We start from the raw sequence: 65,007 nt of genomic DNA on the forward strand, positions 1-65,007 counted from the left end.
CACAGGGAAAGATCTTGGGTCTGTGGGGACAGCATTGGTTGGGGAGACGGAAGTGGAGCCTGAGAATGGCAGACACGTTATGAAATGCAGAGTGAAAGGTCTAGAGAAACAAAGTCCATGATGACACCATTTAAGCTGCCGAACCCAAACTCACCCGATGCCCACCTTCACTGACATAAGCAAGAAAGTCCCTTGCGTGTTTAAGCTGATTCGTGTTAGGTGTTACATCTTTGATGATCAAAAAGGAAATGAAAACTCTAATCAATATAGAAGAGATATAGAGGGTCCAGGTAGCCAGGACCCCAACTCTCAACTTCTCAAAATGATCCCAGAGCACCCATTTCCCAAAGGTCTCTTTGGCCTCAGTCTTCAACCAGAAAGCCTCACACCTTTTCCTCCCCTGAGATAGATGCTGGTTGCCTGTGCTTTAGCTATTTCTTTCCTCTTTCTTCTCCATTATCAGACCCACCTCCCATGATACGGTCTGAGGTATTTGGTTTCCCAGACTTCTTTGCAGTGATACGGCCAGTCTTGGGTCAATGAGACATAGGGAAAGTTTCTGGTAGGCTTCTGGGAAAGTTGTTTTTATCCCCGCTCATGAGGTTGGTCGAGGGGAGAGCGTGAAAGGAGAATCCTGCTCCCTCCTTCTTGGTGTCAGATCCAGTTGTGTGCAGATGTGGTGCCCGGAGCTGCAGCAGCCGTCCTGCTACGTGAGACGACGTGCCAACCCACTGAGGATGGTGCAATGAGCCCAGGTTCTCGATGGGGGACACAAAGTTGCTGACCCAGCCTTGAAACTACCCACCTTCGTGTTTCTTGCCACCATTTACTCTGTTATTTCCAACCAAAAGAATCTTCATTGATGCACCCCCTAAATTTCCACCAAAAAACTCAGCTGAAAAAAAAAAAAAGAAAAAGAAGGAAGACATAATGCTGGAGAGAGCAGCAGCAAACTCAGCCCTTCCCTGGCACCAAAACGTTTGATCAGTTAACCAATATTTATTGGTTGGCTGCTGTGTGTTAAGCTCTGTTGAAGTTCTGGAGACAATAACATGGTCTCTGCCTGCATGAAGCTCTCTCTCGGCTCAGAGAGGAAGTCAGAGGCTAAACAAGTGATGATTTATTTACAGTTGAGAAGCAAAAGGTTCAGGGTCTCTAGGACTTAACCCATAACCAAGGCAGGGGTTGGAGAAGGGTCTTCTAAGATGGTGACAGTCACTTTTACACTTGGGAAATGAACAACACAGTGGAAAGAGCTGTGCTCCAGGCAAAGGAAACTCTAGAGGCAAAGGCCTGAAGGGAAAATAAAGTGCGGCAGAAATAAAGCCTTTGCTTCTGGAGTCGTAGTACTGGAAGGGGAGTCAGAGAGACTGATGGAAGCTGGAGCGCTAGGCTCAAAGATCATGATGAGTTTGGACGGTATCTGAATGGCAATGGGCAGCCACAGAAGAGTTTAAAGAGAAGAAGAACATGTGATCTGATCTGTTTTACAATGAAGACGCTGGACACTGGTCGGGTGCAGCCTGGATGGAGGAGGCAGAAGGGGATGTTGGAGGCCTTTTCAGGAGATGATCGAGGTCCAGGCTCTGCCTGTCTGCTGCAGGCCTGCATATCTCGCCTGCTGGGTGGTTTACAAACCACACTGTGAGATCCGTGGGGCATCTCCACCAGCCCAAGAGTCCCATATCCTTATGCAAATACAGGTGGAGTCTTCCAAGGTGAGAGAGTAAGACAGGAAGTCCCACTTTTGGGATCTAACCTTCAGTCACAGCAGGACAGGAAGGCCCTGCATGCTGCTGGGGTGAAACAGGAAGTCCCACCCAGAAATTCCTGTGCAGAGCAGGCCATTAGCCTCGGTCACACCTGTGTGGCTGATCGAACGGTTTTTGGGCCCCCGCCTGGACAGACGACTGGACTGGGGCTGGTGGCCTGGAAGAGAGAGGAGGGGTGAGGCACAACCTCAGCAGTTACCCTGGACGTGACAATGACTCACTCTTTTCTAGAGCACTAGCTCACATTATTCAAAAATTAGTTGGGTTCCCTCCATTTGCAAGGAATAAAAAACATGTCTAGCCACCCTTGGGAGAGGTAAGACATGAAACAACCCAACGTCATGGGGAAGAAGAAATTACACCCCATTTCAGAGAGAAAATGGAAGTTTTGCCCATTTTTATGGGAAAAAAAATAAAGGCGGTCCCACCTTACTCTCCTTTAGGGAAAAAAATGTAACCTCTTCTTTTAAAATCCATAAACGTTGCATGGGAAGCTCTGTTCAACTTTTATATATTTAAAAAGGATAAAATTTTACGTAAAACAACAAGTAAAGATGGAGGAAGAGAATTCAGACTGTGGTGTCCCTGATTAAACAACAAAAACAGGGTGTCACGGGGGCTCCCACACTCACTTGGTGGGCCCCAGTTGGGCTAGGGTCCCCCGGCGGGACTTTGAGGGGCAGAGGTTGTGGGGCCTGCACTGCGGCCACACTCTGCAACTTCTTTTCTGGTGGGGGGACCACAGGGAAAAAGGAGGGGAGGTGCTTCTTTTTCTTGAGAGTCTCTCCTGAAAAAGAGAGAGGAAGAAGAGAAACAGAAACACGTGACACGCAGACCCAATCAATGGTGAGGGAAGCTGGGCTGAGGTGGAGCCTTAGCATGATTGGCTGATATGGAGGTAGGAAGGCGGGATGGATGACCTGAAACTGCGCTGATTGGCTCAGCCGGGTCTCCAATGGAGTTTTATCTAAGGATCCTACCTGTTGGCCTTTCACTCACCCCGAAACCGGCGCAGGCAACAGATGCACAGAAGTATAAGTGCTGCCAGGAGTGCCAAGCCTAGTAGGGAGCCCAGGACGATGCCAGCGATGGCCCCGGGGCCCAGTGTGGGGCCTGGAAGAGACAAAGAGAAGGCTAAGAGGAGAAGGAGGCGAGGCAGGGCCTGTCTCCCAAGCCACCCCTCCCCCCGCCCCAACCCGCTCAGAAACCAGGAACCCGGGACCCAGCATGCTCAATTCATGTAACGTTTACTGAGAGACCGGGATGGGCCTGGCATTCTACCAGGTGATGAAGATCCATTGGCGAGCAAACCAAGATAACGACTCTCATGGGAATTAATTTTAGGAGAGAAATCAGAACTGAATGAGCAAATAAATAACGTAATCGCAGATTGTGCTAAGAAGAAAAATAAATATGTCGTGATTGAAATAATGGCAGGGGAGGTGACATTTAGAGAGGATGGTGAGGGAAGGTCCCCAAGGAAGTAACATATTAGCAGATACCCAGGAGGATAAGAACCCAGGCGTGCTAAACAGGGTGAAGGATGTTTCAAGCCGAGGGAATGGAAAACGCAGACTCAGAGGCAGGAAAGAGTCAGAATTCTGTGTTCAGCGAAGGCCAGTGTGGGTGGAAGATACGAAGTGAAAGAGGATGGCATTTTAGGACTCAGCGGGGACCAGAGCCTGGGGATCTTGTAGGAATGTATGAAACGCTTTTGAGGAGGTCAGCAGCAACATGATCCGATCTGTATGACTCTGGCTCCTACGTATGAAGAGCTAGTTGTAGGAGGGCAAGGTGGGGGGGGGGGCTTCACAAGACTCGGCTGTTGCAGTCGAGTCAGGAGGGGATCGTGGTGTCTGACCCGGGCGTCTGAGTGGAGATGGAAAGAAATGGATGGATTGGGAAAGCATTTTGGAAGGAAAGTTGACAGGATCCACTGGTATTGGGGATATCAGAGGTGACTTGAGCATGTGGGTGGTGCCATCATCCAGGATTGGGAAGACTGGGAGTTGTCAGTGGGGGGGAGGGAGGATGGAAAAAAGGGGGGGGCACAGTTTGGGGCAAAAACATCGAGAGGTCTGTTTTGGACATATGAAGTTTGAGAAGCCAATTGGACATCCAAAAATAAAGAAGCCAGGTTAAGGAGGTGGCTGTTCGAATGTGAAGTTCAGAAGAAAAGTCTAGGCTTGGGATCAGACCTTCTAGAGTCACATGAGTAATAATTAAATTCAAGGCAGAGAGAATGGATAGAGTCACACTGGGGAGACATACAGGTAGCGAAGAGGTCTGAGTACTGAGACATCCAATACTTAGAAGATGGGGATTGCTACGGGTTGACCTGTGTGTCCCACGAGAAAGCTATATTGACACTCTAACCCCAGCGCTTGTGAACTTGTTTAGAAATAGCATCTTTTCAGATTATCTTGACTCAATTACACCTGCAGAGATTCTATTTCCAAATGAGGTTACCTTTGCAGGTCCCGGGGATCGGGATGACAATACACCTTTTTTTGGGGAGATGCAATTCAACCAGTCAAGTCAGGGTGAGATCATTAGGATCCACCTTAACCAGTATGACTGGTGTCCTTACAAGTATAAGCCAGAGACACACACAGGGAGGAGGAGGCCACGGCAGAGATTGGACTGACATGGCTGCAAGCCAAGGAATACCAAGAATTCCTTGGTATTGACAGACATCATCCGAAGCTGGAGGAGGCGAGCAAGAATTCTACCCATAGTCTCAGAGGGGATGCAGCCCCGCTGACACCTTTGTTTTGGACTTCTGACCTCCAACAGCTGCGAGAGAACACATTTCTGTTTTTTCAAGCCCCCCAGTTCATGGTCCCACGTTCCAGCAGCCCCAGGAAAGTAATGCAGGTGAGGGGAAGGGTCCACTGAAACATATTGAGGGAAACAGCCAGGGGAGGCTACAATGGCCCCAACTCACCGGCTCTGAACACCCGGCTTGGTGAGGGGGTCCCCGGCTGGCCCCCCAGAGTGGGCAGGATGCGCAAGGCCCATGTTCCAGGATTCCGAGGAGGGAGGGGCACCACAGCGGATCGCTCCCGAGGCCCCAAGACGAGCAGGGAGACCCAGTCCCTGTAGGTGTTGGCTCTGCCCTGCTCAGGCCCTTCTGGCCGGGCCTGGATCTCAAAACCGCCGATCAGGGCCCCGCGCTCCACATCCCAAGTCAGCACTGCAGCATCCTGAGCTCTCTGCAACCTCCACGAGGAGATGGAGGGTCCTAGGGAGATCAAGGTGGGTGGACGGGATTTGTGGGTCCTGGAGGGGAGAGGGAAGGAGGCTGCTGCGGGCCTGGACTCATAGGTCCCTGGGAAAGAGGGTCTAAAGACTCAGACTTCTGGGTCTACAAGGGGAAGGGGCTGGGGACCCGGACTCCTGGGTCTGATGGGGGAGGGCCTGGGGATCAGGACTGCTTGGGTCTGGGAAGAATGAGAACTCACCAGTGAGGGTGATCTGGTCGCCCCCAGCACCCAGCACCCCACTGCACAGCACGGAGTAATTTCCCAGATCCCAGTCCAGGCTGAAGTTGCCAATGAGGAGCGTCTGCCCGTCCTGGCTGAGGCGCAGCCGGCCCCCACCTCCAGTGGCCAGGGGCCGTCCTTCCCGAGCCCAGGAGGCTCTGGAAGGTGGCCGACAGCCAGAGGCTTCCAGCGCCACCTCTGCCTCCCCTGACTGTGTCTCCTCCACCATCGGATGCAGTAGCACCTCTCGGGGGGCCTCTGCAGGTACAAGAGAACCAGTCAAAGAGATCGGGACCTTGTCCTGGAGGCATAGAAGAAGTCCCGCACCCTTGGGCGAATCAAGCGGCGATGAAGGCTCAGAGCCTCAGCCACAGCCCTTCGCGCCACTCATCGCCTTTCCTTAACTAGGACTCACTAAGCACATGCCAGAGGCCAGGTCCTGGGCTGGGACATTCATGTAATTCTCAACGACTTAGTGCTCTGAACGCGTGAGAAGGTGTCACCCCTTTTCCTGGACCCAGGAAAGAAATTTTGTCCCTGCCTCGCCTGACATGTAGGAAAACCCTGGGTCCTTCTGCAGAGCTAAAAAACAAAATAATAATAATAATAATAATAATAATAATAATAATAAATAAATCCTTTTTCCTGGAGTTGGGAAGTCTCCCTTTCTCATGTCCTAAAGGAGGGAAGAAATGCCCCCATCCTCCTCTGGAAATAGGAAAGAAGTCCCAGTCGCTCTCACCTGGGGTAACAGTGCAGGTGCGCGTGGCCACCAGGTGGCGAGCAAGGCACGTGACGGGGACGCCGCTGAGTCGGGGGTGGGCGGGGACGACCGCCAGGAGCACAGAGTGCATCGGTTCCGCATGGATACCTTCGGGGAGACCCTGGAAAAGCAGAGAGGCGGCAGGGGACCCGCCAGGCCACCAGCAACGGAAGCGGAGGCTGCGGTCCCCGGAGCTCCCTTCAACTGAGCACTGTGGGGACCCGGGGGGCAGATCTGTGGAGAGGACGGAGAGAGCGAGAGGTCAGCTTCACTCCCGTCTCCCCTCTAGCCAGGTCTCAGCACGCATTCACCCCAACCCTACCTTACTTAGCCCTGCCCCTTCTCCAGATGTCCCAGCACTGGGTTGCTTCCACTCTTTCTCATGGGTATCCCCTCTTCCTTTACAAAGAAACTCTGCCTTCCCTGCTCTCTTCCTTTCGGTCTCCGCGCCTCCGCTGTGGCCCCTCCCACCCCACGTGCCGGCCCCGCCCCTCCGCAGTGGCCCCCCCCACCCACATTCTGTCTCCGCCCCTCCGCGGTGGCCCCTCCCACCCTACATGCCAGCCCCGCCCCTCCGCTGTGGCCCTTCCCACCGCATGCCGTCGCCCCCCTCCCTGAAGGCCCTGCCCCTCCACAGTGGCCCCTCCCTCCGCCTCCGCCCCTCCTCGTTGGCGGGTTCTCTCCCGGCACCCCGCCCCTGCATCCTGCCCCCGCCACGCTCACCCGCCACGGTAAGGTTGAGCAGCGAGCGGCGGCGGTGGCCGGTGCGCGGGTTCGCCGCGAGGCAGGCGTAGGTGCCGGCGTGGCCCGGCCCGACCGCGGGCAGCAGGAGGCGCGGGCCCGCGGGCACCGCGGCCTCGGCGGGGTCCGCCAGGCTCCAGGCGATGTCGGCAGGCGGCCGCGAGGCGGTGGTGCAGCGCAGAGTCACGTTGCTGCCCGCGGTGACATAGCGGGCGGGGGCGGCGTCGCGGTCAGAGGAGATCGTGATGACCGGAGGATCCGGGCCGTCTGGGTGGAGGGAGGGGTTCGGGACGGCGAGAGTCGGCGCCACCCGGGACTCACCTCCAGCCCCCTTCCCAGGGCCTCATAAGCCAGGGCCCCCAGGGCCCCGCCCCGCGCCAAGGCATCCCCCAACTCACAGAAGACACTGACGTCAGCCGCGGCCTCCGTGTGTCCGAAGGGGCTGCGGACGCGACAAGTGTACCGGGCATGGTCGCTGCGCTCAGGGCGCGCGATGAGCAGCTGGTCACCCTCCGTTCGAATCCGGAGCGGCTCCGCTGCCTCCGGGTCCGCTGTCTCCAGGGCGCGTCCGTTGCGACTCCAGCTCAGCTCCCCGCACCCCGGCGCCCACCCCAAGCAGCGCAGCCGGAGCTCGACAGCCCCCTCCTCTGTCTCCGGAGCTTCGGGCTGCACCGACAGCCGGGGCAGGGGCTCTGGGAGAGGGGGACGTGCTCAGGACTCAGGGCTTCCTCGTCCCTTAGGCGCAGGGCTCCAAGCCCCAGCCCCTCCTCGCCCCCCCCCCCCTGTCTCCCAGGTCCAGCCGCAGCCTCCTCTTAGTCCCAGTGGTGCTCGTCTCGCGGATCCATGAGTATGAGCCTCCAGCTCTCTCTCTGGAGTGCAAGCCCCCGGGAGTCTTGATCCCCAGGTCCAGCTTCCCTCAGGTGTCCTATCTTGGCCTCCAGACCCTTTTCTCCTCCCTCCCTGCTCCCCCACCCCCTCCGGCTCAGAAGTCCTCTCTGCCCTGCGCGCCGACCCCATCCTTGGAACAGCGGGACCTGCCCATAGGTCTGGCACAGCAGCCGCTACCGCCTGCGTTCTGGACCCCGGGGCCCACTTACCATATACGCCCACCGTGAACTCCCGAATCTGCCGGGAGACCCCGGCCCGGATGACCTCGGCTGTGTAGACCCCAGCGTCTTCCAGGCGGGCAGAGGCGAGCTCCAGGCCCCCTCTCGCCTGGTCAAATCGCAGACGGTCTCTGTGAGCCGGGTCCAGGCTGATCAGAGGAGCCTCCGGCCCCAAGCCCCCTGCTGCCAGCACCTTGGAGCCCCGGCGCCAGACCACCAGAGGGGCAGGGGGCCCAGGGCTGGGGACTGGAACCAGGGGGAGCTGGATGGTAGTCCCCACTAGCACCGCGAGAGGGCCCCCCACCTGTTGGGGGAAGCCGGGCCCTGGGAGGGCTTCCGTGGGGACTTTGGGGTCGGGTCCATGGGTGGAGAATTTAAAGTCTGGATCCCCGAGGGACAACTGTAACCCTGGGTCCTCCACGGACACCTTACTACCAGGGGAAACATCCGAAGCTGGGGTTTTAACAGGGAAGCGGGGTTTTGTGTCCTCGGCAGGAACTGGAGAAACCGAGATACCGGGAAACACCTGGGGACCCGGGCCCCCAGAGGAGGTGGGGTCTGGTCCCAACTGTCCATCCCCTGCAGAGGCATTTGCCCAGAAGGACCCAGGCACGTCGTTCAAATCCTTGGCCTCGGGAAACCATTCGGAATGGGGGGTTCCAGCTGTGGGTTTTGAACCTGGAGATTGATCTGGAAATTCCCAGCCCGGGGGGTTGGTGGAGGGGACATTTGCGCCCTGGCTCTGGGAAGAGCTTCCTGAGTCAGAGGTGAAATTGGTTCGCTGAACTCCTGGAGAGGCTCCGAGGGTGGCGACCCCTCCTCTGGAGGCTGCAGAGGAGAGGAAGGGGTGTTGGGGCGGGGGGGGGGGGGGGGGGGGGGGGGCGGCCGGCGGGACTGGTGGGGAAGCGGCTGGGGTGGTGGGGTCTTACCCAGGAGCAGGAAGAGCGGAAGAGCCCGAGAGGGGTCCATGGTGCTGGCCCCAAGCTCACCGTAGTGACACTCGGCCTGCACCCGGCTATCCAAGGACGAGTCCAACAGGACTGGTAGCTTCCTGGGCGGGGAGAGAGCCAGACCCAGTGGGAGGCACCGGGACCCTCCACCCATCAGGCTGGTGGCTGAGTAGCCCACCCCACCCCACTGGTACTCACCAGCTGGTCCCATCTGAGGGGTGGCCCAGTCCAAACCCCACCCTCCCCACCCCCCGGGGGGAAGATGGTGAGTGCCGAGTCCCAGCTGGACAGATGGGAGCAAAGCCAGGAAGACTTCCTGGAGGAGGGTGAGGTGAGCTTTCAGAGAGCCCCACCTCCGATGGCCTTAGTCTGAGCGGAGGCTTCCTCCTCTCCCCATAGGTCCGCCCTGTCTTGCCTGCAGCCTTAGATACCCAGGTCTGACCCTGCTCTTCCTCTGGTCCAAACCCTTTCATGGCTCCCTGTGCCCTCAGGACTAAGTTTCAAGTGGCTTTCTCCCACCCGGTCAATCTCCTGAGACCCAGACCTGCACCTCTGTGTCCCCCAGAGCTTCCACGCTCTGCATCCCACTAAACTCAGTGCCTTTCCTCTGACCTGCCCCTCCGTCTGGGTTCTCCATCTCAAGTATGGTTCTACCATCTACACAGGGGCTGGAAGCCTCCTCTCCCCTCCCCGCCCTCAGTGCTGTCAGTCTCTGAACCCCAACCCTCCTCCCCACTGCACCCCTCTGCCCCCTGCATCCCTCTGCCCCTGCTTCTCTCTGCCCTCCCCACTCCAGCCTTACTCTTCAAATATCCTGCCATCCCTAGGCCTCATCTCCCCCCTCCCATATTTGCAGGTGCAGTTTCCTCTGCCTGGAATGCTCTCCCTCGCTCCCCACCCCCTTCCAGGCTGCCTCTACAACTTGTTCTTCAAGTCTCTTACTAAGAACGAAAATAGTAATTACCACTTATCGCGTGCCGGGAACCGTGCAAAAAATGCTTCCCAGGTATGATTGGGCTGAACCCTTCCGAACGCCCTGTGAGCCGGGTGTTTATAAACCAGGAGACCATGGCTCAGAGGGGTCAAGGGAACTGCTGGAGGTTGCACACCAAGAAGAAGCTGGGTCTCAGCCAGAGATGGTCAGGCTGCTCACTCCTTCTGAGAGCTTCCACCACCCCATGCTGACCTCGGTGCCACTGCTCAGCTCCTCATCCTTTGAGCTCACCCAGGCACGGTTCTCGCCATGCCGGTGATAATGGTAACAGTATGTAGTGAGAATGTACTATTTTTCTGTGTCAGGTGTGGTTCTGAGGATGCCACATGAACCCTTCAAAAGCCCATGCGGCAGGTTTTGTAGCTGCAAATTCGACCCTCCTCTCACGAAGGAGCAGAGGTTCTGTCCCCAATCCCTGCACCAGGGTACACTCCATGACCATGAAACCGAGAGAATACAGTGGAAGTGACCCCGTATCTCTGCATCCGGGCCTTGAGAGACGCACATTCCACTCCCTCCAGGGCCCCAGCTGCCATGCTGTGAGGAAGCTCAAGCAGCACCATGAAGAGGAGGCGTGGTCCTTGGTGGCCGGCAGCCAGCTAGAAACAACAGCTCCAGCAGCCTGCAGGCCACAGACTGAGCGCCTTGGATGTTGCCCCTCTGGCCCCACTTGAGGGGTGCTGCATGAAGGAGAGGCAAGCCATCTCTGCTGAGCCCTGCCCAAACTGCAGATTTATGGGTAAAATAAATGGCTGCTGGTTTAGGTCCTCGCGTGACAGATGACCAGATCGCAGGTATTGTCACCAACGTCACATGAAGAAATCCAGGCTCATAGCAGGGCGTTGTCAAAGGTCCCTGGACGCACAGACCGGCCAGGCTGGCATCTGCATGCTGGCCTTGGGATCCAGGCCCCAGGCCCTTAACCAGCCCACTAACTGTCCCTACTCCCGGCAACCACACAAGGGAATGAGCCCAGGGACACGAACTCACTCACCCCAGGTCCTGCGGCTTGTGCCAGTTAGGATCTGAAATCACTGAGTTCAACTCTGGGCCCCCCGGCTCTTTATCCCCATACTAGGTTTCGATGGTCTGTTGCTTGTCTATCCCTCCGACCAGAATCAAGAGCTTCCGGACTCCTGTCCCCTCAAGTCTCGGCAGGGGACTGGCACCCGGAGTCTCCAGCAAATGCTTTGCAAACGAAAGCCCTTCTCCTGTACCTCAATGACATTTGTCCTTCAGGTTCGCCTTCGATGCCACCCTGGGAAGTCTCTGACCCCACAGGGCAGGTCAGACGCCCACTGTGGGTTCCCAAGCACCCAGCCCGCCTGCTCCTACAGCACACAGCACCCCAACTCATGCCCACGTCCATCCCCTCTTTGACATGGAAGCTTCTCAAGCACTGGGACTGGAAATAACTCACCCAGCGTCACCCAGCAAAGGGCCTGGCACACAGGAAACTTAAATGAATGTTTGTTGAATGAATCAAAGAACGGTGTCCATGAAATGAGGTAACAGAGACAGACGTCAGGAGTCAGTTTTATTGCCAAGTTTCCTGGAGGGGCTCAGATCCTCCCAATCTCCCGCAGCTTGGCCACCAGGTCCTCCGTGGTCTCCACCTTGACGCCAGCTGTGCGCTGGGGCGGGTCCTCCACGCTGACCACAGAGAGCTTGGAGGTCAGGTCCACGCCCAGGTCCCCGGCCTTGAGCACCTCGATCTTCTTCTTCTTGGCTTTCTACACACGGGAAGTCCCAGCTCACAGGGCTGCCAAGAAGGCCGCAGCCCACCCTCTGGCAGCCCACAGCGGGGAGCACCACCTGCAAGGCTACGCCCATCGGCCACACCCTTCTGAGCCTACCCACTGGCCAGGACACGGGGACCTCTGACAAGGCCACACTGGGTGTGGATAATCCCTGTTGGCTGGGATTTCCTGGGAAGCTCTTCCATGTGGGAGTCCTGTCGTCAGCCAGCTTGGGAAGCTGAGCATTGGCTGGAATGACCAGCAAACTCATCTTCTGGCAGTAATAACTCTGTGCACTTTGGGCCAAGCTGACCACACGGAACTCTCCCTAACGGCTGAGATGACATATTGAATCCTCCCTATTGGCTGAGATGACACACATGACTCTCCCTATTGGCTGAGATAACACACGAACTCTCCCTATTGGCTGAGCTGACACAGAACCCACCCTGTTGGCTAAGATGCCACACTGAACTCTCCCTGTCGGCTGATGTGACCCAATAAATCCTCCTTATCTGGCTAGGATTACTCAATGAACTGTTCCCGTTGGTTGAACTGACCCTTTTTACAGTCCAGTGAAGCATTTATATTGGCTGAGATAAACGGCAAACCCATCCTTATGGCCAAAACAGCCGCCACAAACTATCATTATTGGTAGAAATTACCCAGTGAACCCTCTGTTAGCCAAAATGACCAGTGACCCTTCCTTAAAGCCAGATGTCCCTTGGATCCTGTCTCCTCCCATCTGACCACCAGGGAGGTACTGGGCCTGCAACACTCACTCACCTCCCAGGCCCTCAGTGACCTCCCCCAACCAGGCCCTCAGCCACCCATCTGCTGAGTCCTCACCATGATGTTGGGCAGTGTGGCATATCGGGGCTCGTTGAGCCGCAGGTCGGTGGTCACCACAGCGGGCAGCTTCAGGCGCAGGGTCTCCAGGCCTCCGTCAATCTCCCGCTCCACTTTCAACTTGTCCCCTTCCAGCGTTAACTGGGAGGCGAAGGTGCCCTGGGTGGGGACAGTGTGGGGGGAGTGGGCAGGTTAATTCAGGGCGGGCCAGTACCAAGGACACGCACGGGGGAGCAGATGAAAGACAGTGTGTCCGGCAAGGTGCCCTTCAGACACTGAGTTCGAAATAGGAGGAAGCCAGAGAAAGAAACTTCGAAAAACTAGAGGAGGGCATCTTCTCTCACTGGAGGCCAAGGTGTAGGGCCCAGCATCCCAAGCCCGCCTCCTGGGCCTCCCTTCTCTGGTCATCGTGAGCACGTACTGAGTACCGGGCGCCGTTCTGAGCAATCTAAACGCATTAGGGCATCCAATGCTCACAGGACCATCGGGAATGGCAGTATCCCCTCTTTACTGATGAAAAAAACTGAGGCAGACAGAGAGGCAAAGACACGTCCACTGCCACCCACAGCCGGCACAATTGGAAGCTAGCACCCTGGTTCTAGGCTCCATGTCATGCTGTCCCCTACCCACCATTTGTCCCCATGAGCTCCCTTCAAGGCCCCTCTGCTGGGTCCACAACAGCCTCATGTTTGACCTTCATCCTCACGTCCCCAGAGGCCCCATCTCCTTGGTTCAGTGCCTGCCCTCTGCCCAAGGCCCCTCATCCCTCGGTCCTGAATTATCATTTCCTGACGTGCCTACGCCCTCTTTGTCCAACCAGCCCACTCGCTCGTTCGCTTAGCTGCTGGACAAGTCTTTCAAGTCTTGGCTGGAACATCTCGCGAGTCCCAGTCTCCTCCGAATGCCCCGTGAGCTCTGGGGATACCCCGTGAACACGACCAACAAGGTCCCGGGTTTGGGGGCACTTGTTCTGGCGGGGAAGGCCACCCGTAACCAAGGAGAACGCACAGTTGCCACTGACCATGTGTGGCCCTCGAGCACGTGGAACACGGCTGGTGAGATCCATAATTTTTCATTTTATCTAATTATTTAAATTTAAAAACTGGTGAGACACATGGTCAGGATGGTGGGGATGGCTCCACGGCGTGCACTCCTATACCAAAGGTCACCAAACTGTACACCTTACATGTGTGCGGTTTCCTGAGGGTCAGTTATATCTCAATGAAGCTGTTTAAAAAGAAATGATCCTCAATGCAGTTTTTGGAAAACGTGTAAGCCTGTTTAGAACGACTTAAGTGTGTGAATCTACCTCTTCAACTGTGAATTTTAGGAATCTAAGCTAAGTATTCCTGATGGAAATTTGGCATCTGAATTGAGATACACCATTGACATAAAATACACACTGGATTTCAAAAATTTCATGCAAAAAGAATGTAAAATGGCTCAATTTTTATACTGATTATATGTTCAAATATTTTAGATATATTGAGTTAAATAGTAGATTATTAAATTTAATTTTACCTGTTTCTTTGTTCTTTTTTTTAAGTTTTAATTTAAAATTTCATGTCACGTGTGTGGCTTGCATTATTACTGGACTGGTATGGGCAGGGACTGGGGAAACTGGGATCTGGAAGGGACATGGGTATTTCACGGAAGGGAGGCGAAGAAGGCCTCCCTGGAGGGGCGATACCTGAGGGGTGTCTATTGGAAGGAGAGGGGTAAAAACCCTGGGTGACCTGTGGGAACCTTCTTCCAGGCTGCGGGAACAGCACGTACAAAGGCCCCGGGCAGGGGCGAGCTTGATAGGTTGGGGGCGGGGTATGGAGCATGTGACAGACTGGAGGAAGCCAGGGTCCCAGCTGGCAGCCCCCCCTTCCTGCATGCTGCAGCAACTTCCCTGCAGAAGGGTGGGGATGAGGGGGGACGCAGTCCATGCTCCCAGCCTCGGCCTCAGCGGGGGCTCCCCACTCCAGCCTCACCTGTGGCCAGTCCAGAAATCCGGCTGTCATCTGCCCTGTCTGGTTGCAGTCATCGTCGATGGCCTTAGTGGAAAGAGAGGGAGGACTGTGACGAGACTGTGACGATGCGGCTTTTCACACACCGTGGGGACCCCTGTCTGGAACAGGGGTTTGCAAACATTTCCTATCATGGCCCCAGATAGTGAACATCACCTGGTCTCTGTCACAGCAACCCACTCCGCCTGGTGCACCAGCAGCCATAGACAGCACACGTCTATGTGAACAAATTGAGGTGGTGCTGTGCCAATAAAACTTTATTTACAGACTCAGTGGTGGCCACAGACAGTTTCCTAACTCCTTGTCTAGAAGGATCCCATCCTTCACAGGAGCCCAGGGACGGGTAGTCACTCACCTGGGGCACACGAGAGCACCTGGTACCCCCAGTGCCAAATCTTTGCCCCATTTAAATATTCAAAGTGAATATACAGGGTTTGGGCCAATGGAAACGTTCTGTCCCCCAGCCCAGTGATTGGTTCAGACAGGCACATGACTCCAACTGGACCAATGAGGAGGCAGCCCTGGGAGTTTACCCGGGCCCTCGGGAAAGGCTCTTCTCTGTCCGCTGGGGCCTCTAAGCTGCTGGGATATGAGCCTGGAAATGCAGGGAGTGACGTCACGACAGGAGCAGGTTGCACAGCACATGGAACCTGGACCAAGCTACGCCTGTATCGTGTGTGCTAATAAGTTTGGGTTTTGGCTTCAGCCAGCTTGAGCTGTGATCCTGCCACTCAGGACGAAGTGCCCTGACCAGGCCACCCCTGGGCCAGTCCCTGACAGCCAGGACAGGCAGGACGGCAGAAGCCAAACCCATCGGCAGATGCGGGCCACTCCAGCAGCCGTGCCAGCAGCACTCGTGTCCTAGGAAGCTGGTGTAGACCTGGTCTTGGGCTCCACGCGGACCTGGCCTTCTCAGCCCGTCCTCTGGTGAGGCCTCTACCTCCCCTTCCTGTCCTGTGCTCTCACCACCCACTGTCAGGTCTATTTTCTACTGCCTGACTCAGACAGGACAGCCAGTGACCTACCGGCTCCTATGAGGGGTGGGGCCGGCCCTCTGGAACCCCATCTCTCCCCACGTCTCCCCCCACGGGGCCTCAGCCCTGCGTCTGAGCCTCTCGTGCCATCTCCGTACCATCTGACCTTCCTTAGCCTCCATCCCTGCCTCTCGGTTTCCCCTCTGAATTCTGCCTGTCTCCGGCTCTTCCCATGGCCCACCTGTGCCCCTCCCCTGGGGAGGGGGCACAAGGTCTGTCCTCAGAGGACTCGGTGGGAAGGCCACACCCACGGAAGGCTGGCCCTGGTCCACAATAGGGACCAATGGGATGCACGCCTGCCTTGGTCAGGATTGCTAGGAGCCAGGGAAGGCTCTAGTTGATACCTCACCCCAGTGCGCTGCTAGCCCCCAGACTCCTCCCCAAACTGCCAGCTCCAGCCTCTCCCCTCTCAGTCATGGTTTCCGCACCCACACACAGCACTCCCGCCCCTCCCCTGCTCACAGATTTCCTGGGTCCCCGTGCCCTCCACAAGCCCCAGGTCTCTGTGCAAGCCCCAAACCCACACAGTGTCCCCCACATCCTCTCGCCTGTTCTTCCAGACCCTGGCAGCGGCCCCGCCCCTAGCCCCGTCCCTCTAGTCACCTGTCCCTCCACTCTGTCCCTCTGTGCTGTTGCTGTCAGCCTTGGCCCCGGCCTCCTTTACCCCCACATGAACCCTCCTCAGGGCCCCTGTGGATTCACCGTCACCCGGCAGGACCACCAGCGACCCTGCCGTCCTGCTCCAACTCTCTAGCAGTGGGGCCAGCAGAGTTACAGGCTGCTCGGCCTGGGACATCCAGGGACATCGAGGGCCAGGGGAGAGCCCCCTGTGGTCACGCCCTACGGCTCAGCCCTGGGTGGGGACGGAGGCGGAGCGGGTGAGGGCCGGGCGCACCCACCTGCTTGCCCATCAACACCAGGTCCACCTTCTCCTTTTCCGCCAGCTTGGCTAGGACCCGGGCCACCTGCAGGGGACCCAGGCGGTCCGCCTCTGCAGCCGACACCTCCACGTGGATGCCTCGGTCTGCACCCATGGCCAGGGCCGTGCGGATGGTCTCCTGACAGGGAGAGAAGCGACTTGACTTGGCTTCTGGCCCCAGGGGGACCCAGGAGCCAGTCCCAGCCTCCTCCTCCGTCAGATCTAGGAGCTGGGCCCCGAGCCCCTTGGGGCCAGGAGCCCGGGCCCTGGCAGCCCCCGCGGGGCCCTGGGCACCTGGCACTGGGCGGGCCCACAGCTGACGGCGATGATCTCCTTCACCAGCTTCTTCTCCTTGAGCCGCACCGCCTCCTCCACGGCGATCTCGCAGAAGGGGTTCATGGAGTGCTTCACGCCGTCGGTGACCACACCTGTCTTGTCAGGCTTCACGCGGATCTGCCCAGCCAGGAGACAAGGGACAGGGGTCAGGGGGAGGGAGGCGACACCCTCGCACAGACGGGATGGGACCACGGGGCCCAGAGTGGGGCAGGGCCTTGTCTAGGGACAGAGCAGTCGGCATCATGGGCATCATGGGCGAGTGCCAAGGTTGTCATTCAGACGCTCCCCAAGCCCCAGCGACGCTCACCCCAACCCATCGCTGCGCCTCGGGCCTGCAAGGCTGCTTCTCACAGTTTTGTCATAAGCCACAGTGAGTAATACATTTATTCCACGACATTCCCAAGGGTATCGTACACATAACATGCCTACATGGAAATACAAACATCACTGTGACGCTGTGTGGCTGGGCGGACGCCCCCTCCCACCTGCATGGCACACACCAGGCCCTGGCGATGTCCTGCTGTTCCTCCACTGCCAGCCCTTGACATGGACTTCACAATCACGGCCACCACCCCCTTTGGAAAACACCAGCACCGAAGGCCTCCCTCTGCCGCACAGGCAAAGGTGGGGGGCCAGCGAAGCTTCCCTCTCACACTGCATCTTTACTGAGCCCCCACTGGGTCCTGGCCCTTAGCTGGGCAAGGCCACTCTGGATTCTTGGTGGAGAAAATCTGGAAAAACACCAGGAGTGGATGTGAGGAGACGGCTGGGCAGTGTGAGTCACTGGCAGAGAGATGGCATTGGCTCACAAAGCCGGGTGGAGAGGGCATGGATCGGGGGTCTCCGGAGGTGCCCGGAGGTGCAGCGGGCAGAACTTGGCGCTGGATGGGGTGCCAGGGGAGGCAGGAGGGGGAGTCAAGCAGACCGCGGCTTTCTGGTGGGCACTTGGCACAGCAGGGAGGGCGCCGGCTGCGCCCACGGCAGCCAGGCTGGCAGCCCGCGTGACCCGGCCAGGCCTCCTCTCTCTTCTCCCCTGTGGCTGTCAGCAAAGACTTGGCCAGAGCAGACCTGGGCAGCTGCAGGGCCCAGCTGAGGACACTACGACTCTCTCTCTATTTCCCTGAACGCTTCTCTCTGGGGCTGGTGCGTGTGGCTGTCCATCCTACCAGCTGGACAGGACAGAGACAGGGGTCTGGGGTTCAAACTGGGGTTCCCACTCAGTTCCCACTCCTGGACCGATACATTAAAAGAAGTAGGACGAGGGGGAGAAAGAGAAAAACAACTATCATTTTCTGTCATTATCATTATCCCATTTTAAAAGCCATTTTATCTCCAAAAAATAAGGCTCACATTTCAGAACTGATAAATTTACTCTCAAGAAACACAAAAACCACATGCTGAATCCACGTTTTTATACAAGAACCTGTGCTGGGCGCATTACATACTCCCCAGAATCCCCCAGACGCACCTCTGGCTTGGTCCCTTGCCTCCCTCCACCTTCCCTCAAGCACCCTATTTAAAATGCACCCCCCCAACTCTCCCTGCATCTGTTTAATCCTTCCTGTAGCACTGACCACTGCTGACTAATGACACACATTATACTTAAAATTTACAATCCATCTTCTCCCTGCTGGGATGTCACCCCGCCTCCCCTGAGGACATGGATTTGTTTCTATTTTGTTTGTGACTGTATCCCTAGCATAGTGTCTGGCACATAGCAGGTGCCTGGCACATAGTAGGTGCACAGTAAATACTTGTTGGTTGAATGAATGAGAACTTGCTCACGTTAGAACCTGCCCCTGTCCATCCAAACACTTAATCAACAACATAGCAACTAAAACGCAGGAGCCCTCTCTTTTAAATGAGAAAGTGGCCCCCATCACTATGCTGGTGAGCCGGGGGGCTGGTGGAGGGCCCCAAGCCTGACCCTTTTCTGGCAGGATGGGGGGCCCCAGAGTCCTGACTCTGAGGAGGAGGGGATGAGAACTGTCTGGCACCAAGCACACCCACCAGCTCACCTGCTCCCAGAGACCTTTTAAGCCTGAATTGATTTCCGGCTTCGAAAACACTGTTTAATTAAATTACATAAGTCAGGAAACAATGGTGGGTCTAAAAAATCAGTAACAGCCTCTCTCTCTTTTTGTTTAATAATGATGTTTTATAAATCGAAGAATATGATTCAGCAGGAAACACTCAGGCTTCCTCTCAAAGGGCAAGTATTGACACTCAGTAGAACTAGCCTGAGCTAGGCAGGCAATGCTCGGGGTTTTGTGTGCATTACGTCATTTAGCCGGAGGCTGGTTACTGCCGTCAACACCTTTGTCTGCCAGTGAAGGGACTGAAGCCTGAGCCCTAGTCTGTCTGGAGAAGCCACATGAGTGCTGTCCGGATGCCAAGCGCAGCCACAGAAGTAGGTGTGCTGGCCCTTGACCCCTTGCCCACCGTGTCGCAGTGGGTTTCTGGAAAGTGACTTCTGACAGCTTCCCCTGAGCCCCTGACACAGCTCAAGGACTCCTGTTTGGTGCCGTCCTCTAGACTTTCTGTCACGCACGTCACCGAGACTATGCTGGGGTTTGAGGTAGGGCACTGGGTGACCAGGACACAGAGTGACCAGGACAGCCAAGGCCAGATGGGAGACAGTGGCCAGCAAGCGATGATGCTGACAAGGCACTAGGTGGCAGTCAGCACTGAGACCATTTAACATGACACCTCGTGTGGGGCTGGCAGAGAAGATACATCCCCAAGGTGACACGTGTGACCTGAGTGATAAGGAGGTGCCAGACATGCCAAAAGCAGGAGGGGCGAGGGGGAGAGGGCAAAGCCATGTGTTCCCGGAACCAACAGGAGGCGTGGCTGGCCGGGGCGCCCCGAGAGGCAAACCGGCTTTCTGGGCCCCACAGAACCATCCCTTGGAGGGTTCTCCTTAGCAAAGGGAAGGTCATACCATGACACACAGCTGTTCCGGCCTCTCCTGGGCCTCGGGAGAAGCCCTGGACGCTAAGCTTCACCAGCCTCATGGAAAATGTGTCCTTGGCGGGAACTGGGTACACTGGGATACCAAGTAGTGCCTATTAATACCCTAGACATGCACACACACAGACAGCCAGATACCCAGACACACTTACACAAACACACCCAGACACATGGACACACACAGACATGGACAAACACTCAGACACACACACATACACACCCAGAGACATGGACACGCACAGGCACACACAGACACTCAGACACACACACACAAACACACCCACAGACATGGACACGCACATACAGACACTCAGACACACACACACACAAACACACCCACAGACATGGACACGCACATACAGACACTCAGACACACACACTTACACAGACACACCCAGAGACAGAGATACGGACACACATGGACACCCAGACACACACATACACAAACACACACGCAGACATGTGCAAGCACAAACACTCACACACACTTACACAAACACATCCAGAGACATGGACACAAACACACCCAGACACCCAGACACACAAACACACCCAGACACACACATTTACACAAACATACCCAGAGACACCCACACACACACACTGGGCAAAGCATCTGTTACGTTTTGAATAATGACTAAATAAACTCGCACTAGTATTACGACCCATAGTAACGACGTTTGCTGGGTGCCAGCCGGCATGTACCACGTGCCAGGCACGACTGCAAGAACGTATTTCATCTCCACCACAACCTAGCAGCGCAGGCACTATCTTCGTCGCCAACGCGTGGAGGAGGAAAACGAGGCTCCTAGTGGCTGGGCGACTCTGCCGAGGTTACACGGCAGGAAGCAGACCCAGGGCTGGGTCCATGCTCTGAACCAGACTAGCCCTGTGTCTGCTGAGACAGCAGTGACCACCCCAGGCAGGCTCTCCCCCTCGGGAGAAGCCCTGGACGCTAAGCTTCACCAGCCTCATGGCTCAAATCCCAAAAGGGGACACAGTGACCAGAGCAAGAAAGCGTAAATCACACCGTGGGTCACACTCTGAGAACAGTGTGGGGGAAATACAGTGGGGAGGCAGACGGGGACCACGGGGCTGTGGTTTTAAGCAAGTGGCCAGGGAAGACCTCACAGAGGTGACATTTGAGCAAAGACTAGAAGGAGGTGGGTAGAGCCAGTATGCCCTGAAAAGGAGCTGCCAGCCGGTTAGGGTGTGTGTGTGTCGGGGGCGGGGGAGGGGGGGAGGCGGTGGTGACATCTGGGTAAACAGGATCCCAGCCCAGGGGAGGCAGAGATGGGAAAGGCAAGCCCAGGGGGCTGGAGGAGCACCGAGACATACCAAGGTAACCTGAGGGATGGAGGGCTTCCTGGAGGAGGTGATGCGGGAGAATCACTATACTTTGACACAACAACAGGTCGGAGTTAGGCAAGACCAGGGAGGGATAAGAAGCAGAAGTAGAAGGGTGACGCGGGAAGGGCGCCCAGGCAGAAGGTACGGCAGGGACCAGGTCCCAAGGCAAGAAGTAGCCTCTGCCAGGAAGGTCCAAGTAGTTGGAACTACGGAAGCACAAAGGGCAAGGATCAAGGGAACGCAGAGGGCTGACCGAGGCCGGATCATGAAGGGTCTCGAACACCAGGCTGGGGGGTAAGGCTTTGCCCGGAGGGGCTAGGGAGCCATGGAGGTCTCTGAGCATGGAGGTCTCTGAGCAGGGCCAGCTCCAGGGAGACCCCTGATGGTTCAGGGGCTGGGAAAGTGGGGCAAGAGTCCAGCTGGGCGGAGACGGGCCTGAACTGCTGCGGCGGTGAGAATGCAGAAGAGAAAACAGTGCAGAGACAGAGGGGGCAGGAGGGACGGGCTGAGAGCTGATGGGCTGTGACAGGTGTGGGAAGGAGTGGTACCCGGGTCCAGCTTGGTAATTAGGTAGGTGGTCGCGTCTGAATAATTGATTTGTTCAGACACTCCAGTGAGACAAGATGCAGTGCTGGGGGCCCGGAGCGCTGTGGGAGGGGCAGGCAGTACACATGCTGGGAAGGGACAGGAGCTGACACGAGGACACATTCACTCTTCCACCCGTGTGCCCGGCCCTGTGCTGGGCGACGCAGAGCTGAGTCGCACGTGGGCCTGCTTGGTGGGGGAGATGGACGTGACCCCAGACATCTCAGGCCAGGGCCCAGGGCTGGGGCTGGACTAGGCCCAAGAAAGACCCAGGGGCTACAGAGCCCAAAGGAAAAGAGCCAGGAACCGGCAGCATTGGGTCCCTGGACCCCAAGGGGGGAATATCCCAAGAGGCCTGGCGGCAACACCCCTACCGTGTACGGCCAGAGCCTGATGAGGCCGAGAAACACTGAAAGTAGTTCGTCCTGCACGCTGTTATTAAGGCAGTGACTCCAGAACCGGGGAAACAGGGTCATAACCCCAAAGGGGCCGGGTTTAGTGAGCAGCGACCGGATGTCTGAACCTCAGTCCTTGTTCTTTGCCCTCAGGTGTGACTTTGACTTTTGGGATAAGAGCGGCAGAGGTCAGAGGTTATGAGAAGATTCCCCCCACGCCATAAGGTGCACGCTCGTGACCCCGGAAGCACACAGTCGAGGGGCACAGGGGGACCCGATCACCTTCACGGCGAAGTCGATGACCCTCTTGACAGCCACGAGCGCACGCAGCTCCGCCATCTTCCTGCCGCGGCCACCTGCAGGGTCCGGACGCCCTGTCCCTGCCCTCAGCCCACCGGGTCCAGCCGCCCCCGCCCCTGCCCTATTCCGCGCCTGCGCTCCGAATCGCCAGCCAATCAACGGCCGCAGGGCCCGCCTCCGCCCGAGAGGGGACCAATCGGAAGGCAGGAGGGAGGGGCGTGGCCAGCGCGGCGGGACCGGGGAGGCGGGACCCGGAGCGGAGGCGCCTTGGGCTCTGTGAAGGGGGCGTGGCCGGGAACTAGGGGAAAGGTCGTCTAGGGAGGGAGGCGTCCTCCGAGTGGGGGACTCCTCTCTGTCGTGCCAAACTTTTCCCGGCGTCCTCGGACCTACCCGTTTCCCGAGTTCCCCGTCTCCTCCAAGCCAATCCAAGCCGCGGCGCCCGTGTCCCCACGCCCACCCCGTGCCGGTGCCCCCGCGCCTCCTAGTCCTCCCGTGTCCGTCTCCCCATTTTCTCCATGCCCGTGTCCCTACATCGTCTCCATGCGCCCCAGTCCCTCCTCCTGATTCCAATACCCCGTGTCCCCGTTCCCCTACTCATCTGTGCCCCTGGTCCACTCCGCTTTCGCGTCTCCATGCCCATGTCCCCCAGGTCTCCACGTTCCTTCCAGGTCATGTTCAGGTACGAGGAGCCTCCGTGTCGCCCGTGTCCGAGTCCTCGTGCTCCTCATGGTCATGTTCCCACATCTGTCCTTGTCGCCCGTATCCGCGTCCCCACGTGCCCCAGTAAGGCAGGCGGAGCCGCGGCAGTGGAAGCTGTTCCTTTATTCTGCCCCAGGCAGGCTGCGGTCACAAGCACACGGGGAACCCGCTGATGGCATCCGTGCTCTGCAGAATCATGTCCGCCATCAGAAAGCAGAAGCCTGGAAGGAGGGCGGCGGAGGCCAGGTGGGAGACAGTGGGTCTTGGGGCGCTTGGCCGAAACGGCCCCTGGGGTTTGAAGCTCCAGGGCGTTTCTGAAGTGTGTTGGGGGAGTCCCTGGGAAGTCAAAGTGGGGGTTCCCGGGAGGGCGGCTGGGGAGTCTCTGCGGGGGGAGGGCCCCCTGGGCAGTCTCCTTCACCCTCTTCCCGCTGTCCAAGTTACCCGCGAGAATAGAGAATGGTAAAGCCAGCCACCCCGAAAAATAGGACCAGGAGAAGAAGACGTCGTTTTTCCACGCATTCTTCACCGTGTAGCCTGTCAAGGCGATGAGCAGCAGCAGGCCTGGGCCGCAGCCACCAACCAGGTGAGCGGAACCCGGGGAACCGCAGCGAGGCCCCACCCGGACCGCGCCAGCCGTCCCAGGCCACGCCCCCTAGGGGCCGCCCTCCTGGCTCTAACAAGCCACGCCCACCTCCTCCAGGAGCAACCTGACCCCGCCCCCGGGTCTCCAGCCCCTCCCCTCCGGTGACTTCCTGGGGCCTCAAGCCGCGACCCCTGGGCCCCTGTCCCCTCCACCCCCAGGCCCTCCCTGAGCCTGGGGGCCCGCTGCCGTCTCACCGCAGAGGAAGTAGATAACACTCGTCGTCTGGCCCCGCGAGTCGCTGTCTTGGCACAGGATCCGGAGCCCCATCACCAAGCCCACGAGGCTGGAGCCCGCCGCCAGCACCATGCACGCCCCTGTCGCCGCCAGCACAGCTGGGGAGAGCAGGCCGCCTCAGCCCCGCCCTGGCGCCACCCCTGGCCCGCGCCCCCACCCGCCTGCACGGGGCTGGGAGCAGAGTCGGAGTGTGAACGGGGGGCTTGGAGGTTGTCAGAAGGGATGTTTATGCTCGTGGTGGCCTCGGGGGCGCTGCAGGATGTGCCCAATCGTGTCAGGCGAGGGAGCTAGCTGCGGTCGGGGCTGGGGCCGGCTCTGCAGCGGGGGCGAAGCCTCACTCTGGCAGGGGATGTTGGGGCAGATGCCGCCTTTACACTCCTGCCACAGGCCACTGTGGCCCCCGGGGAAGCGGATCCAGTAGTTGGTGGCAGTGGAGAGAATGGTGAGGATATTGGCCAGGAGGCCCAGCAGGACGCCCCCGCTCTGAAGGCTCCGCTTCACCCCCATGCCAGGGAGGCTGCTGCGGGGGGTGGGGTGGGGGGGCACACAGACTGTATTGGCCAACATCCCTCCCGCCCCCCAAGCCCCTCTCCCCGTTCCTTCAGTTCCCCATGACCCATGTCTCTCCACGTTGCAGCGCCCCTGCCTGAGGCCCTACTTCTGAAGACCTGGAGATGTGCCTCCCTCAGTTCCTCCCAAGCTGAGGGCCCCTCCTCAAGCCCCCCTACTGGGTACTTTGAGACCCTCCCTCCCCGGGGTCGCTGCTTAGGGACCCCTCAGTCTTCCAGAGACCCTCATCCCCCAGCGGAATGCCCCTTAGGCCTGTCCAGTCCTCTCGCCCACCACATACACCCACCTCAGTGACTCACACCTAGCTACCAGGGCTGCTTAGGTGCAGAGCCCAGAGGGGTGGAGGAGGGGAAGCCCAGTGTCTGTGAGGCAACAGGAGTTCCAGAACCCTCGCCCACTGGCCCCTTAAAGAGATAAACACACACACACACACACACACACACACACACACACACGCAGCTCTCCTAGTGAAGTGACAGCTCAGAGTCAGATGGCAGGTCTGAGGGAGGCCTGAGGGGCCATGACACCTTCTAGAAACCTCTCTTCCCTTGACTCTAAGGCTCCTGGTCCCCAGCTCTGGCTGTGCCTCCAGGGCCCCCACAGGCCTCTGCTCCCTCTACTTCGTAGCGGCTCCATCCAGCACTTTCTACCAGGTGCTTCCTCAGCCCCACAGTCCAGCAGCCACCGACACTCCGACACTCCGTCTCCAGCCCAGGTGTCTCTCCCAAGCCTCAGCCTGCAGGGTGCGTCTGCTCCTGGCCGCCTGCCAGAGACCCTGGCACCCAGCCACCTCCCACATGAGCTCAGCGCCCCCTACCCCTGGGCACTGGCCCTGCCCGCTTCCCGCCCCTCACCCCACGAAGGCCTTGGATTGCTGAGTCCAGTTCCTCCTGTCTCTCTGACTCTGTCGCACCTTCCCATCTTGCGCCTAGGTCCCAGCCAGGCCTTGTCCTGCCTCACGTCCCGCCTGTCGAGTTGCCAAGCTGCTCTCTCCCTGTGGTCCTCCCCCGAATGGCCTGGCCGGAGAGCTCCCTGTCTCCTGCAGCTGACACCGCCCCTGCCCTGCTCACACCCTGGCTCCACATTCTGCTCAGGGAAGAGTCAGCTGCAGGGTCCTGGCTCCTGCTTGCTCTCCATCCTCGTTTTCCACCAGCCCCACATCCTGCATCCCGGCCACAAAGCACCTTGATCCATCCAGGGAACACTTGCGGCCTTTACCTGCCTCGGCCTTGGGGTCCCTTTCCCTGCATTACTTTTCCTTGGCCCTGCAGAAGTCTCTACACATTCTTTCCCTGGAAAGCTCACCTCCATCCCCCACAACACCTTCGGCCCTTGTCCCTTCTCCTCCCTGGGTTCTTCCTGCTATTCCACCTATGCTGGCGGCCTTCCCCCACCCGCCTCTCAGCCCCCGTTGGCGGGCCCTGAGTCTGACTCATGTCCGTGTCCCTTGGCGCCCAGTAGACGGGACGCATTCAGGAAAAGCTTGGAGAAGAACCGAATGAATCAATGAAATGAGCACGGGGGCTGGAACGAAGGCAAGGTGACGAAATCAGGGGGAGCAAGTGGAGGAACACTGGAGTCAGGCAGGGAAGAAGAGAAGGAAGGACGAAGGAGAGAGATGGAAGTGGGGAGCAAGACAAGGCCAGAGAATGGGGGAGAGGGCGCGGGGCAGTGCCGCGTCCATACTAGGCCCCACGCCAGGTGAGAGCCACCCAGACAGCAGGTGCGGGGTCTGACTCTTTCGGGGACCCAGTGTCGCCCACCCTGGAGCTGGCGTGCCGGCGGCTCATGTTGCGATTGAATGAATCAGAACAACCAGATTCTAGTAAATTTTTGTTGAAGGAATGAAGAAACAAATGAAGAGGCTGAGAAAGGGCAGGGGACGTGGGCCGGGCGTCAGGTGGCTCTCGATGGACCCTTGGGAGGAGAAGGGGGCCTCACACCCATTCTGTTGTCCTCTCCTGGATCTCACAGGGTCTCGTAGCCAGACTGGGGGCGGGAGCAGTGAGCGCCTAGACTCAGGCCACCTGCAGTGGTGGGGACAAATTAGCACTTGCCCTTCCTGTGTCCTTCCAGAGACCCAGCTGGCCCTCCCAGGCTCCTGGGGTGGCAGTCACCTGCGCTGAGCAAGAGGGGGACCGAAAGCCAGCCCAGGTAGAAAGACCAGGAGAAGAAGCACTGGATCTGGGGATGACGAGGTTGGTTCCACCGCTCGTTGGTGTAGACCGCCATGGCCACCGTCAAGGAGAGGGCTAGGGGCAAAGACAAGAGGGCCCACTCAGCCACTGCGAGGTCACTCACGGCTCCCGGGGCCCACAGGCAGTCTGGACAGCTTACCTGCAGCAAAGGCTATGATGGACGAGACCAGAGGCCCACGGCCAGGGGCAGACAGCGAGGGCACGCAGGAGAGGACCAGTAGGCCCATGGACACCAGGCTGCACAGGGCGGCCAGGATGCCGAAGGTCTCTGTCACTTGGATATAGCCTGCTCCAAGACAAGACCTCTGAGGGATTGTCCCCTCCAGCAGTGCCCCCATGGGAGAGCCCCTCCCGCTTACCTGCTGGGAGTTCATCTCCCTTCCTTGGCCAGATGCCAGAGTGAGAGGTGGACGTGGGCCCCACAGCCACGAACCAAAAATTCGTGCTCAGGGCAACTATGACAGATATCAGGCCCAGGGAGCCAGCCAGCAGTGCCAGGGACCGACAGGGCTCCATGGGGAGTGGGGGAGCGCTGGGCTTCTGGGTCCTGGGAGACGAAGATGCTGGCGATCCAGACTCCTGGGTCTCCAAGGGAGGAGAAGGAGGCTGTGGTCCCAGATTCCTGCGTCCTCTGAGCCCAAGAAAAGGCAGTCGGCAGGCGGTAGAGGCAGCGGGATAGCCTGCACCACTGAAGACAAGGCCACTTCTGTCTCCCCCAGCTCAGTTCCCGGCAACTCACCCTTGTCACACACACCCTCCCTTCCTGGCTCGCACTGATAAAGTCTCCCCTCCCCGAGGTCCCGGTTCCTTTCACACTGTGTGGTGGCAGAGGGTGAGACATCATCAGCAGTGGTTTGGTCTCTTTGTCTCAGCTTCTACACCTCCCGCCCTCGAAGCCATCCACACCAGAGGGGGCTTCCCGGAAGAGGAGAGAGAGAAGCTTGGGGGCTCAGAGGTGGAGGTGGCAAATGAGGCCAGGGTGTGAGTTAAATGGGAGGGGAGGATGTGGCCAGAGAGGACAGTTGGGGGACGCGTCATGTTTTCCTGTGGGTTTTGCAACCTTCTGTTCTGGGAGGGGGGGCACTCTAGGGTCCCCACAAAAGGAGTGAGCTGGAGGCCAGGACTCCCAGGACCAAGGGAGGAAGTGGGGACCAGGGACTCCTGAATCTCTGCTTTGAGCTCATGCTCAGGACAAGCAAAAATACTGAATCGCAGTTCTGAAAATCTGTGGAGGGTAAGACACGCCCACATCCTCACGTGATCAGTGCAGAGATGACTCCGCTTCTAGCCCCTGGCTTCCTTCCCAGGACCATGGTGCCTGGCGGGAGGCCCAGGGACATCAGCGCAGGAACCCCTAGCCTTCCGAGCACGGGCCTCCTCCCCCAACACAGACATCGGGTCCTGGGCGGCACCTCACCTGTGAGCAGGTATGAGGTGAAGGTGCCACAGCTCAAGTAGAAGGCCCATGCAAACTTGACCTCTGCAAAGCTGGAATGGCCCCAGAGAGGACCTCTGTTGTGAAGACAAACTGAGCCAGCAGCCCTAGGATAGCTGGAGAAGAGGGGAACCCCTGACCCAGGAGGCCGGTCCTCTTCCTTTGTGGGAGATTCCAGTTGGCAGGCCCCTAGCCCTCTTCCGGACCCTCACGAGTGAGGTAACTTCTGAGAACTCCTGTGAACACGATCACGAGGACAGACTTTCAGAGGCGGATCCAGGTCGTGAGCAGTAGGGACACAGTGGCTGTACACATGGCTCTGGCGAGAAGCAGCCGGACAGCCTTCGGGAAGTCTGGCCGTGGGCATATGGTGAGGCGAAAGCCAGAGCCCAGAGCCCATCTGCAATCTTGACCCCGTCCCACTCCCAAACCCATCCTTAGCCCCATCCCTACCCTCCAGCCCCACCCCGTTCTCATTTCCAAACCCACTTCTCAACTCAACCCCATCCGTAATCCCAGCTCCAACTCAATCCCTGAAACCAACTCTAAATTCAAAACCATCTCGAACCCCAAACCTACCCCAATCCCTAATTTAACCCCATCCTTATGCTCTAGCCTAACCCCATTCTTGTTCACAAACCCAGCCTCAAACTCAACTCCACCCCCACCCCAAACCCAAGCCCATCCTCATCCTGAGACTTAACCCTATCTTCTTTCCCAGCCCCACATCTACTTCCTAATTCATACTTCTCTAGAATTCCTCCCTCAACCCTGCCCCATTTCACCTTCATCCCTCTTCCAGGTTCGAGGCTGTAACCCTGTTTCTCATCTCCCTACGTCTTATCACAACCACCACTGACCGAAGAAAGGTTCACCCGCCTGGCTTCTGCGAGGGAACCTCTAAGCCCGTGGAACATCCCCCCTAATAAGTGTCTCTGTTTACCTGGAGTCCTCGGGCCACACCAGATAGTTTATGCTATCGACGTGGTTTGGGGGGTGGGGGAGGGTGTTAGGGTGCACTATATCAGCTTGACCCCTGGAGAAGCTGGAGACTGAATACCTCAGGTCAGCCACGTGGGTGCTCCATGCCTACAAAACTGACCTCCAGTAAAAACTCTGGACACCAGGGTTTGGGTGAGCTTCTCTGGCGGGCAGTAGTCCGTGCAAATCATCGCACGTCATTGTTGGGAGAAGTGAGTGCTGTTCCGAGACTCCCCTGGAAGGGACAGTGGAAGCTGGTATCTGGTCTCCCCCCGAAGCCGCCCACCGAGGCTCATGCCTTTGCTGATTTTCAGCGGTGTCTTTTTGCTGTAATGTAACTGTGAGTGTTAACAGTTTTCCTGAACTCTCTGAGTGCTTCCAGCAACTCATTGAACCCGAGGGGGGTCTTGAGGACCCCTGCAGCGAGGGAGGGGGACTAAGCCAGAGAGTTAGTGGGGGCCAGGACATGTGGCGTTTTGGATGGCCTTGATGGACATGAGCTGTTCACCTGAGATGGGAGCCCCTTCAGGCCTTAGAGCAGGAGCAACATGATCTTAATAAAAGTCTCTCTAGAGGCTGCACATAGAATGAACTTCAAGGGTCAGGGGGAGCATAAGGGCAGAGACAGAGCTGGCTAGGAAGATGTGGCCATAAGCCAGGTGACAGGTGACGCTGGCTTGCATCAGGGTGACAACTGGCTGAGCAGGATGGAGTCCAGTTCCAAACGCATTTTCAGAAGTGGAGGTGCCGTTTATTCAGATGTGGGGAGGTCACGGGGGGAGCAGAGGTGCGAGGACTGAAAATCCTCTTCGAGTGCACAGTAAGAAGTTGGAGGGCTGAGTGTGGACTTATAATGGCATTATCACCGCTAGAGTAAGCCCTGTAAATACGATTACCGGAATGAGTCTTGCTCAGTATTTCTACTTAAAGGAGCCTCGGTGAAGTATTATTAGAGAAGGCCTTAATTGTCACTGTTAATACAAGAAGCCTCTATAAATATGGATAGTATTATTGTTATTTGAAGAGTCCCCAATAAACATTATTTATAGGGAATAAGCCTCTATTAATATAACAATTACTAGCATAGCCTGTAAAAACAATTCTTATCATTAGAATCAGCCTTACTAAACAGTCTTATTGTTTGATGATTGGCATCAGTGAATCTCATGGCGGTCAACATTGGTTTGTTGAATGAGCTAAGGCATGAGCGAATGAAGAGAAGGTCAAGGCCATGAACGGTGTGTGAAGATGCAGTCGTAGTGGGGGAAGGGCCCTGAGTTCTGCTGTTTCTAGTGAGGGGCCCATGGGGGAGAGGAGAGGAGGTGGGGAAAGCCAACTGGAAAGGGGGCGAGGCTGGTGGGCGGGGAAGCTGTTTCTTCACAGACCCTTTCATGTGTCCTACTACCGTATCCGTAATATTGTGATTCATAAGAATTTCCTAAGTGGTGAGCGCCATAAGAGTGTCTTGCTATGCCTATGAGGTGACTTTTGGACCCCACCTAAGTATGGGGGGGATGGTTTCCAGTGGAGGGGACCATGTGATTAGAGGGTTGGAACTTCCAGTCTCTTCCCCTGACCTCCAGGGAGGAGAGAGGAGCTGGAGGCCAAGTTCAATCACCAGGGATTAAGGATTTAAGCAATCTCGCCGATGTGATGAAGCCTCCGTAAAACCCCAAAGGACAGGGCTCGGAGAGCTTCTGGGTTGGAGAGCCAGGGAGAGGGCACACTCTGGAGAGGGCGTGGACACGCTACGCCCTGCCCTGTACCTGGCCCCATGCAACTCTTCCATCGGCTGCTGCTGAGTTATACCCTTTCGCAACACGCCGGTGGGCTGGTGAGTACCGTGTTTCTCCGAGTTCCCTGAACTGCTCTAGCAAATTAATGGAACCTGAGGAGGAGGTGGTAGGAGCATCTGATGCACGACTGGTTGGTTGGAAGCACAGGCAACAACCTGGACTAGGAGCTGGCATCAAAAGCAGGGTGGTCTTGTCGGGCCCAGCCTTCCCCTGTGGGATCTGAGGCTATCGCCAGGTGGGTAATGTCAGAACTGAGTTCATTCTGGGTGGCATGGGGGAGAACAGACAATACACATCCGAACTGGTGTCAGAATTGGACTCACATGACAGTTTCCTAGACATCGAATTGTCCCCTGGGTGGGGCCGTGTGATTGATCTCGGTGCCCACGCCTACAGAAACAGCAGGCAGGGCCACCATAACACCCCGACCCCATCCGCCACACGCATCCCAGCTCCTCAGGGCCACAGAGTGGTACTTCCACATCAGTTTTATTAGACTCCAAAAAAAAATCCTTCTAATAGATATTCCGTTTCTCAAACAACACCCCCCTCCCCGGTGGAGGGAGGGCCTTGGGCCTTCTCAGCTCCCTCCCACCAGGCCCCATTCTTCTTCCTCTCCTGGTGGGACTCAGGAGTCAGGGGCCCCTACCCAGAGTCCAGGCCTGAGCCCCCTCATGCTCCCAGGAACCAGGATTCCAGGCCCCAGACCCTCCCTTCCTCTTCAGCGACCTCATTTTAACCTCCAGTCGAAGCTGGTAGATACAGTTGAGATCAGCGGGGCGTGGACAGGCGCCGACATTCGTGCATCCGGTAGGCACACATGTAGAAGATTCCTGTGCGGGGAAAGGTCTCAGGGGACACCCCCAAACCCCCACCCCAGCATTCCTTTTCTCCCGGGGAATCCTGAGGGCCTGGAGCCTGCCATCTGGCTTAGTGCTGGGGGCCCGTGCGGGACACTTCACCATCTCACCCACTGGAGTGCTGCCCGCTCCGCCCCAGATGCTTCCCTTTTCACTCCCAAACCTCTGTACCTGCAAAGAAGGTCATGAGCAGGGCCACCCAGCCCAGGATGTAAGACCAGGAGAAGCGCCAGTCCCCGAAGCGGCGACCCAGGAAGCTGACGGTGACTCCAGTGTAAATGGCCAGGGCCAGCAGGACAAAAAAGGCTGCAGAGAAGAGTGCGTGGGTGGGAACAGGGATGGGCTGGGCGCAAGATTGAGGAGAGGAGTGTGGTGGGGTGGGTGGGGTGGGGAGAAGGGTGAGGACAGGGGGGTCAAGTCGAAAGTGGGAGTGAAGATGGTCAGGGAGCGGGAATAGGGTGAGTGTGAGACAGGAGTGTCCTGTGTCATAAAGAAACTGACTGGTCTTCGTCTCTGGTTCCTGGAAGGATGACTCTGAATCCTGGGAATTTCTCGACTTATAGGAGTGGCTTTGCTATTCCCGAGCCTCTGGGATCACACCCGTTGTTGAGCTGAGATGGCTCAGAATGGAAGCTGGTCATCGGAAAGACCAACCAGCAAAACAGAGAGTTGAGGCGCCAGCCGCTAGCGGAGGGGGTAGGGAGTGGGGTTGGAGATTGAGTTCCATCCCTGTGGCCCCTGAGTCAATCACAAAACTCCAATAAAAAGCCCCGGTGCTGGAGCACGTTGGTGCGTCCCGATTGGTCAATGTGCACGTTGGTGCGTCCCGATTGGTCAATGTGCGGGTGTGCTAGGGCGCTGATGGCGCCCCCCAGGCTCCTCCCTCTGCATCTGTTTATGCGGTTGCTCTTGAGTGGGTCCTGGGAACCCTCGAATTTGTAGCCGGTGGATCACACGTGCAGGTGACCTGGGGGACCCTCCTTGCAGCGGAAGCAGACACGGTCTTGTTGGGAACCGCGCCCTGACACCTGTGGCACCTGCGGTGCTGGAGTAGGTGGAGTTAGAAACCGGAGCTGGTGCTAGGCGGTTGGTCGGGATTAGGGTGGGGGTGGAGTTGAGAGTGGCGGGAGGCGGTAATGACCGGGCGATGTTGCAGGCGGGGAGCGACTGGGGTTGCCGACAGACCCCGAGTAGCGGCGGGCTAGGGGCAGGAGCATCCACTCACTAGAAGCGAAAAACATGATTCCAGCAGAGAAGGGCCGGGAGAGGCGGGTGAAGGTGGGCTGCTGAGCGAAGGCCAGGATGCCCACGATGATGCCGGACGTCGCACACAGGGAGGACAGGATCATGAAGGCGCGGGTGGCATTCCAGTAGGCTGTGGGAGCAGCCCACGGTCACGCCTGTGCCTCCCCGTCCTCAGCGGTGAGCACTGCTACCTCTGAGGGCGGTAAGGCCTTGCCCTCTCCCCACAACCGTGACCTAGCTCTGACCTCACCTCTCTGCAATGCCCTCCCCTTCCCCTGGCAAACCCCATTCACCCCCCCAAAGCCCAGCTCCCAAATCCCCCTCCTCTAAAAAGCATCCCTCCTCCCCACAGTCATCATCTCACCCCTCCCTCTGGGCTGTGACTCTGTCTGTCTCCCCCTTACAGCCTGATGGCTCCCCAAGGACAAGCACTAGGTCGATTCTCCCAGTACAGGTTTGGTTAGCACACAGCCCTGCAGAAATGTTCGTTGGATGGATGAATGAATGAATAAATGAATGAATGAATGCTGATTGTCCATATTTTCCTGCTAATCATTCTTTACCCTCTCTCCTTGCTCTGTTTCATTTCCTTCTCACCACTCGCCTCTACCCAAAAATGCCCGTTCATTTGTTTTTAACTTCTTTATGATGTCTGTCTCTCCACTGAACTTGTCCCCTCCATGAGGACAAATGTCTGGTTTTTTTCATTCACTGCTATATCCCCAGCACATAATAGCTGCTCAATAAATATGGTGAATGAATGGATGTCAAGGACTGGGAATTCTGTCTTTCCATAAAATATATATTGTATGCTATATTATATCTCTATGTATCTCTAGTATACTATATAATATATATTATATACACACTATTCATATACAATGTAGGCACATATGTTACATGATATATATTACATAACATTATATAGTATATGTATATATTATATAATATATATTATAGACATACTACACATATATAACATGTGTATAATTTAGATTGCAAGAGCTCTATACTGTAAATACTATCTTTATCCCCATTTTTACAGTATGTATTATAATGCATACATACGTACATGAATACATGCATGTACACATACATGCACACACACATATATATTACATGGCCTGACACAAGTATTAAAAAATACCTCATTCAGTATTTAGCAAATTAAGGATCCATCTTGCTTCTGCATCCCCTGGTACCTAATGTAGCTCTTGACACACAAAATGCTGTTCCAGTGCCCACAGCCCCACCTGCAGTCCTGACCTCCTGACCTCTGCTTTGTGCCAGGTGATGTCACCTCTCCCTACTTAACCCCTCAATCAGAACCATCCTGTAACTGGACTAGGAAGACATAACCAAGGTCCCAGCTCTACCCCTTCCATGCTAAGTGATCTTGGGTTGGTCCCTTTCCCTCTCTGAGCCACAGGGTTCTCCATCAACCAAAGCAGGTGAGCCTTTGGCTGTGAGGTTCTGCCCTGCAGAGCCTGACCCCAGCACGGCCCCGACCCTGCCGCGGGGCCTCACCGATGCTCTCTGTCTGCAGGTAGCACTTGTTGCCCAGGCAATAGCGCCATAAGCCCTGGTGAGCGAAGGACCCCGACAGCCGGTACTGCATCCAGTGGTCTGTCGCTGTGGCCACCACCAGGAGGATGGTCCCCACCCAGGCACAGAAGAGGCCGCCACCCATGAAGCTGTACATGGTGATCTATGGGGAAGGATGGAGATGGGGTCAGGAGCCGGACTCCTGGGGCCTGGGGGAGGAGGGGCTGAGGTCTTGGACCCTTAGGTCCTGGAAGGGAATGGGGCTGGGGGCCTGGACTTCCAGATCTTAAACCAGGAGTTGGGCTGGGTGCTAGGACACCAAGATGGGAGCTGGGGACCTGGGCCCCCAGGTCCTAAGTGAGGAGGGGGCTGGCGTCCGGGACCCTGGCAGGTCCGTGGAAGAGGACAGAGCTGGAGGACTTGGTGCCTAGGCCTTGAGGGAGCAGGGGGCCGTGAGTACCATGCTTGGTCCCTACCTGAGTGGCCGAGCCTGTTCCGAGCCCTCCGTCCGCCTCGGCCCCTCTGTGCAGACTGCGCCGAGCCAGGTCGCTGGCCTCTCAGCTCCCCAGGCCCCTCAAATCCCTTAAGCCTCCCCACACAATGGCCCCACAGCCCAGCAGCTTCCAGCAGGCAGAAGTGCAGTGGTGGCAGCCGTGGCCTCAAATGGAATCCGCTGAGGCAGGAATCCGGGCACCCCTCCCGCAGCCCCCAGCCCCGCGGGCCTCTCTCTGTGAGCCTCCCAACCACAGTTCCCCCCTTTCCTAGGCCTGCCCGCGGCTCCCGCCGGGTAGGCCCAAGCTGCGTAAGCACAGACACAGACATAAGACATGAGGACAGCTCACCATTTATTGTTCAAACAGGGCCTTCCACCCCCAAAGGCGGGAAACAGGGTGATGGCTGGACTTTCCGGGTCTGAGGGGCTCTTCTCCGGAGGGGTCACAGGCGTATCCCAGTTGGGGCTGGGACAAAAAAGGAGGTCGAGGACCAGACTGGGCTGGCTGGGGTGGAAGGTGGACGGGGTCTGGGGCGGATTTTAGCAGCCTGAGGGAGCTGGGGAGTGAAGATGAAGAAGGGGATAATGAGCTGGGTTAGGGTGCAGGTCGGGGGAGGGGTGGGTGTGGATGGGGTCAGGACATGGCACTGGGCGTGGGGTGGGCTGAGGGCTGCACAGGCAGGCGTGAACAGCTTTCAGGTTAAGAATGGGGCTGGAGGAGGCCTTCGGGTTTGGAGTGAGCTGAGGGCCATCGCTACAGCTGGGACTAGTGTGGGAATCGGGGCAAGGCTCGGAGCGTGAGGCCGCAAGGCTTTCTCCAGCTTGGAACCCTAAGCAGGTTCCCTCGCTCACGCTCAGGCCTCCCTCTGAAGGCCGTGGGTTTGGGGTAAGAGGGCTGCAAGCAGGATGTTTCTTGGGGTGTCTCCAACGAGGCCGAGGTTACTCTGGGGTCCAGGAAAACCCTCCTGGCGACTCCGAGAGGCCCTCTCCGGACCCTGGGCTGGGCTCTCACAGTCCTAATACTCAGTGTCCCAGTCCTCGGGGGCAGCTGGCGGCTCCAGGCCTCGCACTTCCTTCTTCGCGTCCTGAGTGGGCAGTGTCGGCGGTGAGGGCGGCGTCACCGGTGGCGTCCTGGGGCCAGCCCCAGAGCCTCCCGCCCAGCCCTTCTCTGGCTGCTCAGCCCTCCCGGGCGCCCATCGCCGCGGGCCCCTGCGTGGCCTGCGCCGGGCGTCCCAGCCCCCGCGGCCCGTAGACGGCCTCCGGGCGGCGCCGGGGTGGGTGCTGCATGCCTCAGGGTTGCAGGGGCAGGCAGGCAGGGACTGCTGAAGGGTGTACGCGCCCAGCAGGGCGCTGTGCAGGAGATAGGAGAGGGCGTCAAGACGGATGGGGACAGTGACAGAGGCCAGGCTCTCGGGGAGTCCCAGGTGGGCTGGGTCTGGGGTGCCCAAGAGAGAAGGCGGCAGGGCTGGGAAAGGTGCAGGGGGCCACCATTCCATCCCAGGTGATGGCAGGGGCAGGCTGTTCCTAGAATGACAAGAGGAACAAGGCCAAGGGCCTCACCGTCTGCACAGGCCTTTCCTGGTGGAGCCCCTGCGCTTCTCTTAGGGTCCGCCTCTCTCCATCCTGGATTCTTCCTCCATCTCTCCCGCCCTCGCCTGCTCCTGCCCACCCCTCTCTCCTCCCACATCCCTCCCCGCTTCTCTCCATTTGTCTATACAGAGACACAGCAGCTCTGTCAGAACCTCCGCCTCAGAGGAGCTCTGCTCCAGGCCACCTGGCCTGCTCACCATGTCCTTCCCACACCGCACCTTGATTTTCCACACCAAAAGAAGGCTTTTGGTGGCATCGAAGGTGCCTACTACAAGGCTGGGTCTAAAAAATGTTCAAGAAATGCAGACAATTATTTCCGTTATTTCTCCTGCCCTACGGCTGTTCCCGGTTCTTCCATTCTCGAAATTTCTCTGTTCCACGATCAGTTTCCAGCTCTCTCTCTAGTCCTAAGTGTCTCGCTTACCTCTTTGTCACCAAGATCCCCTAAGACTCCTTTCTCTGGGATGATACCAGAGACTATTTTTCTCTGACGCTCGCTGGCTGTGTTCACCTCTCTCTGACTCTCTCCGTCCCCTGCTCTCTGTGGGTCTGTCTCCTGCCCGCAGGAAGTCTCGAGTCTCTCACCCCTCAGGTCCAGTCTCTTCCTTTTGCTGTTCCATCTTCACATGGGTCTCTCAAGTCTCTTCTAGCACCTTCCACTCGATTTTTCCAGGGCCTAGGGAGGTGGGAGGGGCGGGGCTTGTCAGAAACAGGGCGTGGCCTGAATGATGTCAGGAGCCGTGGGAAAGAGTGCAGGTCGGGTTCGCAGGGTCTGGATTTTCAACCCCACCCAATTCCGTACACAACCGCATCTCTCGGAGACCCGGGAGTCCCGCCCCCGGCCCCTCCGCCCCCAAGACCCAGCGGTCCAGGCCCTCGGCCCCTCCTCCCTCAGACCCGGGGGTCCAGGCTTGGCGCTGGGGGTGTGGCCCTGGGCAAAACAGATTCAACCCCTAGGCCACGGAACTTGTGGCGAGAGAGACAAGACACCAACAGTACATTATCTGTGAGCGCTGTAAAGATGCGAAGTCAGGGATACAGAGGCAGAGGGGTCAGTTAAAATTTTAGACGAGACAGTTACAGAAGGCGCCAGAAGACCTGGGACTCGAGCATTTCCATGGGAGGGAACAGCAAAAACAAAGGTTTGAGGGGGGAATAATGTCAGTGTTTGAGGGACTGGGCAGGAATGAGGAAGAGTGGGTAGGTCTACTTTTTTTTTTTTAAAAAAATAAATGGTTTATTTTGGAATACTTTTCTATTTATGGAAAAGTTACACAGATAATACAGAGAGTTCCCATACACGCCTCACCCAGCTACCTTAATGCTATCTTCTTACCCTGCTGGGGAGCATCCGTCACAAGTAAGAAACCAGCATAACTAGTAACTGCACTCCAGACCTTCCCTGGATTTTACCAGTTTTTACGCCGATGTCTTTGTCGCTGCCGTTGTTCCAGAATCCTAGGAAAATACCTTCGGTCATCACGATTCCTTTGTCTCCTCCCTCCTGGGGCCATTTCTGTCTTTCCTTGTTTTTCATAACTTTGTCCTTTTTTGAGGAATACGAACTAGTCAGCTGTTTTACGAAATAGAGGCCTACTTCAAAGACTAGCTCTAACTCGTTTAATCCTCATTTCAGAAAGGAACAAACTGTGGCTCAGAGAAGTCAAGTACATTGCCTAAGGGCACAGAGCTAGGAAGGGCACACCTGGGATTCGAACCTTGTACAGCTTGGCTCCATCGTCTGTGATATCAGGGGAGACACAAGTAGAAGAAGCCAGACTGCAGAGGGCCTTGAAGGCTGCAGTAAACACCTCGGGCATTTTTTTAAAAAACTTTTTGAACATGAAGATGACTTGAACATTCGAAAGCAGAGGTGTGACTTAGATTTAGGTGTTCAGAAGAGCACTGTGTCTGCAGTTTGAAGAATGGGCTGTAGTGGCAAGCTAGAGCAGACACATGGGAGCCCAGGGAGAAAGCTGCTATGGGCGGGGCAAGGTGGGGCAGCCACACCAGGGAAGGCAGAAGTAATGGGCATGGCAATGAACTTGAGAAGTACAGTTGACCCTTGAACAACATGGGTTTATACTGTGAGGGTCTACTTATATGCAGATTCTCCCCCCCCCCCAATAAATATAGTCAGTGCTGTAAAATGATTATCTCTTCCTGATGATTTGCTTAATCTTTTGGAAGAAGAACTATCAAGGCTTCCTGTGAGACTGCTGGGGTGGGGGTGGGGGGTAACGGGGAATCAACAATGCAGCGTTTTCAGCTTGAGCAGTCCCTTGCACAGGAAATCCCAGATACTACCCTTCACTTTCTGAATTCTGTAGCATCCAGGCCATTTGCTGGATGACAGTGGTGACACCGAGATCATGACGCTCTCAATCTTGAGGGGTAGGGCGCACACACGGAGGTGGACAGTAACAGTCGGGGGGTGATCAAAACCAGGACACGGGGAGGAGCAGGAGTGGTAGGAGTAGTGGGAGCCTCGCAGAGGAAACCTGCTGCCTGCAGGCAAAGGGGTGGAGGGCGCGGTCAGGGAGGTGTTTTTAGAGGAGGTGGCAGTGGGAGCAAAGGCCAGTTGGCTGGAATCTGAAGATTTTTGATCAAGGAGGCAGAGTTTCCTCTCCCGGCGACTGTGGTTAGGACTCGGGTCTCCAGATTTGCAGTCCGGGTCTGTCTGTCCGGTTACATCGAACCCCATAGAGGCAATGTAGGTCTAGACAGGGCTTGGAAATGGAGGGTTCGAATCCCCGCTCTGCTGTTTACCTGCGCGTGGCCTAGAGCAAGCTGCTTAGGCTTTTTGAGTCTCCTTTTCTCTGAGAGACAGCGTTTACTGCTCAATTCCAGCACAATGGGATTGCTCCTGGTTTTGTTCTGTTTTTGTTTCTTTTATTCGTGCGATCCCTATCCGACCTCTCCACTTACCACGTACCTGGCCCTTTAAGGCGCCCCTCCCACGCCAGGAGTGCGGAGGCGGGATCTTGCGTCTCTAAGCAACGCTTTTCCACACAGGAGCCCAGCTCCCTCCTTGCTACGTAGGGCAGTGCGTGACGTCATGCTCGGCTCTGATTGGCGAGCACGCTGGAGTTCCCGCCCCGGACCCACCCTCGCTTTTTGATGGGCCGCGCTCCCGAGCGCGCGCAGCGGTATCTGACCTTTGTTCGGGCCTACAGCGGTGTCGGCTGTTGCGGTCCAGCTGGGTGGCCTCCGGGGAGACCCGGCCCAGGCCCGGAGAGCCGAGCGAAGCTTGGCGAGGACACGGGGCCCTGGGCGGAGGGGGCAGTTGGTCCACCGAGGAGCCCCACTGGCCCACCCCCGCCTTAGGGCCAGCCCTTCCTCTAAGTGTCCCCCACAGAAGTCGGACAGTCAGAAATACAAGGTTGAGCCTTAGGGCCTCCGCAGCGCAGGACTCACGGAGGCCCTGGGAGCCCTTCTCTCTCCCTCGAGCCTTACCCATTCAGTCTACCCTTCCGACTTGGGGGGCCTTTCCGAGTGCAAGGTGGGCATCAGGGCCTCCAGGTCTTGGGGCTCCGCTCACTACCGCCCCTACCGACGGCTGCGTCCTACCCACGCCCAGAGCCAGTGTGTGCCTTGGAGAATCTCCCCCGCGTAGGGCTCTCTCCTCACTGCTCTCCTGCCAGCCTTTTCCAGGCCCAGCAGTCACCTTCAGACTTTGATCCAGGAGCTCTTTCTTCCTAACCGCCCCTCGATTCTAGCACAGTCCCTGCAGAGGACTTGGGGAGTCCTGAGGACGCCAAGGAGAGGTCCCTGTCCCATGGGGTCAGGATTCCCATACCTCCTGTTCTTTATGTCTGCTTCCCACCGCTTCTAGAGCCTTCAGGATGGAGACCCGGGCTTCCCCACCCTCAGGAGTCCAGCCTCCCCTCTTCTGAGCCTCTTCCCCTTTTCTTCCGGGCCCACCATTCCCCTGGGGAGTCCTGGAATCCCGCTACTGCTTCAGGAGACCCCACGCACCTCTCAGTATCGAGGGGAGGTGGCGTCCGGGTTGCCCTCTGCCCCAGTTCTTAAGGGCCACCCCCTCACTGCCATTCTCCTCTCCCTCCACTTCTTTTCAGGTGTTTTGACACTTGAAATTTCGGGAGAGATCATATGTAAGCCCCCCACACACACACACTTGCAAGTACCCCACCCCGGGGTCTTCCTGCCAGCCCCTGCCCTGGCTGGTTTCCTGCCCCTCAGGCATCCGAGGTCTCCCCAGGGCCTCCCTCCTCACACTCAAGATAACCTAGGAGGTCCTTCCAGGTAAAGGTAAAGGAAACCATCCCTGCCCTTTGAACCCTGCTCCACCTCCTTAGCCCCCCCACCCCACCCGGCAGGGGACTAGTCCAGGAGGACCCTCGGGCCCCTCCCTCCTTTGGTGTTGCCCCTCCTCCTTTAACACACACTGAGGACCATTTTTTTTCCCCCACTGTCATCTTTTCCAGTAGCCTGCGTTGGGAGGGCGGTCCCTGCACATTTTGAGAACTCCCACACACCACCTCCCCAAATGACTGATTGTCCCCTCGGCCTCAGCAAAAATTAGCTTCTGGTTTCAGAGAGGGATCTGCGGCCAGGCTCGACATTAGGAGTTTCCCCACCTCTAGCCTTCTTCCTCTTAACTGCTGGCCTCCCGCTCCTGGAGGACCCAACTTCCTCTAGATCGCAAGGTTCACTTTCCAGTCGTCTCTCCAGGATTCTCCTCATTCTTCCTGCTGATGGCTTTGCCCCTTCTGCCCCTCTTTCCTCAATTTCCCTGTCATTTCTGGCACCCTTGGGTCCTTTCAGCATCCAGACCTTCAGGGTTTGGCTCTCCTGTGTCTCCCCTATCATCAACGCAACATCCTACGCTGTCTCCCCACTTCTGCACATTTGTCCTCACAAACACCTCCCCCAGAATCAGCTTTGCCCCACCCTAAGAATCTTCTCCCTACTCCTATCACACATGGAAGCCCCTGACGCATTCACCTGACTTCGGGATTCCCAATCCTCTCCTGACTCCTTCCCAGGGCTGAGGCTCTTGATCTGGCATGCTCAGCCTGTAGCCAGTGGTCACTGCTCAGGCGCAAGGCCACCCAGATCCTTGGAGCTGGGTGGTTTTGCCACCACCTAGGAAATACCTGGGTGCCTGGCGAGAGGAATGAGTGAAAGGGGTCAGGTTTGTGGACTGAGATCGAGGCTAGAATGAGTCTCCCTAGATTTTCATGTCTGTCATGAATGATGTTTAGACTGCTTAAAAGTCAGGATTTGCTAGAAGCTAAAGTGGGAGTCTAGAGACCAAAGGGTTCCCAAAAGAGAGATCCTTAGAACAGGGGTTCCCAAGCCCTGGGCTGGGGACTGGTACTGGTCCGTGGCCTGTTAGGCCCTGGGCTGCACAGCAGGGGGTGAGTGGTGGGTGAATGAGCAAAGCCTCACCTGTATTCTCATCAGTTCCTCAGCGCAAGCATCACCACCTCAGCTCCGCCTCAGATCATCAGGCGTTAGATTCTCAAAGGAGCCGCCAGTTCCTGGTGTCACAAGGTTGGGGACCACTGACTTTTACACCACTTGCATTATCTCTTTTGAATTCCTATCCTTTAAAAAGTGCTCAGTGTACTTTATGTTCGTATTATTTATCTTTTAACACAGGAAAACTTACTTCATTTGGTATATGGTTCCAAGTTTTAACAAATGTGTAGAGCCATGTAACCATTATCATAAGATACAGAATATTCTGTCATCTCCCAAATTCTCTGTGCTGGCCCTTTGCCATAATAACCTTTAAAAGAAAGAAAGAAAGAAAGAAAGAAAGAAAGAAAGAAAGAAAGAAAGAAAGAAAGAAAGAAAGAAAGGGAAGGAAGGAAGGAAGGAAGGAAGGAAGGAAGGAAGGAAGGAAGGAAGGAAGGAAGGAAGGAAAGAAACCTGACCTTTTCCTCGAGGACAATTTGGCCTTAACCTAGCCAAACTGAAAAGTCACAGCCCCTCAGACCTGAGAATCCTGTCATCGAGGGACCACCTATGGGTAAAGCAGTCACCCTGCAAGTCGCCCTAGGTCATGTCATGTTGGCAAACACGCGATGGAACCAACAGGACTGAACCTTCATTTTGACCTTTTTCTTCTTTACACACTGTATGATGACAACAACGATGATGATATACTAGTAGGAACAAAATAATAATACATATTTTTGAAGACGAATAAGAGAGCAGTGAGGTGAGAACCAGTGTTTGGACACCTACCAGGGTTAGCTAGAGACCGGTTCAGCCAACAAAGGGTGAGAGCTGTGGCCAGTCAGGTCAAGAGTCACTTGCCCCATACTTGTCCCTCCTGTGAGCCTCAGTGCTTTGGGAAACTAGAGCCTGAAGTGGGAATGGAGAAAAAGGTGTGTCAGGGACAACTGGTCTCCTTGTCTCTCCAGGGAGTCAGAGCCCAGCTTAAACCTCTACCGATGAAGAGGGGAGGCGATGGGGTCGAAACTAAGTCTAAGGCCGGGATTTAGGACCAGACTGAGTTTTAACAATCAGAAGTGACTGGAAAGTTACACAATAACCAAGGCACCGTCGGGGCTGAGGAAAGAATTTCAACACAGAGTGACCGAGTCACCGGTCAGAAACACGGAACCGTTTTGTTTTTATTTCCCAGAGTCGACAGTCTCTGATTACCTGCTTACAGTAAGAGCGGATTTGGCGATGCAGACGGTCCAAGCCGGGCCTTCTCACTCCAGGCCTGGTAGCATTTGTTCGTTTTTGTTTTGTTCTGTTTTTCAGCTACACGACATTACCTTCTCCCCCCTCCTCCAGCCCGAGACTGCTGGGTAAGGAATCATCCCAACCACCCTCTCCAAGTCCCAGGTCGTGATTACAGAAGCTGGGACCTTAACACACACATTCCCAAACTGCCCACCTGTAGTAGCAACACAACCTTGCAGTCTGGCCGTTTCCCAGGTCAAGGAAACTGGGGGACAGTGCTCTCGCAGCGGACTCTGGGGGTCGGGGCGGGAAACGGACACCCCTCTAGCGTCCTCCCCCCCCCACTCTAAGTTTATGAAAGGGAATTGGTGACAGCCAGGGCGCATCTATTTTAGGACCTGTCTGGGTTTGAATTTCGCTTCTGCTATTTCACCGGGTGACCTTAGACAAGACCCTGTTCCATCTGTAAGAAGAGGTGGGCGCCTTGAGTGGCGGCGCTCAGCAGCCTGTGATTCTGGTCCTCTGTCCCCTGGCCCCGGTGGGGCGGCCACTTCAGTCCTTGCTGCCAACTCAGTTCTTCATTTTCTGCAATAGCCGGATGTGCTGGCACATTCAAAAGCAAAGCACGTCAGGCCGGGCCTCCTTACCATATTGTCCACCACCCCGGTAACTACAGGCAAGGGGAGACCTGCCTGGTCTTTCGTCTAAAGCTCTCCTAACTTTTTTTGGAAGTATCGGTAATAACATAAGCATCAGACAACAGGGCCTGTGGAAAATTCTCAATGTATGTTAGTGTTAGAGACATTTTTGTAAATAAGTATCTCTGGGATTCGAGAGGGTTTAGCTGAAGTGGCTGGTATCTCTAAACGGGCTCTGATAATCCTCTTGCTTAGGACACTGTGGCTCAGGACATCTGCCACACACACACCTCTGCTCGTGCTTGGGAAAGGTTAACTTGTCCGCTCACAGCTTTTTCCCTCTGTCTAAATCATCGCCTTCGAAAAGTATACGCCTTCCCTTCACATGTTGCCCTGCCCTTTGGCGGCTTTTTAAATTTTATTCATTTATGTTCCCTTTAGCGAAAAATAAAGCGAAATGTTTATTATCAGATGGTATGATTTTTTTAATGTAGGGAATCCAAAATAATTTACAGATGAATTATTTAAATAGGCAGATTTCGCGAGGTTGATAGATACAGGGTCGCTGTGCGAAATTCAAGTGGTATATTCCTATATACCAGAATCACTCAGGAAATGAAATGGAAAAAAATATGTCGTTTTTAATAGAACTGAAAAATATCAACTACTTAGAGAGAAATCTAAGAAAAATATGCATATGTTCTACACAGTAGATTATGAAACATTATTGACAGAAAAAATTCAAAAGAACACAATCAAATGAGAGGAAAGACCATACAAAATATTGACTGGATTCTATAAAGATGTTAATTGTTCTCAAATTAAATAGCATCTTTTTAAAAAAATTTTTACTTTACAATTACAGTTGGCATACGATATTATATTAGTTTCACGTGTACGACAGTGATTAGACATGTATGTAACTTATGAAACGATTTCTCCTAATAACTCTAGTCCCCACCTGTCACCACACATAGTTATTTCAATATTATTGACTATATTCCCTATGCTGTACTTGACATCCCATGACTATTTTTATCATTGGTAGTTTGTACTTCTTAATCTCTTCCCCTTTTTCGTCCAGCCCCCAGCCTCCTTCCATCTCCATCCTGCTGACTATAAGCTCAGTCGTTTGTGCTCAGCTTCTCCACAAGCCGAGCCAAGTGCCCTGGGCTCTGAGTCCTTTCTTAACTGGGCAGTCTCTCCTTCATGGCTTCAGATAAATTAATTCACCTCTCTGAGCCTCAGATATCTTCACCATGAAGATATGCTTTATTGTACACCACAGATATCCTTGAAGGACGCAGCTGTAAACAATTGGCTCACAATATGATATGCAGGAGGTGCTTAAAAAATGTGAATGTCCTTGCTCTGCCTTCTCTTTCTCTTATGACACTGCCACTCGTGTACAGTTTGTGACCTGAGAAGGCCCTGTTTGGCCTATTTTTTTTTTTTCAGCTCTGCTTATAACCTCTTCTGTTTTATTTGTACTTCCCCCTCCCCAGCTCTTTCTGCCTTCCTATCTTGTCATTTATCATGTTTCTGTTGTTGTTGTTGTTGTTTGTTTGTTTTTAATGCAAAGGTCAGCATCTTTGCTGGGCTCCCCAGTTTTCTAAGTGACTGCCAGGAGCCATGTCCTAGGAGGACCAGCATAGAGCAATTAGAACTATGAGCTCTGGGAAAGGACAAAGGGAAGGGGCATGCCTCGCCGTGAGAGATGGAGCCCTCTTTCTCTGGTCACCATCTAGTTGGTTCGGGGCATGTGGTTGGTTTGCTCTTTATTCCATTTTGCCACTGTTCCCACTCCCATGTCCTCAAATGTGTGCTCTTCCCTAGATATGTGGGTCGACGATGTAGTCACCCTTGCCCTGGATGCCTCCACACTGGGAACCGTCCAGCTAGTCGCACAGCTGGTCACATTGGCCTTGGCTCCTCTTGACCTCTCTTCCGAACCTCTACTTCTGTTTCCTCTTCCACAAAATTAAGCAGGTGACTTGACTCTAGATTAAGATCCTCAAACTTTTCCTGTAAAAGGAACTTGTGCTCAATGTCTTAGGCTTTGCAGGCTGGTGGCTCGGCTCTGCATGAAATCAGCCGTAGATGGCAACGCACAAAAGAACGTCAGTGTCTGAGCTCTGACGGAACGCTATTAACGGACACTGACTTTCGAATTTCATATTTCCACGCATCACAAAGCATTCCCCTTTTCTTGATTTTATTTTCCTCCCGACCATTTAAAAAAATACATATAAAAAGCCTTCTTGACTCATAGCCGGTATATATATAAATGCGTACGGGGCCAGGTCGGACCTGTGAGGTGAGCTTGCTGACCTCACAAAGATAAAGATGATTATTTAAGCATCTTTAAAGCCCCCGACCTTTGCTAAACATGAGACTGAGTTATCAGCTAGGGTGGCGCCTGGGTGTGTCAGAGGAAAAGTTTACCTTTCTGTTTACAGAGAAAGTCAGGCAGTTCAAACACTGGGTCTGAGAAGGGCTGACCCACCCCTAGAGGAGGAGATGGGTGAGGGGGTGAGGGAGGGGCGTGGCCCTCTTCTTCGTGTCTCTCTCCAGGGCCCTGCTTGGCTCTGTACCTGGAGGTCATCCTGCAGCCCCATGGACTCTCAGTGGAACCTGATTTCTGCGTATTCCGAGCCAGCGTCCTTGGACTCCTGGGTCTCCCACGGTCTGAGGCCAGGGAAGTTGAGGGCAGCGTAATGGAGCTCCTCTTGCTCGTTCCTCGATTCTGGGGCTTGATGGGATGACCTGGGTCCCGGGCTGCCATGGGACGCGTGACATCGCTTCTGGTTGTCCTTGAGTTGCAGGGAGTTGACGTCCGTGGGTGGGGTCCGGGACCGACTCTCCCGTTTGGCCTTCCAACTCCAAGCCTAAGAAAAAAAGTCATTCATTAATTCATTCATCCAACAAATCCCAGAGTGCCTACCGCATGCCAGGCACTGATGAAGGAACTTGGATTCTATCACGGAGAAAAAGGACGTCTCTTTTCTCACTGAGCTTTACGTTTCATCCTGGGGCGGAAACAATAAGCAAACGTCCTCTGTAGCCCCCCGAGCAAACCGACTGAGGCAGACACCTTTGGCCTCTGCAGGGCTACACCATCACCACAAAGACCTGGCCCCTGGGGCGGCTGCTAATCTGTAGGATTCTGTCATTTCAAGGGCGTTATACACACGGAATCATGCATGTGCGACCACTGAGGTGGCTTTTTTCACTTTTTTTCCTGTCCCTAAGCTCTATGTAACTGGTTGCATGCATCAGTTATTTGCTCCTTTCGATCGTATTTGAGAGGGTCGATGGACCGATGTGGGTTTTCAATGGATATCATGTACCCAGCACCCGGCTGGGGGTGTAGGGAGCAGAGAGAACCCGCAAAAGCAGGTGCTGGTGTCCTGGCGGGAGGGTTCGAGCGGGGGCCAGGGAGGTGGGGGAAGAGCGCGGGATGGACTTTGAAGAGGACTTCCTGACGCTGATTGTGGAGTGACAGAGAAGAGAGGCACAGAAGATGACTCCAAAGCCTCAGGCTTGAGCAGCTGGCAAACGGGGTGCAACTGGCTGAGGTGGGGAGAGCAGAGGAGACGCAGGAGCGGTGTGTCACCCGTATGCTTGCTTTGGGACAGGCTAAGTTCGAGAGGCTCGTTAGGCATCCCCAAGGAGGTGTGGCCTCCACAGTCAGATATGAGTCTGACGTTCTCGGGCGGGTCTGGGAGATGTGGATTTTGGAGGCGTCAGGGGACGGATGTTCTCGCCTGGAAAATATCCAGCATTTTGCGACACTCACAAGGTGCCAGGTAATATTCTAAACGTTGGACAGGTACGATTTGAGCACATCGAATACCTGGGATGGTCCTTGGCGATAGGTACTGTTTTCCTCATTTAACAGTTCAGGCAGCTGAGGCACAGATAAGTTAAGTGACTTGCCCAAGAACACAGAGCGGCGCAAGCAGGTGGAGCCCAGGCGGCCCTGCTCGTAACCACCGGGACGTGCTGCCTCTCCGTGACGTTAATGGCTGTTACATCATGAATTATAATTAATAACGTCTCGGTGGTGGTGACGATGGAACCGCTGCTACGTATGGAGCAAGGACGCTGTCCTACCCCCCAGACCAGCTCTCAAAGGAAACAGAGAAGGGAGCGAGGGACGAGCGACTTGGCTCAGGTCCCACACGCAGTCAGTGCCAGGATCATGATCCGAATCCAACCCCTGGCTTTTTCCATCTGGTCCCTCAGGCAAAGGGTGGGGGCCGGGCAGGAGCAGACAGGCCACTCACCAGGTGGCGGGTGCCAGGCACCACGTTGACGTAATCCAGGATGGTGCTCCTCCTCGTGGGCCTGGGCCTCTGAGTCTCTGCCTGGGTCCCAGTCTCCGCCTGGGTTTGCTTCTTCCTCAGAGTCTTCATGCTGTGGAAACGACCCAGCCCAGTGTGCACCCTGGCACCTCCCCTGTCCCCAGACCCCACACCCTTGTCTCCTGCTCCTCACTCACATGACCAGGATGAGGCAGAGGCAGAAGCTGAGGGCGGAGATGCCAGCGCCCACAATCGCTCCATTAGAAACACCCCCTGAGGTGGCCTCCTTCTTATCTGCACGAGGGAGGGAGGGAGGAATGGTCTGACGTCTCTGAGTGTCTCCCACCAGCACGGGTCCCCCCGCCTGCCTCCAGCTCCCTTCCCAGACCTCTCGCCTGCAACCCCTTTCTGTCTCAGTCTTTAAACCCTGCTGCACCCAGGCCCAGATGCCGAGCCTTCTGCTTCGTGCTGTCCCCTCTGCACCCCCAGCCACAAGCACCGCGTGCCCCTCCCCAGTGGGACCCTGTCCCGGCCCACTCAGCCCCACCTCCAGGGCACACCCGCTAGGCCCCCTGACCTGGCAGCAGGACAGTGGCGCTCGCGGCCCCGTGGGCATTCTGGGCCTCGCAGCTGAGCCTGAGGTCAGAGCAGAGCTGCCCGCGGAGGCTCAGGGAGCTGTTGGTCCAGGGCGCCACTGAGCTGGAGGTGATGGCGAGGGAGGCGTTGCTGAGGTTCTCCTCCAGGAGCTGCTCCCCCAGCCGCCAGCGCAGGGAGGGGGCCGGCCGGGCGCGGGAGGAGCAGCTGCAGTGCAGCCCCTCGTCCTCCCAGGAGCAGGAGGGTCCCAGCAGCTGCGGGGGGTCTGTATGGTGGGGAGAAGGGTCAGTGGCCGCCTCTCCACTCCTCATCCCACACTGGGCCTCTCTATGGTGCTTCCTCCCTCCCCACCTATAGACCAGCTCTCCTGCCCCCGGGCGCCTCCAACTCCCCACTCACAGACCACCAAGAGGGTCAGGGAGGCCCGCTGGGAGCCCAGCGGGTTCTGAGCATGGCAGGTGACTTCTCCTTCGTGCTCCCTTTGTATCTGAGGCAGCTCCAGGACCCCCGGGTCTGAGGGCTGAGAGGGGTGCAGAGTCTGTCCGCCCTGGGCCCAGCTCAGCAAGGCGGGGGGGTTGCTGTGGGCGACACAGAGCAGACGTAGGTCTTGGCCCTCCAGGACTGGGAGGGGCGTGCCGTTCCCGTTCCCGAGGTGTTCTGTGACTGTTGGATAGAAGAGGAAGGACAGGTGCGGGGCTAAGGGTGCGGGGCCCCTCACGCAAGCCCGCGTTGCTGCGGCCCTGGCCCCCAGGGCGGCACCGAGGCACCCTCTCCTCTGTCTCCCTTTCCTACCTGTCCTGTTTGCTTGGGAGACCACCACCCTCAGGCGCTCCGGGGCATCTGCAACAGAGACAGAGCACCGGTCAGATGCGGGCTGCTGGCTGGGCAAAGGGTCCCTGGAGACAAACCACAGCGGCAGGGGAGGGGAGGAGGACCCAGTCACCCGCTGAGCTGATTCATCACCGAGTGACACAAAGTCCCTGAGGGAACAGATGGGTGAGAAGGGTGGGCTCCTGTGTTAAGATGATTTTTGATAAGAAAGACAATTTGGCCACAGTCCCCAGTTCCTGGCACCAAGCTCCGGAAACTCTGGGATTTCTACAGGATGAGGGCGACGAAGGTGACTTGCTGTTCACAGCGAACCCCTTTGCACCCCGCCTCAGTTGATGCCATCGAGGTGACTTTTGGAAAGCACTTAAGGATAGCAGCTGGCTTGGAGAGGAACCCCATGCAAGTGGAGGGTTGGAACCCCCAAAGGAGAAGGAGCCGGAGGCCAAGTTCAACCACCAGGGGTCAAAGGTTTCATTGATCACACTGACGTGATGAAGCTTCCATCAAACTCCAAAGGATGGGGTTCGGAGAGCTTCTGGGTCGAAGACCCCAGGAGAGGGCACCCCTGGAGAGGGCCGGAGCCCCACGCCCTGCCCAGCGCCTGGCCCCATGCAACTCCTCCATCCGCTGCTGCTGAGGTACACCCTTTCGTAACACACTGGTGGTCTGGTGAGCACTGCGTTTCTCTGAGCTGTGCCCTGTGTAGCAGAGTGGTCAAGCCAGGAGACGGGCCTGAGGAAGTCTCCCTGCCAGCCTCCGACCTGTGGTCCGAAGCACAGGGGACAACCTGGATTTGCTAATGGTGTCTGCAAGGAAGCAGCCTTGTGAGAGTGAGCTTTTAACCTGAGGGGTCTGATGCTATCTCCGGGAAGATAGTGTCAGAATCGACTGCAGGACACCCGGCTGGTGTCAGAGAATTGCTTGGTGACGGGGAGAAAAAATCCCTACGTGAGAATTGAAATCAGAATCATCAGTGTGGTAGGCCAGAGGCTCTGGGTCCCTTTGAGCTCTGGGACCCTGCCTGCAGCCCCTGCCCCCTCGCCCTCTCCCCGCCTGGCCCCTGGGCCTTGCGAGTCATGCTCACACTGCACGGAGAGGTCCAGCGTGCGGTTCAGGAAGCCAAGCCTGTTCTCAGCTCTGCAGGTGTAGCGCCCCGCGTCCTCAGGCTTCACCTCCGGCAGCACCAGCTCCAGGCCTCCAGAGGCTGAGGTCTGGGACCAAGAGACAACTCTGTCCTCCAGAGCCCAGCTCAGGGTGGCAGGGGGTCTGCTGTCTGCTGCACAGAGCAACCGCAGGAACTGGCCCCGCTGGGCTTCCAGACATGGCTGGTCTCCCTGTGGCTCCAGGGCTGTGGAGACAGGAGCGGAGAAAGACTGAGGAGGAGCTGCGGTCCTGAATGCCATTCCCCCTGCTCCTGACACCTTTTCATCATCTGCCCCCATCCCCTGGCCAGCCCTGGCCACCCCGCACGCCCTTGGTACCTGATCCCTTGACTTTGGAAACACTGATACTCAGGCCTTTGGGGGCATCTGCAACGAGATTGCATGCCAGCATTGCAAAGGAACTTTTGGCTCCCCACAGCCAGAGAGAACCCCCTTGGGGAACAGAAAGTGTGACTATCCTTGGGGAAGACAAGTGACAAAAACACACTTGTGGAGACAGGACCAAATGGCGTTCACTTCCCCTCCCATCGTGGGACTGTATCCCTTCCTGTCTATGGACCCCCCCCGCCCCGAGCGCTTCCCACCGCCAGCCGCATCTCCCTGTCCCTACCCACCGGGGGGGTGTCGCTCATCCTGATGTCCCCCACCAAACTCACAGGCCACATTGAGCTGGATGGTGTTTTCAGTGCTCAGACCCTTTCTGAAGTGCACTCGGCAGGTGAGGTCAGTGCCATGGTCTTCGGGTCTTGGGGTGAGGGTGAGCACGGAGACATGGGAGGCCATCTGTCTGGTCTCTCGGTAGGAGAGGGCAGCCCCCACCCAGGAGAAAGTGGGGGCTGGACATCGCTCAGAGTCTGAGTTGAACACGCAGATGGCCGTCACCTGGCGCCCAGGCTCCAGGGTCTCTGGGATGTAGACATCTGGCTTCCGTGTCAGGGCTGGACAAGAGAGGGTACAGTCCTGGGTCCAGATGGGGTACTGCAGGAGGGGTCCACCGAGATCTGCTTCCTGCAGGGGGTAGCAGGCAGGAGGGGAGGTCCCACCCCATTCCAAGTCAAGCCAATTCCATACCTATCACATTCAGAGAGAACATGACATCCTTGAAATTATATCGCACGTAAGTGCCTCTCTCGATCCGAAAGTAATAGTATGCCCTGTCACTCCACCGTGCCTGTCTGATGAGCAAGGAACAGTCTTTGTTCTGGGGACTGCCCACAAGCTCGAATCGGCCCTGGGCATCTCCTTGCACATTTTGAGACTGGTTGTTTGTGGCCACTGGAAGCTCAGTGGTTATGCCGAACCACTGGGAATGTTTGAACCAGTAGCCATAAGCTGGGGTATCGACCGTCCACTGTTCGCGTGGGTAGGACAGGGAGCAGGGCACGAACACACACAGGCCCTCCTGCACCGTCACCGTCTTATTCATTTGCATTGAGAATCTGGAGTCCATAGCCAGCGACCCTGCAAGAGAATAGACAAGCTGCCACCCCAGCCCCAGCTACGACCTGGGCCCCTCCAGCCCTCGGCCCACTCACCGCCCCCCAGCACGGTGAGGAGAATCAGCGAGAGCATATCGCACGGGGAACGAAGCAGGCTCACTCCTCCGATGGACGCTGCATCTGGCCCTGGCAGGGGCAGAAGGGGAAGCCGGGGGAGGGCGGGAGTGCGGAAGCTGAGCCTGGGAGACTGATGCGTGAAAGAGCTTCTGCTCTGAGGCCCACGGGAATGTCCCTCCCTGCCCGCTCCCTGCCTCCACTTTATCCTCTTGGACTCTGTCTCAGTCTTTCCTGGGGCTTACCTGGCCTTGGGCTCCCCCACCTGGGCCTTCCAGAGTCTCCTGGGAGGAGGGAGTGGAAGGCATGTGTCTAGCCCTGGGGCCCAGTTGTGGGAGGTTGGAAATGGGGCTCTCCGCCTGGGCCCCGGGTGGGGGTGGGTCGTTGCAGAAGCAGAAGTGAAAGTCCACAGCGAGCCCTTCTTACAGGGGCCCCTGGAGCTGAAGGTGAGTGAAGGTGAGGGTAAGTTCGGGGGTGGGGCGTGCAGGGCCGGTCTTGCCGGATAAAACGCAGGACGCACACTAAACCTGACTTTCAGATAAACAACGAATCATTTTTTCTGTATAAATATGTCCCGAATATGGCATGGGACATACTCATACAAAAACAATATGTCATTTGTATTTGAAATTCGAATTTAACTGGGCACCCTGCGCTTCTACTTGCTGAATCTGGAGGCTGTAGGCCGGCCTTGGCACCACCCCCTCCTCTCCCTGGTAGGCTCCCCAACCACGGTCCCTTAGGGACACCCGCCCCCAGGACCTGAGTCAACTTCCCCATGCCCCCTTCTTCTTCTGTTGTATAATCGGACGCACTTACTTGTAATGCCCCTTGTGATTGGAACACCTGCACCCACAGGGAACGCTGAGCGTGGCAGTTGCAGGAGATGTAAAGGACCTAGGGGGTGCGCAGTGAGCGAGGTACACTCCCCCAGCTGTCGTCCCCCTCACCCGGCCTCTCCTCTTGAAATGACTCTATCCTGGTCATGCGGAGACACTCCCATCCACTGGACCTCACGCCCTGGGGCCTCGTGTGTGGCAGGTGCTACTCTGCGTGTGGGGGATGCACAGGGACATGAGGCCGTGTCTGACCTCAGGGGAACCCAACCTGGTGGATGAAGTCCCTTAGAGACAGGGGTGCTCATCCTCACCACCTGCCCGAGCTGGGTCAGACAGCTATGGAGACCTGGGCATGAAGGGGTCGCTCCTTCCTGGTGGAGACAGGAGAGGCAGCCTGGAGGAGACGACATCTCGCTGCCTTGTCCTTGCTCTCGTATCCCCCGTATCACTTTGCTCTGGCCATGGTAATAAAATCACAGAACGCGCAGCTTGCATGACAGAAATGTACATCCTCACAGCCCTGGGGGGTGGAAGACCAAGATGGAGATGTCGGCAGGGCCGCTTCCTCCTGAGGCCTCTCTCCCCAACTTGCTGGTGGCCATCTCCTCCCCATGTCCTCACATGGTCCTCCCGCTGTATGTGTCTGTGCCCTGATGTCCTCTTATGAGGACACCAGTCCTGTTAAGTTTGGGCTCAACCTGTGACCTCGTTTTAATGGAGTCATCTCCTTAAAGGCCCACCTCCAAGCACAGCCACATTCCTAGGTACTGGGGTGAGGATTTTGGCGTATGAAATCTCTAGCGGGTGAGACATAAGTCAATTCACAGCAGACAGCTTCTTCTTCCCTCTGACCACCAGGTCCCCCAAGCCCAACCTGGGCTTTCTGGGGGGAGGTTCCCCTCTCCTAGGGAGAGTGAGAGGGAGAGCAGGGTACCTGGTCCTGCCAGGGCGGGGGTGGCTGTCCTAAAGTAGCTGAGACCAGAGCCTCCCACCCCACAGCTTACGCCCAGCCCCTCCTCAGCCTTTGAGCGTTTCTGTGCTTTTGAGGGACCACCTGGGGCAGGAACCTCTCAGTCCTTCCCTGGGTTCTCCACACCTCTGTTTGATGCTGCCACTTCAGCCAGAAGAGGGAGAAAGATGCTGGTCCGTGGCTCCCTGTTTCCTCCAGCCTGGCCCGGCATCCTCAGAACACCACCTCAGCATGTGGGCTACCCTCAGGCCTGGGTCTCCCTTTGAACCTCAGAGCTCATCCTTCAGATATGGGGCTCTGGGGGCCTCGGGTACCAGGGAAGGGCAGCTTGGCAGGTCTATGTCTGGAACCACATTGACAGGGAGAGGTAGGAAGAGAGTGGGGTCAGTGACTTCACCTGTAGAACAACCCTTCTCCTTCTGGAGGCAGTTGCCAAGAGGTTCCTGGAGGTGGCGCTGAGAGGAGCCCCCATCTTCCCGTTCCTCGAAATCCTGAGGGCTCTCTTTCCTCTTTACGGAAGGTCTTCAAGGACCAGTCTTTACCAATTGTCCATCTTCCCAGCCTCTCCAGTCTCACCTCCCTTCTCTAACTATTCCTGTCAAGATCATATAAAGACTCATATAACCAAAACTCATAGCCAGTTCCTGTCCTCATGTTACGTGATGCCACCTCTCAGCAGCATCGGAAGTGCTCAGCCACTGCTTCCTTCTTGAAGCTCGTCTGTCTTCCATGTCACCTGGAGCCACCATCTTGGTTAAGTCAGGGACAGCGTAACCCACGTGATCTACACGAAGGTGCATCTTCCTCTCCCAGTTCCTTCCCATAACTCTCCATGCTGCAGATCAGGGTGCTGCCTCCATTCCTCCAGCATCCGCTGGTCCCTGCGGAGCCCTGGGACCCCTTCTGCAGGGACTGTTTCCCAGGTTCTAGACACATTTGCAAACGCTGCTCTTCTGAAGAGGCTGCATCCATTCTCATCGCACCTATGAATTAACCGTACCCTTTTTACTGCAGCTCAACAGAACCGAATCTTGGCCAGGGGGAGCATATGAGCACAAACCCTGTCTCCACGACCACCCCACTATGTCCTGCGAACCCACACTCCTCCCCGATTTGAAATACTTCAATATCTTCTCACTCTCACAGCATCTTTCTGAAATGACTTCCACCCAGACGCACTCATCATGTGATGTCCACATAAGAAAACACGTTACTGTGGTGGCCAAGTCCCTTCTGATTGCTCTCACAGAATGCCACCATAGACCGGGTGACTGAAATGGCAAACATTCATCTATCACAGTCCCGGAGGCTGGAAGCCCGAGACCAAAGCACCAGCGGCGGACTCTGCATCTGTGAGAGACCAGTCCCTGCTTCTGAGAGACTGTCTTCTTACATGTGTCCTCATGTGGTGGAAGTGCCCTAACCCCATTCGTGAGGACTCCACCCTCATGAACCCACCCCTTCCGAAAAGCCCCACCTCTGAAGACCAAAACACTGAGGGTTAGGTTTTAGCATATGCTTTTTGGGGGAGATGCAGCGTGTGACATGTGGGGTTCTTCAGGTCACACCCTTGCTCTGTCTACATGGGGTCATGGAACGCTGCAGGAGCTCCGAGCTGGGCCTTCAGCTTCTTCTCTTCCAGTCCAGAGAGCATATCATGAGGCAAGGAGGCAGGCGAAATATTACAGCGACGTAACCTGGATTCGTTCTCATTTCCAGTGAGCGAAAACTTTTGTAAGCTCAGTACTTTATGATCGGTTATAACTGCTACTCGCTGGTGTGTGTGTTGACACCTAGGGTGAAGTAGTCCTTTTCCAAAAGCAGGTACCAGCCTCTTTATGATACAGCCTGAGGTTTTCTGTGTTCTGGTCCCTGCTGACTTTTCCAGCCTCCTGTATTTTTACTCCATTACTTTTTAGGTTTTGCTTTTAAGAAGAAGTAAATCAGCCCCTGCTGACACAACCAGGCGCTGGTGTTCTCCTAGTGAACATAAACGATATCACAGGGACGTCACACCCGACAAGGCCACTGTGACCATGACAAAATGAGACCACTCCGGTCATGTCTCAGAGCAAACACTAATGGGAACACTGTCTAAGCCACAAAGTGGCCAGATACACCCTTGCCCACAGCAACGCCAGTGACTGATGATTACTGAGCAACTCCAGCTTCAGCCTCTGCTACATAATGAAGGTTGGGTCCCACCTCACATGCCTATGTTGAAGCCCTACCCCTGATGTGATGATATTTGTTGGTGGGGACATTTCAAGGTGATTAGGTCATGAGGTGGAGCCTTCGTGAATGGGATGAGTGCCCTTACGAAAGAGATCCCAGAGAGAGCGCCACCACCCCTTTCACCCCGTAGGGGCACAGCGAGAAGATGCTGCCTATGGACCCGGCAGTGGGCCCTTCTCAGACACCTCTATCTTGGGCTTCTCAGCTTTGGAACTGTGAGTGACACATTTCTGCCATCTATAAGCCACTCAGTCTATAGCACTTTGTTATAGCAACAAGAATAGACTAAGACAGACGCCCCTGGGAACTCAGAGACATCTCTCAGTGAGACTGGCACATATTCATCTAACTGAAACCCCAGCGAAGACATGGAGCATTTCCATCACCCTAGAAAACCCATGTCACTCCCAGTGTCACTCGCAGCATGCCATGCGTGAGTGAGGACCTCTGCCCCATGGACTGAGGGGCAGTCTGAAGAAGAGAGCCCCTAACTCCTCAGCTGCAGCCACCTGGAGTTTAGCTTCTTCAATATGGAGCTGGAAAGGATAAGACATGCTGGCAGCCTTTCCATCACGGGAAGATGCCATAGCCCCCGACGTGGGACTTGGGGAGGGCGGAGCCTTGGGTTCCTGGGACCTCTGCCTGGAATGGAGTTTCCATCACGCTGACCTGGGGATGGGAAGGTGCGGATGGCACTTCTGATGGCACAAGCTCTCATCATTCCTCCTGAGTTTTAACAAATTCTCTTAGGTATCTATCTCATCATTTGATTCTTGGTCCTTAGGGCTGTTTCCAGAGAACTTAAATGGTTGCTTTTAAATAGTGATTTTCACCAGCGATGCTTGTTTGACTGGAGAGTGAGTCCATGGAGCATCTCACATTACTATCTCAGAAGTGAAACCAGCAGCCTCCTTCTTCTTCATATTTTTTTTTGAGGGAAAATTTAAAAACTGGGTATTTACAGTTTTGAAACAATATAGTACAGTAGATATTTTGAACGTTTTCAATATTTCCGATTGAGATTATTTTTTATTATTATAAATTATTTGGTTCTTTTTTAGTTTTTTATAATATTTTTCTTTTAACTAAACAAAATTTTAATCATTCTTAAAGCCACAACTGGAAATGATCGAAATACTTATCAACTGGTGAATGCATAACCAAAATGTGGCATATATCCATACAAAGGAATCATATTGAGAACAAAATTATTTTTAATTTGTACGATCAAGTGTATTAATTTAAAAATTACTAACATGTGCTGCATGTTAGTAATTTTGGATGGACCTCTAAAATCTCACAGTTAGTGAAAAATAACGGACATGAGAGACCTTATATTATATGATTTCATGTATGTATATGAAATATTCACAAAAACAAATCGTTAGAAATTGAAAGCAGACCAATGACTTTTTGAAGCTCTGAAGAGAGTAGGCGTTTAATGCAAACAGGTTCAAGTGTCCTTTCTGGGCTAATCTAAAAGTGTGATGGTGGTTGCACAGCTGTAAAAATGGACTGAAAAGTCACTTATGATGAATTAATTTTGTGTTATGTTAAGTTATACCTTGCCAAAGGAGTTTTTAAAAGTCTGCTGGGGATTTCTATTTCTGAGCAAGAGAGATCAACAGGGTCCAGAATTATTATTCTCCTGTAAACAACTGAAACACTGAACAAAAGACAGGAAACCTATCTTTTTATACATGGAACACAGATAGGGAATAACCATGATCCTTCAGAAAAGGAAAACCGTGAGCTAAGACTTATAATCACTCAGGTTTTCTGCTATGAGGTAGTTTGCAACGCCACATACACACAATAAAAGGGCTGAAATTGCATCGAGTTGAAGCGCCAGACATTGGACATTGAGGAGACTGATGTGGCTAGATTATGTACATCAGAGTTTTAGACAGGAAAGTGCATTACAGAGAAAGGTGTCAAAGTCTTCATCAAAGGCCCCTTGACTTGTTGGCAAAATACCAGTGGGCACATACACAGGGTGAAACCCCATGAGGCCTCAAGAACGATTTCTAAGAAGAGAACAAATAGAACTATTAGATGGAAAATTTTCCTCCAGCCAAAGTGAAGATACCTTTTCAAATAGATAGGACATTGATTCGAAACTCCAAAAAGGCCATGGCATTCAAGCGAGAGAAAATTAGCCCTAGAGTAAAGGCAATACCAAACCTATCTTAAGAGAGAGGCTAAAAATTAAGGAGCCTTAAAAACAATGGCCCAACATGTAAGTAACTTAATTGCCTTCAAGAAAAAGGACCAATGTTCTTTAGAGAAATACAACCAAACCAATTAGTCAGCCTCATAACATTGACAATGTTCATCACTCAGTGAAAAATTACTAGACATGTAAACAAATACTTGTGACAATAAGAGAAAATAGTTTGATCAAATTGAGTGCAGACATGACAAAGGAGATGGACTTAGCAGACAAAGTTATATAAAAAGTTCTTCCATATACTCAAGGTTGTAAAGGAAAGTATTGCCATAATAAGAGAAGAAATGTAAGATTAAACAAGAAGGAACTGTAGCTTCTAGAGAAGAAAATACATGAACTAAAATGCATATTTCACTGAATGAACTTAACAGCAGCTTGAGCATTGTAGAATGATCGATAAACTTGAAGATGTAGCAATGGCTCCTGTTCTAAATGAAGAGTATAGAGGGAAAACAGCCAGAGAAAGATGCACAGATATTCAAGGCCCTGTGAGATTATATTGGGCAATACAAGATATACAAAACTGAAGAGGCAGAGAAGACAGAGGAAGAATTAAAGATTATATATATATATAATTAAATAAATATTGGCTTCAATTTTCACAAATTCGATATCAACTATAAATCCACAAATTCGAGACATTCAAAAAACTCCCAGTAGGGTAAATCTCTCTCTCTCTCTCTCTCTCTCTCTCTCTCTCTCTCTCTCTCTCTCTCTCTCTCTCTCTCTCAAACACACACACACAGTCAACATACACATCCCACACCAGGGCACATATTAATCCCATAATTTAAACCCAGTGAAAAATAAAAAAAACTAAACCCAGTCAGAGAAAAAGACAAACTACAGAGAAAGATAAACATTACAGCAGAATTCTCATTAAAAACTATGAATGCCAAAACAAGTTGAAGAACTGAAAGGGAAACAATGTTTTCCCAGAATTCCTCATTCAATAAAAATATCTTTCCAAAGCTAATATAAACGACACTTTTTCAGACAAATATCAGCCAGGAGAATTTATCACCAGATATCTGCACCACAAGAAATATACAAAAAGATCTTCAGACACAAGGAAAATGAAAGGGAGGGGGGAATGGAAGAAGGAGGTTAAGAGCTGCAAACTTCCAGCTATAAGATACACAAGTTTTGGGATGTGCCACTCCACACAGCGATGACCATAGCTGACCCTGTTGTGCCATATGCAGGGAAGCTGTTAAGCAAGTAAATCCTGAGTTCTCATCACAAAGAGAAATATTTCCCCTTTTTCTTTCCTTGCCTTTTATTGCGTTAATGCGAGAAGTTAAGCATTAGCTGAACCTACTGTGGTAATCATTTCACAATACATGTAAATCACACCGTCACGCTGTATGCCGTAAATGTATGTGCTGATGTATGTCAAGAGATTTTCCATAAAACTGGAAAGAAATTAAATGATACTCCAGAGAAACTCGAATGTATACAAAGAGATTAAGAACAATCGAACAGGTTAATATGTGGATAAATATGAGTTGCTTTTCCTAATTAAAAAAGATACTTTAAAATCGACTGTTTTTTAAAAAATAGCATTATGAGATTAATAACAATATATTATGGGGTGGAATTATGGGCTTATCAAAACCACACTAAGTTAAGCACACAGAAACAAAATATTACATGGAGTATAACTCAAGTTAATAATTAAAAATGTTTCTCTCCTCGCTTGCCTTCCAGGCAACAAGATACCACTGTAGGGAGAGTCGTAGGGAACAGAGGTGATGATCATCTCTGGATGGGGCGCAGGGCTGCGTCATTGGGCACCTCCTTGCTCCACAGAGCCTTGTGGGGTGGGTCTGGGGATGCAGTGGTCGGATGGGTCCCCATCCGCCTGCTCTGGTTCTGGAGCCCAGACCTCAGGCCACCTTGAGGAAGGGGCTCACTCATGCCTTTCGGCCTTGTCCACGTGGGAGCCTCTGAATCTATGGGAGAAACAAGTTCTGAAATGAGAGAGCAGCTCTGTGGAGGGTTTGCACTCAAGAGGACAAGATGGGTCCAGCCACCAAGGTGGCTCCAAACCCAGGACACGTCGAGAAACCTGCTCACCTGGTGTAGTAGATCCAAGTGAGGCCATAGGTGAGGAGGAAGCCAGCCCCCATGAGGGCCCCCCTCAACAGGGTGAGGACCAGGGGCCAGGAGCCCTGCTGCTCCCCACAGCTCTGGGGGTAGGAATAAGAAACACCTGGGGGAGAAGGGCGGTGGAGGTATGAGTTTCCTCAGGTCCACACCTTAGTGCTGCTCATGGCTCCACCTCAGAACACAGGTGTCCCGCATGGACTCACCCCACACAACTAGCTTCAGGGAGACGTGGAGGAACACCTGGGGGTGCTGAGCTCGGCAGGTGAACTCTCCACCATCTCCTGAGACCACATGGCACAGCTCCAGGACCCCAGGGTGTAGGGGGTCGGACGGGTTCAGCGTCAGGCTTCCCCGGGACCAACTCAGCCTGGCAGGGGCCTCGCTGTTGGTTTCACACACCAGGCGTAGGGACTGGCCCTCCTGGACTGGCAGGGAGGTGGCGTTGGCCAGGTCCTCTGGGACTGCGGAAACAGAGAGCCAGAAGGGCAGGGCTGAGAGGCTCTTCCATCCATGGTCCTCCCTCAGACACAGGAAAGGAAAACAGTAAGACGAACATTGCAAGCGAAGGCCAGTGAGGGTGAAGATCCCCGATGTGAGGAGGAGGGAAAGGAGGCAACCTGAGGGTCCCAGGACAAAAGAGAGGACGTTTGAGGAAGAACTGTTATATCTGGGCCCCTGGGGAGACCACCCAGGAGGCGGACCTTGGTATGTGACCCCACACACTGGTGTGATCACTGGAGGCTTGCACACAGGTGAGGCTCTCAGCCTCCTGCCGAAGGGTAAGGGAGCCATGGTGTGCTCTGACCCAGCGCGAGGGAACAGGGTCAGCTCTGGTGTACGCAGAGGTGCAGAGGTCATTCGGGGGCTTGAACTGCGGCAGGCTGGAGGAGGAGGGGCCCCAGCGCTTCCCTCACCTGTGCTATTTCCCCAGAAGACGCGGACCATCAGCTTCTGTGGAGCCTCACGAACAGGAATAAGTAACTGGCCACCTGCTGCATAACCACGAGCACGGTGCTGGGGTCCGGAGCGCTCTCCACCTTCACCCCAGCCATGCTTCCTGGAACAGGAACCCTTCCCAGGTCCCACCTCTTGATCCCCACCCCCAGCCCACAGTCCTCAGAGACACAGCGTCCTGGCTGGGCACTCACGGGACACGTTGAGCCGGATGGTCCTCTCTGTGCTCACACCGCCATGGAAGGTCACCCGACAGGTGAGGCGGATGCCGTGGTGCTGCGGTCCAGGGGTGAGGGTGACCATGGAGGAGTGGGGCGTCCTGAGATCCAGGGGGGTGAGGTTGACCCCAATCCAGGAGAAGGTGGGGGGTGTCCCCCTCTCACAGGCCCATGGCACTGTACACGTAATGTTCCTGGGGTGACCAGATTCTAGGGTCCCCTGGATGTTGATGTCAGGTGTCTGTGACAGAGCTGGGGAGGAGGTACAGAGACCCACACCCTGGAGGTGAGGGTGCAAGTGTGCCCCCAAGAGCTGCTTCTGCCTCAGGCCAGCCCTAGCGTCCTGTCTCCCTGGGTCCCTCCCAAGAAGAAGAAGGATGCATCCCAGCCCTGCCCTGGGAGCCCTCAGGACCCACCCGTGTGGCCTCTCCGTGGCCCATGCCTTACCTGTCACACGCACAGCGAGTGGTTTTTCTTTGTAACTATACTTCACAATGGACCCTCTCTCTATCCTAAAGAAGTAGTTCCCCACGTCGCTTCTCCGTGCGTCTCTGATCTCCAGGGAGCAGTCGTAGTTCTGGGGGTCCCCGAGAAGATGGAATCGGCCCTGGGCCTCCTCCTGCACAGCTCGATGTGGGTCGTTTGTGGCCACGGGAGCATCACGGTCTTCCTTCGCCCTTCTCCGAAACCAGTAGCCGTAAAGTGGGAGAAAATTAGTCCAGGTGCCCTCAGGGAAGGAAAAGGCACAGGGCACAGAGATGCACAGGCCCTCCTGCACCGTCACAGACTTCTGCACTGTCAGCTGGTATCTGTCATCCTGAGCCAGGGGTCCTGTGGGGAAAGGAAAGTGAGCAGAGCCCCCGGGCGGTCCCCTTGACTGTTCCCCTGCCCACAGCAGGGGCAGGAGCAGCGGCAGCATCTCTGACTGGAGGCTTCTGGGCTCCGTGTAAGAAAAGAGAAGGAAGGCATTGGGGGTGGGGGGAGACCTCGGAAGCTGGGGTGGAGCTTGGGGCCGCCTCATTCAGGGAAGAGGAACCTCAGAGAAGAGTTTAGCCCCCCTCTGCACAGAGCGTGGACACCCCACGGCCCACCGACCTCGAGACCCTCCCAGGGAGAAGCAGACAGGGAGCAGACCCCGGGCCCTGCCCCTTCCCCTAGGAGCTTCCCCACAGCTGCCACCGGGGCCGCTGGGGACATCTGAGAATGGGACACGTGAGTCTCCGGCAACTCTGACTCCTGGTCCATTGTCTTATCTATCTATCTATCTATCTATCTATCTATCTATCTATCTATCTATCTATCATCTATCTATCTACATCTATTTATCCATCTATGTATGTATGTATGTATGTATCTATGTATCTATGTACCTATGTATGTATGTATGTATGTATGTATCTATCTATCTATCATCTATCTATCTATCTATCTATCTATCTATCTATCTATCTATCTATCTATCTATCTCTCTATCTACCTATCTCTACTTATTGTTGATGAAACCACACCTATAACCTCATATGATGAGGAAACATTCCATCTGGGTTTACGAACGGTTTTCACGATTTTCTGACACATGAAGGAGCGGACCTTCGCCGAGGGGGGCCCTCTACTGACAGAATCTCATCAGTACACTGGGTTTTCCTTTCATCTGCACGAAGAGGGCTGTGAGTTACGCACGCTCAACAGTGGCCCAAGATTTGAGTGACCAAGTTGTCTAGGAATTTACCCATTTACTACAAATTTTAAATTTATGGGAATAAAGGATTTCCATAAAGTGTATTCCTTTCTGTGTAATTCTTGCCGCATCAAGCGATGTCTTCTTTATGTTCCTGGATGCTGGCTATTCTTGCCTTCTATATTTATTTCTGGATTAATCTCACATGATGTTTGTCAGTTTTATTGTATCAAAGAACTAACAGTTTTTGATGTTACTCCACTCTATTGAATATGTTTCCTATTACATGTGCTCTTGGGATTTGGTGATTCCTTCTCATTCCAGTTAGTTTATTTTATTGTTCTTTTTCTAAGTTCTTGAAATAAAACTTTAGCTTATCAAAATTTAGACTTTATTCATCTCTAATATATACAACTAAAGTTATATATATGTATATATTTCCTCTAATAACCACTTTAGTTTTACACTAAACGTTATAGAGTTCAACTTTTTATTATCACTAGATTTTAAATAACTTTAAATTTACATTATAATGATTTAATCTATGACTTATTTGTAAGGGATCATCTCAATTTCTATGATAATAGTTACATATATAGTTATCTGGAGAGATATTTTTGATTATATAATATATCGTATAATCATAAATGGAACAATATATATTAATCTAATATAGGTTGTTTTCATTGTTAATTTCTAGCCTAACAAACTTCAAGTCAGAGTACACATTCTGCGTGATTTCTATCTGTTCACATGTGTCGACATTTGCTTCACAACCCAGCGTATGATAAAATATTTCGAACGCTCCGTTTATGTGCTCAGAGCTTGTATCCCATTATCATTGGGAGCAGTTTTCTATCTGTGGCTGCAGGTCAAGTTTCTTAATCCTGTTGCTTACATGTAGCATATAACACATCCTTAGTGATTTTCTTGTCTTCGTGTTTCATCAGTTATTATCAAATATATATTAAAAGTCCCTCTATGAATGTGACTTAATCTAGTTTTTTTTTTATTTGCCAGTTTTTGCCTTATATTGTCACATGCCTGCCTATTTCAAATGTTATGTCTTTCTGGTAGATTTAATCATTCTGAAGCAGTCCCATCTATCTCCATTAACACTTTATTGTAAAGCATATATTTTCTGATATTAATAGACTTGTGATGGCTCATTTTATGTGTCATCAAGACAAGGCTTAATTCCCAGAATCGTTGGTCAAACAATTGATTTTTTAGGTTTTATACAGATTTCTTATAAACAATATATAGCTGTGCTTTTCTGACTATATTTGTATGTTATCAGGAGAATTAAGTCCATTTGTCCTTAATTAGATTTTTAAAAATGTATTTGGGTCTAAATTCAGAATCTTATATTTGTACTCTGTGTGTTCTATTCTCTTTTTCTCTTCTTAATATCTCATTTC

At 54.7% G+C, this 65,007-nt stretch overlaps 9 protein-coding genes and 1 long non-coding RNA gene across 20 annotated transcripts in view; 1 reads left to right on the forward strand and 9 right to left on the reverse strand.

Annotated features, from left to right (window-relative positions):
• Nucleotides 1–1,105: 1,105 nt before the first annotated feature.
• VSIG10L (V-set and immunoglobulin domain containing 10 like) lies at nt 1,106–9,497 on the reverse strand. Of its 2 annotated transcripts, XR_001594520.2 has the most exons (11): nt 8,797–9,497; nt 7,859–8,695; nt 7,160–7,453; nt 6,744–7,028; nt 6,000–6,254; nt 5,237–5,515; nt 4,720–5,016; nt 2,772–2,885; nt 2,405–2,559; nt 1,760–1,929; nt 1,106–1,618 (listed from the first exon to the last, which is right to left on the reverse strand). XR_001594520.2 is itself a non-coding variant. In XM_016125528.2 (10 exons), exons 1-10 carry the CDS (start codon nt 9,026–9,028, stop codon nt 1,858–1,860), a joined length of 2,820 nt encoding a protein of 939 aa, XP_015981014.2. In that variant the 5' UTR covers nt 9,029–9,497; the 3' UTR covers nt 1,106–1,857. The 2 variants fall into 2 exon arrangements, 1 of the variants encoding a protein (XP_015981014.2); XM_016125528.2 differs by having other exon boundaries at nt 1,106–1,929.
• A 1,834-nt stretch (nt 9,498–11,331) lies between these two features.
• Nucleotides 11,332–22,439, reverse strand: ETFB (electron transfer flavoprotein subunit beta). 2 transcript variants are annotated; one of them, XM_016125742.2, is made up of 6 exons: nt 22,289–22,439; nt 16,662–16,820; nt 16,348–16,506; nt 14,379–14,441; nt 12,400–12,558; nt 11,332–11,544 (listed from the first exon to the last, which is right to left on the reverse strand). In XM_016125742.2, exons 1-6 carry the CDS (start codon nt 22,343–22,345, stop codon nt 11,374–11,376), a joined length of 768 nt encoding a protein of 255 aa, XP_015981228.1. In that variant the 5' UTR covers nt 22,346–22,439; the 3' UTR covers nt 11,332–11,373. The 2 variants fall into 2 exon arrangements, with proteins under 2 accessions (XP_015981228.1, XP_015981227.1); XM_016125741.2 differs by lacking the exon at nt 22,289–22,439 and adding an exon at nt 21,986–22,258.
• A 673-nt stretch (nt 22,440–23,112) lies between these two features.
• CLDND2 (claudin domain containing 2) lies at nt 23,113–24,600 on the reverse strand. The gene is made up of 4 exons (XM_016125782.2): nt 24,221–24,600; nt 23,843–23,980; nt 23,447–23,566; nt 23,113–23,226 (listed from the first exon to the last, which is right to left on the reverse strand). Exons 1-4 carry the CDS (start codon nt 24,447–24,449, stop codon nt 23,153–23,155), a joined length of 561 nt encoding a protein of 186 aa, XP_015981268.2. The 5' UTR covers nt 24,450–24,600; the 3' UTR covers nt 23,113–23,152.
• A 1,651-nt stretch (nt 24,601–26,251) lies between these two features.
• Nucleotides 26,252–27,503, reverse strand: NKG7 (natural killer cell granule protein 7). Its single transcript, XM_016125776.2, has 5 exons — nt 27,390–27,503; nt 27,010–27,281; nt 26,790–26,936; nt 26,570–26,704; nt 26,252–26,479 (listed from the first exon to the last, which is right to left on the reverse strand). The coding sequence occupies exons 2-5, from the start codon at nt 27,164–27,166 to the stop codon at nt 26,421–26,423; spliced, it is 498 nt and encodes a 165-aa protein (XP_015981262.2). The 5' UTR covers nt 27,167–27,281; nt 27,390–27,503; the 3' UTR covers nt 26,252–26,420.
• Nucleotides 27,504–31,327: 3,824 nt separating this feature from the next.
• Nucleotides 31,328–34,933, reverse strand: LIM2 (lens intrinsic membrane protein 2). The gene is given in 4 exon segments (XM_016125780.2): nt 31,328–31,695; nt 31,894–32,028; nt 32,948–33,099; nt 34,365–34,933. Coding segments are annotated over 4 exon segments (654 nt in total). The 5' UTR covers nt 34,670–34,933; the 3' UTR covers nt 31,328–31,633.
• Nucleotides 32,664–44,311, forward strand: LOC107500494. The gene is made up of 3 exons (XR_004954476.1): nt 32,664–32,772; nt 34,514–34,670; nt 43,343–44,311. It is a non-coding gene; the product is annotated as an uncharacterized LOC107500494 (long non-coding RNA).
• CUNH19orf84 (chromosome unknown C19orf84 homolog) lies at nt 35,361–40,116 on the reverse strand. Of its 2 annotated transcripts, XM_016125771.2 has the most exons (3): nt 40,052–40,116; nt 37,181–37,271; nt 35,361–36,529 (listed from the first exon to the last, which is right to left on the reverse strand). In XM_016125771.2, the coding sequence occupies exons 2-3, from the start codon at nt 37,213–37,215 to the stop codon at nt 36,022–36,024; spliced, it is 543 nt and encodes a 180-aa protein (XP_015981257.1). In that variant the 5' UTR covers nt 37,216–37,271; nt 40,052–40,116; the 3' UTR covers nt 35,361–36,021. The 2 variants fall into 2 exon arrangements, 1 of the variants encoding a protein (XP_015981257.1); XR_001594529.2 differs by lacking the exon at nt 40,052–40,116 and having other exon boundaries at nt 36,433–36,529; nt 37,020–37,372.
• Nucleotides 44,312–44,546: 235 nt separating the features above from the next.
• SIGLEC10 (sialic acid binding Ig like lectin 10) lies at nt 44,547–52,693 on the reverse strand. 2 transcript variants are annotated; one of them, XM_036232568.1, is made up of 11 exons: nt 52,616–52,693; nt 51,869–52,258; nt 51,454–51,735; nt 51,116–51,163; nt 50,719–50,982; nt 49,596–49,643; nt 49,203–49,466; nt 48,787–49,068; nt 48,407–48,503; nt 48,192–48,321; nt 44,547–46,790 (listed from the first exon to the last, which is right to left on the reverse strand). In XM_036232568.1, exons 1-11 carry the CDS (start codon nt 52,656–52,658, stop codon nt 46,527–46,529), a joined length of 2,112 nt encoding a protein of 703 aa, XP_036088461.1. In that variant the 5' UTR covers nt 52,659–52,693; the 3' UTR covers nt 44,547–46,526. The 2 variants fall into 2 exon arrangements, with proteins under 2 accessions (XP_036088461.1, XP_036088462.1); XM_036232569.1 differs by lacking the exon at nt 52,616–52,693 and adding an exon at nt 52,333–52,566.
• Nucleotides 52,694–59,215: 6,522 nt separating this feature from the next.
• LOC107500442 (sialic acid-binding Ig-like lectin 13) lies at nt 59,216–62,849 on the reverse strand. Of its 6 annotated transcripts, none has more exons than XM_036232624.1 (6): nt 62,697–62,849; nt 61,885–62,585; nt 61,651–61,728; nt 60,940–61,197; nt 60,704–60,839; nt 59,216–60,579 (listed from the first exon to the last, which is right to left on the reverse strand). In XM_036232624.1, exons 1-6 carry the CDS (start codon nt 62,825–62,827, stop codon nt 60,537–60,539), a joined length of 1,347 nt encoding a protein of 448 aa, XP_036088517.1. In that variant the 5' UTR covers nt 62,828–62,849; the 3' UTR covers nt 59,216–60,536. The 6 variants fall into 6 exon arrangements, with proteins under 6 accessions (XP_036088517.1, XP_036088516.1, XP_015981179.2 ...); XM_036232623.1 differs by having other exon boundaries at nt 61,885–62,588; XM_016125693.2 differs by having other exon boundaries at nt 61,885–62,160; nt 62,356–62,849.
• Nucleotides 62,850–64,688: 1,839 nt separating this feature from the next.
• Nucleotides 64,689–65,007, reverse strand: part of LOC107500432 (sialic acid-binding Ig-like lectin 6) — a 6,814-nt gene continuing 6,495 nt past the window's right edge. For both annotated transcript variants that reach the window (XM_036232614.1, XM_016125660.2), the window contains one exon: nt 64,689–65,007. This exon is cut by the window's right edge. The gene's annotated coding sequence lies outside the window, so the exon portion shown is untranslated.

This window comes from Rousettus aegyptiacus, unplaced genomic scaffold (genome assembly GCF_014176215.1).
Source record: "Rousettus aegyptiacus isolate mRouAeg1 unplaced genomic scaffold, mRouAeg1.p scaffold_m13_p_14, whole genome shotgun sequence".
NCBI classification, from domain to species: Eukaryota; Metazoa; Chordata; class Mammalia; order Chiroptera; family Pteropodidae; genus Rousettus; species Rousettus aegyptiacus.

Excerpts from the sequence above, each read along its gene's own strand:
- VSIG10L (XM_016125528.2), bottom strand. The coding sequence starts at position 9,028 with ATGGGACCAGCTGGTGAGTACCAGTGGGGTGGGGTGGGCTACTCAGCC. Across the intron at positions 5,516-5,999 it reads CACCTGCACTGTTACCCCAG|AGGCCCCCCGAGAGGTGCTA; the intron begins GTGAGAGCGACT and ends TTGTACCTGCAG. Across the intron at positions 2,886-4,719 it reads AAGCCGGGTGTTCAGAGCCG|GCCCCACACTGGGCCCCGGG; the intron begins GTGAGTTGGGGC and ends TGTCTCTTCCAG.
- NKG7 (XM_016125776.2), bottom strand. The coding sequence starts at position 27,166 with ATGGAGCCCTGTCGGTCCCTGGCACTGCTGGCTGGCTCCCTGGGCCTG. Across the intron at positions 26,937-27,009 it reads GGGAGATGAACTCCCAGCAG|GCTATATCCAAGTGACAGAG; the intron begins GTAAGCGGGAGG and ends GTCTTGGAGCAG. Across the intron at positions 26,480-26,569 it reads CCCCCTCTTGCTCAGCGCAG|GTGGCCTGAGTCTAGGCGCT; the intron begins GTGACTGCCACC and ends CCACCACTGCAG.
- ETFB (XM_016125741.2), bottom strand. The coding sequence starts at position 22,087 with ATGACCCTGTTTCCCCGGTTCTGGAGTCACTGCCTTAATAACAGCGTG. Across the intron at positions 14,442-16,347 it reads TGGTGTTGATGGGCAAGCAG|GCCATCGACGATGACTGCAA; the intron begins GTGGGTGCGCCC and ends CTTTCCACTAAG. Across the intron at positions 12,559-14,378 it reads GATTTCTGGACTGGCCACAG|GGCACCTTCGCCTCCCAGTT; the intron begins GTGAGGCTGGAG and ends GTCCCCACCCAG.
- SIGLEC10 (XM_036232568.1), bottom strand. The coding sequence starts at position 52,658 with ATGCCTTCCACTCCCTCCTCCCAGGAGACTCTGGAAGGCCCAG. Across the intron at positions 49,467-49,595 it reads CTCCCAAGCAAACAGGACAG|TCACAGAACACCTCGGGAAC; the intron begins GTAGGAAAGGGA and ends TCTATCCAACAG. Across the intron at positions 46,791-48,191 it reads TGCCTGGCACCCGCCACCTG|GCTTGGAGTTGGAAGGCCAA; the intron begins GTGAGTGGCCTG and ends TTTTTTTCTTAG.
- LOC107500442 (XM_036232621.1), bottom strand. The coding sequence starts at position 62,827 with ATGCTGCCGCTGCTCCTGCCCCTGCTGTGGGCAGGGGAACAGTCAAGG. Across the intron at positions 61,198-61,650 it reads CTTCTGGGGAAATAGCACAG|TCCCAGAGGACCTGGCCAAC; the intron begins GTGAGGGAAGCG and ends CTGTTTCCGCAG. Across the intron at positions 60,580-60,703 it reads ACTTGGATCTACTACACCAG|ATTCAGAGGCTCCCACGTGG; the intron begins GTGAGCAGGTTT and ends TTTCTCCCATAG.
- CUNH19orf84 (XM_016125771.2), bottom strand. The coding sequence starts at position 37,215 with ATGGAACAGCAAAAGGAAGAGACTGGACCTGAGGG. Across the intron at positions 36,530-37,180 it reads GAAGAGACTGGACCTGAGGG|GAACAGCCTGCCCCTGCCAT; the intron begins GTGAGAGACTCG and ends TTGTCATTCTAG.
- CLDND2 (XM_016125782.2), bottom strand. The coding sequence starts at position 24,449 with ATGTTGGCCAATACAGTCTGTGTGCCCCCCCACCCCACCCCCCGCAGC. Across the intron at positions 23,981-24,220 it reads CCCCAACATCCCCTGCCAGA|CTGTGCTGGCGGCGACAGGG; the intron begins GTGAGGCTTCGC and ends TGCTCTCCCCAG. Across the intron at positions 23,567-23,842 it reads TGTTATCTACTTCCTCTGCG|GCCTGCTGCTGCTCATCGCC; the intron begins GTGAGACGGCAG and ends GCTGCGGCCCAG.